Source organism: Somniosus microcephalus, chromosome 13 (genome assembly GCF_052327205.1).
Source record: "Somniosus microcephalus isolate GS21.2 chromosome 13, FLI_Smic_1.0, whole genome shotgun sequence".
In the NCBI taxonomy this organism is placed as follows: Eukaryota; Metazoa; Chordata; class Chondrichthyes; order Squaliformes; family Somniosidae; genus Somniosus; species Somniosus microcephalus.
In genome coordinates this window covers 94,557,648-94,629,736 of record NC_140999.1, presented here as the reverse complement: position 1 = coordinate 94,629,736, position 72,089 = coordinate 94,557,648, and positions in this window count along the sequence as shown.

Here is a 72,089-nt window from a genome sequence, read left to right as displayed (position 1 = left end):
GGGAAGTGATCTACGCCTGTACTCTTGGGAAGTGATCTTTGTCTGTAGACTCGGGGAGTGTTGTTTGTCTGTAGTCTCGGGGAGTGAGCTATGTCTGTACTCGGGGAGTGATCTATGTCTGTACTCGGGGAGTGACCTATGTCTGTAGTCTCGGGGAGTGATCTACATCTGTACACTTGGGGAGTGACTGATGTCTGTAGTCTCGGGAAGTGATCTACGTCTGTACTCTCGGGGAGTGACCTACATCTGTACTCTTGGGGAGTGACCGACGTCTGTAGTCTCGGGAAGTGATCTACGTCTGTACTCTTGTGGAGTGATCTATGTCTGTACTCTTGGGGAGTGATCTACATCTGTAGTCTCGGGGACTGCCCTATGTCTGTAGTCTTGGGGAAGGATCTACGTCTGCAGTGTCAGGGAGTGACCTATGTCTGTAGTCTTGGGGAGTGACCTACGTCTGTACTCTCGGGGAGTGACCTACATCTGTAGTCTCAGGAAGTGATCTACGCCTGTACTCTTGGGGAGTGATTTTTGTCTGTAGACTCGGGGAGTGTTCTTTGTCTGTAGTCTCGGGGAGTGATCTATGTCTGTAGTCTTGGGGAGTAGCCTATGTCTGTAATCTCAGGGAATAAGCAATGTCTGTAGTCTTGGCGAGTGACCTATGTCTGTAGTCTCGGGGAGTGACCTACGTCTGTACTCTTGGGGAGTGACCGACGTCTGTAGTCTCAGGAAGTGATCTACGTCTGTACTCTCAAGGAGTGACCTACATCTGTACTCTTGGGGAGTGACCGACGTCTGTCGTCTCGGGAAGTGATCTACATCTGTACTCTTGGGGAGCGATCTATGTCTGTACTCTTGGGGAGTGATCTACATCTGTAGTCTCGGGGACTGCCCTATGTCTGTAGTCTTGGGGAAGGATCTATGTCTGTAGTGTCAGGAAGTGACCTACGTCTGTAGTCTTGGGGAGTGACCTACGTCTGTACTCTCGGGCAGTGACCTACGTCTGTAGTCTCGGGAAGTGATCTACGCCTGTACTCTTGGGGAGTGATCTTTGTCTGTAGACTCGGGGAGTGTTGTTTGTCTGTAGTCTCGGGGAGTGAGCTATGTCTGTACTCGGGGAGTGATCTATGTCTGTACTCGGGGAGTGACCTATGTCTGTAGTCTCGGGGAGTGATCTACATCTGTACACTTGGGGAGTGACTGATGTCTGTAGTCTCGGGAAGTGATCTACGTCTGTACTCTCGGGGAGTGACCTACATCTGTACTCTTGGGGAGTGACCGACGTCTGTAGTCTCGGGAAGCGATCTACGTCTGTACTCTTGTGGAGTGATCTATGTCTGTACTCTTGGGGAGTGATCTACATCTGTAGTCTCGGGGACTGCCCTATGTCTGTAGTCTTGGGGAAGGATCTACGTCTGCAGTGTCAGGGAGTGACCTATGTCTGTAGTCTTGGGGAGTGACCTACGTCTGTACTCTCGGGGAGTGACCTACACCTGTAGTCTCAGGAAGTGATCTACGCCTGTACTCTTGGGGAGTGATTTTTGTCTGTAGACTCGGGGAGTGTTCTTTGTCTGTAGTCTCGGGGAGTGATCTATGTCTGTAGTCTTGGGGAGTAGCCTATGTCTGTAATCTCAGGGAATAAGCAATGTCTGTAGTCTTGGCGAGTGACCTATGTCTGTAGTCTCGGGGAGTGACCTACATCTGTACTCTTGGGGAGTGACCGACGTCTGTAGTCTCGGAAAGTGATCTACATCTGTACTCTTGGGGAGTGATCTATGCCTGTACTCTTGGGGAGTGATCTACATCTGTAGTCTCGGGGACTGCCCTATGTCTGTAGTCTTGGGGAAGGATCTATGTCTGTAGTGTCAGGGAGTGACCTACGTCTGTAGTCTTGGGGAGTGACCTACGTCTGTACTCTCGGGCAGTGACCTACGTCTGTAGTCTCGGGAAGTGATCTACGCCTGTACTCTTGGGGAGTGATCTTTGTCTGTAGACTCGGGGAGTGTTGTTTGTCTGTAGTCTCGGGGAGTGATCTATGTCTGTACTCGGGGAGTGATCTATGTCTGTACTCGGGGAGTGACCTATGTCTGTAGTCTCGGGGAGTGACCTATGTCTGTAGACTTGGGGAGTAGCCTATGTCTGTAATCTCAGGGAATAAGCAATGTCTGTAGTCTCGGGGAGTGCCCTATGTCTGTAGTCTTGGGGAGTGACCTACGTCTGGACTCTCGGGGAGAGACCTACGTCTGTAGTCTCAGGAAGAGATCTACGTCTGTACACTTGTGGAGTGATCTATGTCTGTAGTCTCGGGGAGTGACCTATGTCTCTACTCGGGGAGTGATCTATTTCTGTATTCTCGGGGAGTGATCTGCATCTGTAGTCTTGGGGAGTGACCTATGTCTGTAGTCTTGGGGTACGATCTACATCTGTAGTCTTGGAGAGTGACCTATCTCTGTAGTCTTGGGGAATGGTCTACGCCTGTAGTGTCGGGGAGTGATCTGTGTCTGTAGTTTTGGGGCGTGATCTATGTCTGTAGTTTTGGGGAGTGATCTATGTCTGTAGTTTCAGGGAGTGATCTATGTAGTCTCAGGGAGTGAGCTACTGAGATAATCTCGGGTAGTGACCTATGTTTGTACTCGGGGAGTGATCTACGTCTGTACTCTCAGGAGTGACCTACGTCTGTACTCTCGCGAGTGACCTATGTCTGTAGTCTCGGGGAGTGACCAATGTCTGTAGTCTCGGGGAGTGACCTATGTCTGTAGTCTAGGAGTGACCTATGTCTGATGTCTCGGGGAGTGACCTATGTCTATTTTTGGGGAGTGACCAATGTCTGTAGTCTCGGGTAGTGAACTATGTCTAGTTTCCGGGAGTGACCTATGTCTAGTCTCGGGGAGTGACCTACGTCTGTAGTCTCGGGGAGTGATCTACGTCTGAACTCTCAGGGAGTGACCTACATCTGTACTTGAGTGGTATTTGTCTGTATTCTTGGGGAGTGTTCTACGTCTGTTTCTCGGGGAGTGACCTATATCTTTACTCGGGGCGTGATCTATGTCTGTACTCTTGGGGCATGATCTACGTCTGTAGTCTCGGGGAGTGATCTATGTCTGTAGCCTCAGGGAGTGACCTGTGTCTGTAGTCTCGGGAAGTGATCTACGTCTGTACTCTTGCGGAGTGACCTGTGTCTGTACTCTTTGGGAGTGATCTATGCCTGTAGTTTCGGGGAGTGATCTATGTCTCTAGTCTCAGCGAGTGAGCTACTTAGATAATCTCGGGGAGTGACCTATGTTTGTACTCGGGGAGTGATCTACATCTGTACTCTCAGGAGTGACCAATGTCTGTAGTCTCGGGGAGTGACCTACATCTGTACTTGAGGAGTGATATTTGTCTGTATTCTTGGGGGCTGTTCTAAGTCTATCGTCTCGGGGAGTGACCTATGTCTGTACTCTCGGGGAGTGATCTGCATCTGTAGTCTCGGGCAGTGACCTATGAATTGGGGAATGATCTACGTCTGTAGCCTCGGAGAGTGACCTATGTCTATAGTCTCGGGGAGTGACCTACGACTGTACTCTTGGGGAGTGACTGACGTCTGTAGTCTCGGGAAGTGATCTATGTCTGCACTCTTGGGGAGTGATCTATGTCTGTACTCTTGGGGAGTGATCTACATCTGTAGTCTCGGGAACTGCCCTATGTCTGTTGTCTTGGGGAAGGATTTATGTCTGTAGTGTCAGGGAGTGACCTATGTCTGTTGTCTTGGGGAGTGACCTATGTCTGTACTCTCAGGAAGTGATCTATGCCTGTACTCTTGGGGAGTGATCTTTGTCTGTAGACTCGGGGAGTGTTCATTGTCTGTAGTCTCGGGGAGTGATCTATCTCTGTACTCGGGGAGTGATCTATGTCTGTACTCGGGGAGTGACCTATGTCTGTAGTCTCGGGGAGTGACCTATGTCTGTAGTCTTGGGGAGTAGCCTATGTCTGTAATCTCAGGGAATAAGCAATGTCTGTAGTCTCGGGGAGTGTCCTATATCTGTAGTCTTGGGGAGTGACCTACGTCTGGACTCTCAGGGAGCGACCTACGTCTGTAGTCTTGGGAAGAGATCTACGTCTGTACACTTGTGGAGTGATCTATGTCTGTAGTCTCGGGGAGTGACCTATGTCTCTACTCGGGGAGTGATCTATGTCTGTATTCTCGGGGAGTGATCTGCATCTGTAGTCTTGGGGAGTGACCTATGTCTGTAGTCTTGGGGTATGATCTACATCTGTAGTGTCGGAGAGTGACCTATCTCTGTAGTCTTGGGGAATGATCTATGCCTGTAGTGTCGGGGAGTGATCTATGTCTACTCTCGGGGAGTGAACTATTTATGTAATCTCGGGGAGCGACCTATGTTTGTACTCGGGGAGTGATCTACGTCTGTACTCTCGGGAGTGACCTATGTCTGTAGTCTCGGGGAATGATCTACGTCTGTAGTCTCGGGGAGTGACCTATGTCTGTAGTCTTGGGTAGTAACCTATGTCTGTAGTCTCGGGGAGTGATCTATGTCTGTACTCGGGGAGTGACCTATGTCTTTAGTCTCGGGGAGTGACCTACGTCTGTAGTCTTGGCGAATGACCTATGTCTGTAGTCTCGGGGTGAGGCCTATGTCTGTAGTCTTGGCGAGTGACCTATGTCTGTAGTCTCGGGGAGTGACCTTCATCTGTACTCTTGGGGACTGAGCTACGTCTGTAGCCTCAGGGAGTGACAGACGTCTCTAGTCTCGGGAAGTGATCTACGTCTGTACTCTTGGGGAGTGACCTATGTCTGTACTCTTGGGGAGTGATCTACGTCTGCAGTCTCGGGGAGTGATCTATCTCTGTAGTTTTGGGGAGTGATCTATGCCTGTAGTTTCGGGGAGTGATCTATGTCTCTAGTCTCAGGGAGTGAGCTACTTAGATAATCTCGGGTAGTGCCCTATGTTTGTACTCGGGGAGTGATCTACGTCTGTACTCTCAGGAGTGACCAATGTCTGTAGTCTCGGGGAGTGACCTATGTCTCTAGTTTCGGGGATTGACCAATGTCTGTAGTCTCGAGGAGTGACCTATGTCTGTTGTCTCGGGGAGTGACCTATGTCTGTAGTCTCGGGAAGTGACCTACGTCTGTAGTCTCGGGGAGTGACCTACATCTGTACTTGAGGAGTGATATTTGTCTGTAGTCTTGGGGGCTGTTCTATGCCTGTCGTCTCGGTGAGTGACCTATGTCTGTACTCTCGGGGAGTGATCTGCATCTGTAGTCTCGGGCAGTGACCTATGAATTGGGGAATGATCTACGTCTGTAGTCTCGGAGAGTGACCTATGTCTGTAGTCTTGGGGAGTAACCTATGTCTGTAGTCTCGGGGAGTGATCTATGTCTGTACTCGGGCAGTGACCTATGTCTGTCATCTCGGGGAGTGGCCTATGTCTGTAGTCTTGGCGAGTGACCTATGTCTGTAGTCTCGGGGAGTGACCTACATCTGTACTCTTGGGGACTGAGATACGTCTGTAGCCTCAGGGAGTGACCTATGTATTTAGTCTAGGGGAGTGATCTACGTCTGTACTCTTGGGGATGATCTGCATCTGTAGCCTCAGGCAGTGACCTATGTCTGTAGTCTTGGGGAGTGATCCATGTCTGTAATCTCGGGGAGTGATCTGTGCCTGTAGTCTTGGGGAGTGACCTATGTCTACTCTCGGGGAGTAATCTACGTCTGTATTCTCAGGGAGTGACCTATGACTGTACTCGAGGAGTGATCTATGTCTGTAGTCTCGGGGAGTGACCTACGTCTGTAGTCTTGGCGAATGACCTATGCCTGTAGTCTCGGGGAGTGGCACATGTCTGTAGTACTGGAGAGTGACCTATGTCTGTAGTCTCGGGGAGTGACCTACATCTGTACTCTTGGGGACTGAGCTACGTCTGTAGCCTCAGGGAGTGACCTATGTCTGCACTCTTGGGGAGTGATCTATGTCTGTAGTCTTGGGGAGTGATATACATCTGTAGTCTTGTGGACTACCCTATGTCTGTAGTCTTGGGGAATGATCTATGTCTGTAGTGTCGGGGAGTGATCTATGTCTGTAGTCTCGGGGAGTGATCTATGTCTCTAGTCTCAGGGAGTGAGCTACTTAGATAATCTCTGGTAGTGACCTATGTTAGTACTCGGGGAGTGATCTACGTCTGAACTCTCAGGAGTGAACAATGTCTGTTGTCTCGGGGAGTGACCTATGTCTGTAGTCTCGGGGAGTGATCTACGTCTGAACTCTCGGGGAGTGACCTACATCTGTACTTGAGGAGTGATATTTGTCTGTATTCTTGGGGGGTGTTCTACGTCTGTCGTCTCGGGGAGTGACCTATGTCTGTACTCTCGGGGAGTGATCTGCAGCTGTAGTCTCGGGCAGTGACCTATGTCTGTAGTCTTTGGGAATGATCTACGTCTGTAATCTCGGGGAGTGACCTATGTCTGTAGTCTTGGGGAGTAACCTATGTCTGTAATCTCGGGGAGTGATCTATGTCTGTACTCGGGGAGTGACCTATGTCTTTAGTCTCGGGGAGTGACCTACGTCTGTAGTCTTGGCGAATGACCTATGTCTGTAGTCTTGGGGTGTGGCCTATGTCTGTAGTCTTGGCGAGTGACCTATATCTGTAGTCTCGGGGAGTGACCTTCATCTGTACTCTTGGGGACTGAGCTACATCTGTAGCCTCAGGGAGTGACCTATGTCTGTAGTCTCGGGGAGTGACCTACGACTGTACTCTTGGGGAGTCACCGACGTCTGTAGTCTCGGGAAGTGATCTACGTCTGTACTCTTGGGGAGTGATCTATGTCTGTACTCTTGCGGAGTGATCTACATCTGTAATCTCGGGGACTGCCCTATGTCTGTAGTCTTGGGGAATGATCTATGTCTGTAGTGTCGGGGAGTGATCTATGTCTACTCTCGGGGAGTGAACTACTTATGTAATCTCGGGGAGTGACCTATGTTTGTACTCGGGGAGTGATCTACGTCTGTACTCTCGGGGAGTGATCTATGTCTGTAGTTTTGGGGAGTGATCTATGTCTGTAGTTTCGGGGAGTGATCTATGTCTCTAGTCTCAGGGAGTGAGCTACTTAGATAATCTCTGGTAGTGACCTATGTTTGTACTCGGGGAGTGATCTACGTCTGTACTCTCGGGAGTGATCAATGTCTGTAGTATCGGGGAGTGACCTATGTCTGTAGTTTTGGGGAGTGACCAATGGCTGTAGTCTCGGGGAGTGACCTATGTCTGTAGTCTCGGGGAGTGACCTATGTCTGTAGTTCGGGGAGTGACCTGCGACTGTACTCTTGGGGAGTGATGACGTCTGTAGTCTCGGGAAGTGATCTATGTCTGCACTCTTGGGGAGTGATCTATGTCTGTAGTCTTGGGGAGTGATATACATCTGTAGTCTTGTGGACTACCCTATGTCTGTAGTCTTGGGGAATGATCTATGTCTGTAGTGTCGGGGAGTGATCTATGTCTGTAGTCTCGGGGAGTGATCTATGTCTCTAGTCTCAGGGAGTGAGCTACTTAGATAATCTCTGGTAGTGACCTATGTTTGTACTCGGGGAGTGATCTACGTCTGTACTCTCGGGAGTGACCTATGTCTGTAGTTCTGGGGAGTGACCAATGGCTGTAGTCTCGGGGAGTGACCTATGTCTGTAGTCTCGGGGAGTGACCTATGTCTGTAGTTCGGGGAGTAAACTACGTCTGTAGTCTCGGGGAGTGATCTACGTCTGTAGTGTCGGGGAGTGATCCATGTCTGTAATCTCGGGGAGTGATCTATGTCTGTAGTCTCGGGGAGCGATATATCAATGTAGTTTTGTGGTGTAACCTATGTCTACTCTCGGGGAGTGATCTACGTCTGTAGTCTCAGGGAGTGAGCTACTTATATAATCTCGGGGAGTGAGCTATGTCTGTAGTCTCGGGGAGAGACCTACCTCTGTTTTCTCCGGGTGTGACCTATTTCTGTAGTCTCGGGGAGTGACCTATGTCTGTACTCGGGAGTGATCTACGTCTGTAACCTCGGGGAGTGATCTATGTCTTCAGACTCGGGGCGTGATCTACGTCTGTAGTCTCGGGGAGTGACCTATGTCTGTAGCCTCAAGGGAGTAACTTATGTCTGTAGTCTCGGAGAGTGATCTATGTTTGTACTCGGGGAGTGACCTATATCTGTAGTCTCGGGGAGTGACCTATTTCTGTAGTCTTGAGAAGTGATCTACGTCTGTACTCTTGTGTAGTGATCTACGTCTGTAGTCTCGAGGAGTGACCTGTATCTGTACTCGGGAGTGATCTGTGTCTGTATTCTTCGGTAGTGTTCTACGTCTGTAGTCTCGGGGAGTGACCTATGTCTGTAGTCTTGGGGAATGATCTACATCTGTAGTGTTGGGGAGTGATCTATGTCTACTCTCGGGGAGTGAACTACTTATGTAATCTCGGGGAGCGACCTATGTTTGTACTTGGGGAGTGATCTACGTCTGTAATCTCGGGGAGTGATCTATGTCTGTAGTTTTGGGAAGTGATCTATGTCTGTCGTTTCGGGGAGTGATCTATGTCTGTAGTCTCAGGAAGTGAGCTACTTATATAATCTCAGGTAGTGACCTATGTTTGTATTCGGGGAGTGATCTACGTCTGTACTCTCGGGAGTGACCTATGTCTGTAGTCTCGGGGAGTGACCTATGTCTGTAGTTTTGGGGAATGATCAATGTCTGTAGTCTCGGGGAGTGACCTATGTCTGTAGTCTCGGGGAGTGACCTGCATCTGTAATCTTGGGCACTGATCTATGTCTGCAGTCTTGGGGAATGATCTACGTCTGTAGTCTCGGGGAGTGATCTATGTCTGTAGTCTCGGGGAGTGACCTATGTCTGTAGTCTCGGGGAGTGACCTATGTCTGTAGCCTCGGGGAGTAACCTACGTCTGTAGTCTCGGGGAGTGATCTACGTCTGAACTCTCGGGGAGTGACCTACATCTGTACTTGAGGAGTGATATTTGTCTGTATTCTTGGGGGGTGTTCTACATCTGTCGTCTCGGGGAGCGACCTATTTCTGTACTCTCGGGGAGTGATCTACATCTGTAGTATCGGGCAGTGACCTATGTCTGTAGTCTTGGGGAATGATCTAAGTTTGTAGTGTCGGGGAGTGATCCATGTCTGTATTCTCGGGGAGTGATCTGTGCCTGTAGTCTTGGGGAGTGACCTATGTCTACTCCCGGGGAGTAAACTACGTCTGTATTCTCGGGGAGTGTCCTATGACTGTACTCGGGGAGTGATCTACATCTGTAGTCTCGGGGAGCGATATATGAATGTAGTTTTGTGGTGTAACCTATGTCTACTCTCGGGGAGTGATCTACGTCTGTAGTCTCAGGGAGTGAGCTACTTATATAATCTCAGGGAGTGAGCTATGTCGGTAGTCTTGGGGAGAGGCCTACCTCTGTTTTCTCCAGGTGTGACCTATTTCTGTAGTCTCGGGGAGTGACCTATGTCTGTACTCGGGAGTGATCTATGTATGTAACCTCGGGGGGTGATCTATGTCTGTAGTCTCGGGGAGTGATCTACGTCTGTAGTCTCGGGGAGTGACCTATGTCTGTAGTCTCGGGGAGTGACCTATCTCTGTAGCCTCAAGGGAGCAACTTATGTCTGTAGTCTCGGAGAGTGATCTATGTTTGTACTCGGGGAGTGACCTATATCTGTAGTCTAAGGGAGTGACCTATTTCTGTAGTCTTGAGAAGTGATCTACGTCTGTATTCTTGTGTAGTGATCTATGTCTGTAGTCTCGAGGAGTGACCTGCATCTGTACTCGGGGAGTGATCTGTGTCTGTATTCTTCGGTAGTGTTCTACGTCTGTAGTCTCGGGGAGTGACCTATGTCTGTAGTCTTTGGGAATGATCTACGTCTGTCGTGTTGGGGAGTGATCTATGTCTACTCTTGGGGAGTGAACTACTGATGTAATCTCGGGGAGCGACCTATGTTTGTACTTGGGGAGCGATCTACATCTGTATTCTCGGGGAGTGATCTATGTCTGTAGTTTTGGGAAGTGATCTATGTCTGTAGTTTCGGGGAGTGATCTATGTCTGTAGTCTCAGGGAGTGAGCTACTTATATAATCTCGGGTAGTGACCTATGTTTGTATTCGGGGAGTGATCTACGTCTGTACTCTCGGGAGTGACCTATGTCTGTAGTCTCGGGGAGTGACCTATGTCTGTAGTTTCGGGGAATGACCAATGTCTGTAGTCTCGGGGAGTGACCTGCATCTGTAATCTTGGGCACTGATCTGTCTGTAGTCTTGGGGAATGATCTACATCTGTAGTCTCGGGGAGTGATCTATGTCTGTAGTCTCGGGGAGTGACCTGTGCCTGTAGTCTCGGGGAGTGACCTACGTCTGTAGTCTCGGGAACTGATCTACGTCTAAACTCTCGGGGAGTGACCTACCTCTGAACTTGGAGTGATTTTTGTCTGTATTCTTGGGGGTTGTTCTACGGCTGTCGTCTCGGGGAGTGACCTATGTCTGTACTCTCGGGGAGTGATCTGCATCTGTAGTCTCGGGCAGTGACCTATGTCTGTAGTCTGGGGGAGTGACCTATGTCTGTAGTCTCGGGGAGTGATCTATATCTTTAGACTCGGGGAGTGATCTATGTCTGTAGTCTCGGGGAGTGACCTATGCCTGTAGTCTTGGGGACTGACCTATGTCTGTAGTCTCGGGGAGTGACCTATGTCTGTAGTCTCGGGGAGTGATCTATGTCTGTATTCTCGGGGAGTGATCTATGTCTGTAGTCTTGGGGAATGATCTACGTCTGTAGTGTCGGGGTGTGATCTATGTCTACTCTCAGGGAGTGAGCTACTTATGTAGTCTCGGGGAGTGACCTATGTCTACTCTCGGGGAGTGATCTACGTCTGTAGTCTCGGGCAGTGATCTATGTCTGTAGTCTTCGGGAATGATCTATGTCTGTAGTGTTGGGGAGTGATCTATGTCTGTATTCTCGGTGAGTGATCTATGCCTGTAGTCTTGAGGCGTGACCTATGTCTACTCTCGGGGCGTGATCTACGGCTGTAGTCTCGGAGAGTGACCTATGTCTGTAGTCTTGGGGAGTAACCTATGTCTGTAGTCTCGGGGAGTGATCTATGTCTGTACTCGGGCAGTGACCTATGTCTGTCATCTCGGGGAGTGGCCTATGTCTGTAGTCTTGGCGAGTGACCTATGTCTGTAGTCTCGGGGAGTGACCTACATCTGTACTCTTGGGGACTGAGATACGTCTGTAGCCTCAGGGAGTGACCTATGTATTTAGTCTAGGGGAGTGATCTACGTCTGTACTCTTGGGGATGATCTGCATCTGTAGCCTCAGGCAGTGACCTATGTCTGTAGTCTTGGGGAGTGATCCATGTCTGTAATCTCGGGGAGTGATCTGTGCCTGTAGTCTTGGGGAGTGACCTATGTCTACTCTCGGGGAGTAATCTACGTCTGTATTCTCAGGGAGTGACCTATGACTGTACTCGAGGAGTGATCTATGTCTGTAGTCTCGGGGAGTGACCTACGTCTGTAGTCTTGGCGAATGACCTATGCCTGTAGTCTCGGGGAGTGGCACATGTCTGTAGTACTGGAGAGTCACCTATGTCTGTAGTCTCGGGGAGTGACCTACATCTGTACTCTTGGGGACTGAGCTACGTCTGTAGCCTCAGGGAGTGACCTATGTCTGCACTCTTGGGGAGTGATCTATGTCTGTAGTCTTGGGGAGTGATATACATCTGTAGTCTTGTGGACTACCCTATGTCTGTAGTCTTGGGGAATGATCTATGTCTGTAGTGTCGGGGAGTGATCTATGTCTGTAGTCTCGGGGAGTGATCTATGTCTCTAGTCTCAGGGAGTGAGCTACTTAGATAATCTCTGGTAGTGACCTATGTTAGTACTCGGGGAGTGATCTACGTCTGAACTCTCAGGAGTGAACAATGTCTGTTGTCTCGGGGAGTGACCTATGTCTGTAGTCTCGGGGAGTGATCTACGTCTGAACTCTCGGGGAGTGACCTACATCTGTACTTGAGGAGTGATATTTGTCTGTATTCTTGGGGGGTGTTCTACGTCTGTCGTCTCGGGGAGTGACCTATGTCTGTACTCTCGGGGAGTGATCTGCAGCTGTAGTCTCGGGCAGTGACCTATGTCTGTAGTCTTGGGAATGATCTACGTCTGTAATCTCGGGGAGTGACCTATGTCTGTAGTCTTGGGGAGTAACCTATGTCTGTAATCTCGGGGAGTGATCTATGTCTGTACTCGGGGAGTGACCTATGTCTTTAGTCTCGGGGAGTGACCTACGTCTGTAGTCTTGGCGAATGACCTATGTCTGTAGTCTTGGGGTGTGGCCTATGTCTGTAGTCTTGGCGAGTGACCTATATCTGTAGTCTCGGGGAGTGACCTTCATCTGTACTCTTGGGGACTGAGCTACATCTGTAGCCTCAGGGAGTGACCTATGTCTGTAGTCTCGGGGAGTGACCTACGACTGTACTCTTGGGGAGTCACCGACGTCTGTAGTCTCGGGAAGTGATCTACGTCTGTACTCTTGGGGAGTGATCTATGTCTGTACTCTTGCGGAGTGATCTACATCTGTAATCTCGGGGACTGCCCTATGTCTGTAGTCTTGGGGAATGATCTATGTCTGTAGTGTCGGGGAGTGATCTATGTCTACTCTCGGGGAGTGAACTACTTATGTAATCTCGGGGAGTGACCTATGTTTGTACTCGGGGAGTGATCTACGTCTGTACTCTCGGGGAGTGATCTATGTCTGTAGTTTTGGGGAGTGATCTATGTCTGTAGTTTCGGGGAGTGATCTATGTCTCTAGTCTCAGGGAGTGAGCTACTTAGATAATCTCTGGTAGTGACCTATGTTTGTACTCGGGGAGTGATCTACGTCTGTACTCTCGGGAGTGATCAATGTCTGTAGTATCGGGGAGTGACCTATGTCTGTAGTTTTGGGGAGTGACCAATGGCTGTAGTCTCGGGGAGTGACCTATGTCTGTAGTCTCGGGGAGTGACCTATGTCTGTAGTTCGGGGAGTGACCTGCGACTGTACTCTTGGGGAGTGATGACGTCTGTAGTCTCGGGAAGTGATCTATGTCTGCACTCTTGGGGAGTGATCTATGTCTGTAGTCTTGGGGAGTGATATACATCTGTAGTCTTGTGGACTACCCTATGTCTGTAGTCTTGGGGAATGATCTATGTCTGTAGTGTCGGGGAGTGATCTATGTCTGTAGTCTCGGGGAGTGATCTATGTCTCTAGTCTCAGGGAGTGAGCTACTTAGATAATCTCTGGTAGTGACCTATGTTTGTACTCGGGGAGTGATCTACGTCTGTACTCTCGGGAGTGACCTATGTCTGTAGTTCTGGGGAGTGACCAATGGCTGTAGTCTCGGGGAGTGACCTATGTCTGTAGTCTCGGGGAGTGACCTATGTCTGTAGTTCGGGGAGTAAACTACGTCTGTAGTCTCGGGGAGTGATCTACGTCTGTAGTGTCGGGGAGTGATCCATGTCTGTAATCTCGGGGAGTGATCTATGTCTGTAGTCTCGGGGAGCGATATATCAATGTAGTTTTGTGGTGTAACCTATGTCTACTCTCGGGGAGTGATCTACGTCTGTAGTCTCAGGGAGTGAGCTACTTATATAATCTCGGGGAGTGAGCTATGTCTGTAGTCTCGGGGAGAGACCTACCTCTGTTTTCTCCGGGTGTGACCTATTTCTGTAGTCTCGGGGAGTGACCTATGTCTGTACTCGGGAGTGATCTACGTCTGTAACCTCGGGGAGTGATCTATGTCTTCAGACTCGGGGCGTGATCTACGTCTGTAGTCTCGGGGAGTGACCTATGTCTGTAGCCTCAAGGGAGTAACTTATGTCTGTAGTCTCGGAGAGTGATCTATGTTTGTACTCGGGGAGTGACCTATATCTGTAGTCTCGGGGAGTGACCTATTTCTGTAGTCTTGAGAAGTGATCTACGTCTGTACTCTTGTGTAGTGATCTACGTCTGTAGTCTCGAGGAGTGACCTGTATCTGTACTCGGGAGTGATCTGTGTCTGTATTCTTCGGTAGTGTTCTACGTCTGTAGTCTCGGGGAGTGACCTATGTCTGTAGTCTTGGGGAATGATCTACATCTGTAGTGTTGGGGAGTGATCTATGTCTACTCTCGGGGAGTGAACTACTTATGTAATCTCGGGGAGCGACCTATGTTTGTACTTGGGGAGTGATCTACGTCTGTAATCTCGGGGAGTGATCTATGTCTGTAGTTTTGGGAAGTGATCTATGTCTGTCGTTTCGGGGAGTGATCTATGTCTGTAGTCTCAGGAAGTGAGCTACTTATATAATCTCAGGTAGTGACCTATGTTTGTATTCGGGGAGTGATCTACGTCTGTACTCTCGGGAGTGACCTATGTCTGTAGTCTCGGGGAGTGACCTATGTCTGTAGTTTTGGGGAATGATCAATGTCTGTAGTCTCGGGGAGTGACCTATGTCTGTAGTCTCGGGGAGTGACCTGCATCTGTAATCTTGGGCACTGATCTATGTCTGCAGTCTTGGGGAATGATCTACGTCTGTAGTCTCGGGGAGTGATCTATGTCTGTAGTCTCGGGGAGTGACCTATGTCTGTAGTCTCGGGGAGTGACCTATGTCTGTAGCCTCGGGGAGTAACCTACGTCTGTAGTCTCGGGGAGTGATCTACGTCTGAACTCTCGGGGAGTGACCTACATCTGTACTTGAGGAGTGATATTTGTCTGTATTCTTGGGGGGTGTTCTACATCTGTCGTCTCGGGGAGCGACCTATTTCTGTACTCTCGGGGAGTGATCTACATCTGTAGTATCGGGCAGTGACCTATGTCTGTAGTCTTGGGGAATGATCTAAGTTTGTAGTGTCGGGGAGTGATCCATGTCTGTATTCTCGGGGAGTGATCTGTGCCTGTAGTCTTGGGGAGTGACCTATGTCTACTCCCGGGGAGTAAACTACGTCTGTATTCTCGGGGAGTGTCCTATGACTGTACTCGGGGAGTGATCTACATCTGTAGTCTCGGGGAGCGATATATGAATGTAGTTTTGTGGTGTAACCTATGTCTACTCTCGGGGAGTGATCTACGTCTGTAGTCTCAGGGAGTGAGCTACTTATATAATCTCAGGGAGTGAGCTATGTCGGTAGTCTTGGGGAGAGGCCTACCTCTGTTTTCTCCAGGTGTGACCTATTTCTGTAGTCTCGGGGAGTGACCTATGTCTGTACTCGGGAGTGATCTATGTATGTAACCTCGGGGGGTGATCTATGTCTGTAGTCTCGGGGAGTGATCTACGTCTGTAGTCTCGGGGAGTGACCTATGTCTGTAGTCTCGGGGAGTGACCTATCTCTGTAGCCTCAAGGGAGCAACTTATGTCTGTAGTCTCGGAGAGTGATCTATGTTTGTACTCGGGGAGTGACCTATATCTGTAGTCTAAGGGAGTGACCTATTTCTGTAGTCTTGAGAAGTGATCTACGTCTGTATTCTTGTGTAGTGATCTATGTCTGTAGTCTCGAGGAGTGACCTGCATCTGTACTCGGGGAGTGATCTGTGTCTGTATTCTTCGGTAGTGTTCTACGTCTGTAGTCTCGGGGAGTGACCTATGTCTGTAGTCTTTGGGAATGATCTACGTCTGTCGTGTTGGGGAGTGATCTATGTCTACTCTTGGGGAGTGAACTACTGATGTAATCTCGGGGAGCGACCTATGTTTGTACTTGGGGAGCGATCTACATCTGTATTCTCGGGGAGTGATCTATGTCTGTAGTTTTGGGAAGTGATCTATGTCTGTAGTTTCGGGGAGTGATCTATGTCTGTAGTCTCAGGGAGTGAGCTACTTATATAATCTCGGGTAGTGACCTATGTTTGTATTCGGGGAGTGATCTACGTCTGTACTCTCGGGAGTGACCTATGTCTGTAGTCTCGGGGAGTGACCTATGTCTGTAGTTTCGGGGAATGACCAATGTCTGTAGTCTCGGGGAGTGACCTGCATCTGTAATCTTGGGCACTGATCTGTCTGTAGTCTTGGGGAATGATCTACATCTGTAGTCTCGGGGAGTGATCTATGTCTGTAGTCTCGGGGAGTGACCTGTGCCTGTAGTCTCGGGGAGTGACCTACGTCTGTAGTCTCGGGAACTGATCTACGTCTAAACTCTCGGGGAGTGACCTACCTCTGAACTTGGAGTGATTTTTGTCTGTATTCTTGGGGGTTGTTCTACGGCTGTCGTCTCGGGGAGTGACCTATGTCTGTACTCTCGGGGAGTGATCTGCATCTGTAGTCTCGGGCAGTGACCTATGTCTGTAGTCTGGGGGAGTGACCTATGTCTGTAGTCTCGGGGAGTGATCTATATCTTTAGACTCGGGGAGTGATCTATGTCTGTAGTCTCGGGGAGTGACCTATGCCTGTAGTCTTGGGGACTGACCTATGTCTGTAGTCTCGGGGAGTGACCTATGTCTGTAGTCTCGGGGAGTGATCTATGTCTGTATTCTCGGGGAGTGATCTATGTCTGTAGTCTTGGGGAATGATCTACGTCTGTAGTGTCGGGGTGTGATCTATGTCTACTCTCAGGGAGTGAGCTACTTATGTAGTCTCGGGGAGTGACCTATGTCTACTCTCGGGGAGTGATCTACGTCTGTAGTCTCGGGCAGTGATCTATGTCTGTAGTCTTCGGGAATGATCTATGTCTGTAGTGTTGGGGAGTGATCTATGTCTGTATTCTCGGTGAGTGATCTATGCCTGTAGTCTTGAGGCGTGACCTATGTCTACTCTCGGGGCGTGATCTACGGCTGTAGTCTCGGGGAGCGATATATGTCTGTAGTCTCGAGGAGTGACCTATGTCTACTCTTGGGAAGTGATCTACGTCTATAGCCTCCGGGAGTGAGCTACTTAGGTAATCTCGGGGAGTGACCTATGTTTGTACTCGGGAGTGATCTACATCTGTAGTTTTGGGGTGTGATCTACATCTGTAGTCTCAGGGAGTGAGCTACTTATATAATCTCGGGGAGTTTCCTATGTCTGTAGTCTCGAGGAGTGGCCTATGTCTGTAGTCTCGGGGAGTGATCTACATCTGTAGTCTCGGGGAGTGACCTATTTCTGTAGTCTCGGGGAGTGATCTACGTCTGTAACCTCAGGGAGTGATCTACATCTGTAGTCTTGGGGAGTGATCTACGTCTGTATTCTCGAGGAGTGACCTATTTCTGTAGTCTCCGGGAGTGATCTACGTCTGTATTCTCGGGAAGTGACCTACGTCAGTATTCTCGGAGTGATCTACGTCTGTAGTCTCGAGAATTGATCTACGCCTGTACTCTTGGGTAGTGATCTATGTCTGTAGTCTCGAGGAGTGACCTATGTCTGTACTCGGGGAGTGATCTGTGTCTGTATTCTTGGAGCGTGACCCATGTCTGTATTCTTGGGGAGCGACCTATGTCTGTAGTCCTGGGTAGTGACCTATGACTGTACACTTGGAGAGTGACCGGCGTCTGTAGTCTCGAGAAGTGATCTATGTCTGTACTCTTGGGGAGTGATCGATATCTGTAGTCTCGGGGAGTGACCTATGTCTCTACTCGGGGAGTGAGCTACATCTGTATTCTCGGGGAGTGATCTACGTCTCTAGTCTCGAGAAGTGATCTACGTCTGTACTCTTGGGTAGTGCTCTATGTTTGTAGTCTCGAGGAGTGACCTATGTCTGTACTCGGGGAGTGATCTGTGTCTGTATTCTCGGGAAGTGACCTATGCCTGTAGTCTCGGGTAGTGACCTATATCTGTAATCTCGGGGAGTGATCTACGTCTGTAGTCTTGGGGAGTGAACTATGTCTGTACTCTTGGAGAGTGATCTACGTCTGTAGTCTCGGGGAGTGACCTATGTCTGTAGTCTTGGGGAATGATCTACATCTGTAGTGTCGGGGAGTGATCTATGTCTACTCTCGGGGAGTGAACTACTTTTGTAATCTCGGGGAGTGACCTATGTTTGTACTCGGGGAGTGATCTATGTCTGTAGTCTCGGGGAGTGACTTATGTCTGTAGTCTTGGGGAATGATCTGTGTCTGTAGTTTCAGGGATTGATCTATGTCTGTAGTCTTGGGGAATGATCTACATCTGTAGTGTCGGGAATGATCCATGTCTGTAATCTCAGGAAGTGATCTGTGCCTGCAGTCTTGGGGAGTGATCTACGTCTGTAGTCTTGGGGAGTGAACTATGTCTGTACTCTTGGGGAGTGATCTACGTCTGTAGTCTCGGGGAGTGACCTATGTCTGTACTCGGGGAGTGATCTACGTCTGTAGTCTCGGGGAGCAATATATGTATGTAGTTTTGTGGTGTAACCTATGTCTACTCTCGGGGAGTGATCTACGTCTGTAGCCTCAGGGAGTGAGCTACTTATGTAATCTTGGGGAGTGACCTATGTTTGTACTCGGGGAGTGATCTACGTCTGTAATCTCGTGGAGTGATCTACGTCTATACTCTCGGGCAGTAACCTACGTTTGCACTCGGGTGTTTTGGGGAGTGATCTATGTCTGTAGTTTCGGGGAGTGATCTATGTCTGTAGTCTCAGGGAGTGAGCTACTTATATAATCTCGGGGAGTGACCTACGTCTGTAGTCTCGGGGAGTGACCTATGTCTGTAGCCTCGGGGAGTAACTTATGTCTGTAGTCTCGGGGAGTGATCTATGTTTGTACTCGGGGAGTGACCTATATCTGTTGTCTCGGGCAGTGACCTATCTCTGTAGCCTTGGTGAGTGGCCTATGTCTGTATTCTCGGGGAGTGACCTATGTCTGTAGTCTCGGGGACTGATCTACGTCTGTAGTCTTGAGAAGTGATCTACGTCTGTACTCTTGGGTAGTGATCTTTGTCTGTAGTCTCGAGGAGTGACCTATGTCTGTACTCGGGGAGTGAACTATGTCTGTATTCTTGGGGAGTGATCTATGTCTGTAGTCTCGGGTAGTGACCTATGTCTGTAGTCTTGGGGAATGATCTACGTCTGTAGTGTCGGGGAGTGATCTATGTCTACTCTCAGGGAGTGAGCTACTTATGTAGTCTCGGGGAGTGACCTATGTCTTTACTCTCGGGGAGTGATCTACGTCTGTGGTCTCGGGCAGTGATCTATGTCTGTAGTCTTGGGGAATGATCTACGTCTGTAGTGTCGGGGAGTGATCTGTGTCTGTATTTTCGGTGAGTTGATCTATGTCTGTTGTCTTGAGGCGTGACCTATGTCTACTCTCGGGGAGTGATCTACGTCTGTAGTTTCGGGGAGCAATATATGTCTGTACTCTCGAGGGGTGACCTATTTCTACTCTCGGGGAGTGATCTAAGTCTATAGCCTCGGGGAGTGAGCTAACTATGTAATCTCGGGGAGTGACCTATGTTTGTACTCGGGAGTGATCTACGTCTGTAGTTTTGGGGAGTGATCTACATCTGTAGTCTCAGGGAGTGAGCTACATCTGTAGTCTCAGGGAGTGAGCTACTTATATAATCTCGGAGAGTGACCTATGTTTGTACTCGGGGAGTGATCTACGTCTGTAAACTCGGGGAGTGATCTACGTCTGTTAACTCGGGGAGTGATCTATGTTTGTAGTCTTGGGGAGTGAGCTATGTCTGTAGTCTCGGGGAGTGACCTATGTCTGTAGTCTCGGGGAGTGATCTACGTCTGTATTCTCGGGGAGTGACCTACATCTGTAGTCTCGGGAAGTGATCTACGTCTGTAGTCTCGAGAAGTGATCTATGTCTGTACTCTTGGGTAGTGATCTATGTCTGTAGTCTCGGGGAGTGACCTATGTCTGTACTCGGGGAGTGATCTGTGTCTGTATTCTTGGAGTGTGATCTACGTCTGTAGTCTCGGGGAGTGACCTATGTCTGTAGGCTTGAGGAATGATCTATGTCTGTAGTGTCGTGGAGTGATGTATGTCTGTAGTCTCGGGGAGTGACCTAACAAACAGACCCCAGTCTGTCAAATTAGGTAACCACACCTCCCCCCCCGACCCTGAACATGGGGGCCCCACAAGGATGTGTGCTGAGCCCCCTCCTCTACTCCCTCTTCACCCACGACTGTGTCGCTGTTCATGGTTCCAACACCATCATCAAGTTTGCGGATGATACCACGGTAGTAGGCCAAATCACCAACAACGATGAGTCAGCCTACAAGGAGGAGGTCCAGCATCTCGTGAAGAGGTGCGCCGATAACAACCTGTCCCTTTACATCAAGAAAACCAATGAAATCATCGTGGACTTCAGGAAGTCTAAAGGCGGAAGTCACACCCCCATCCACATCCATGGGGCTGTGGTGGAAAGGTAGGACAGCTTTAAGTTCCTCGGAGTCCACATCACGGAAGACCTCTCCTGGTCCCTCAATACCTCCTCTCTGGTGAAGAAGGCCTAGCAGCGCCTATATTTCCTAAGGAGGCTGAAGGGATGTAACCTGTCACCCCTGATCCTCTCTAACTTTTACCGCTGCACAATAGAGAGCATCCTGACGAACTGTATCACAGTATGGTATGGCAGCTGCAGCTACTATGACTGGAAAGCCCTGCAGCGGGTTGTCAAAACTGCCCAATGCATTACCGGCACCCGGCTACCGACCATAGAGCACATATACCAGAAACGCTGTTTACAGAGGTCACGAACCATCATCAAAGACCCTACCCACCCCAGCCACAGTCTGTTCGCCCTCCTGCCATCTGGGAGACGCTACAGATGCATTCGCACCCGAACGACCAGATTTAGGAACAGCTTCTTTCCCAGGGCTGTCATCCTACTGAACTCCACAAATAAACTCTAAAGCCTGCACATCTGCCAATGCACTTTATTATGGTTATGTTTATGTTAATGTATTACAAGCCAAATGAATGTTGAATGTTTAAATGTCTTAATCTAAATGTACACTCTCGGGAGCCGTAAGCCTACATTTCGTTGTACTGCACTTGTGCACTAACAATGACAATAAATTTCATTATGATTATGATTATGATGTCTGTAGTCTCGGGGAGTGACCTACATCTGTACTTGAGGAGTGATATTTGTCTGTATTCTTGGGGGTGTTCTACATCTGTCGTCTCGGGGAGTGACCTATGTCTGTAGTCTTGAGGAATGATCTACGTCTGTAGTGTCGGGGAGTGATCTGTGTCTGTATTCTCGGTGAGTGATCTATGTCGGTAGTCTTGAGGCGTGACCTATGTCTACTCTCGGGGAGTGATCTACGTCTGTAGTCTCGGGGAGTGAGCTAACTATGTAATCTCAGGGAGTGACCTATGTTTGTACTCGGGAGTGATCTATGTCTGTAGTTTTGGGGAGTGATCTACATCTGTAGTCTCAGGGAGTGAGCTAGTTATATAATCTCGGGGAGTGACCTATGTTTGTACTCGGGGAGTGATCTACGTCTGTAATCTCGGGGAGTGATCTGCATCTGTAGTCTCAGGGAGTGACCTACGTCTGTATTCTTGGGGAGTGACCTATTTCTGTAGTCTCGGGAAGTGACCTATGTTTGTAGTCTTGGGGAGTGACCTATGTCTGTAGTCTCGGGGAGTGATCTACATCTGTATTCTCGGGGAGTGACCTGCATCTCTAGTCTCGGGAAGTGATCTACGACTGTAGTCTCGAGAAGTGATCTACGTCTGTACTCGGGGAGTGATCTGTCAATGTATTCTTGGAGAGTGATCTACGTCTGTAGTCTCGGGGAGTGACCTATGTCTGTAGGCTTTAGGAATGATCTACGTCTGTAGTGTCGGGGAGTGATCTACGTCTGTAGTCTCGGGGAGTGACCTATGTCTGTAGTCTCAGGGAGTGACCTATGTCTGTATTCTCGGGGAGTGACCTATGACTGTAGTCTTGGGGAGTGACCTACGACTGTACTCTTGGGGAGTGACCGACGTCTGTAGTCTCGGGAAGTGATCTACGTCTGTACTCTTGGGGAGTGATCCATATCTGTAATCTCGGGGAGTGACCTATGTCTCTACTCGGGGAGTGAGCTATGTCTGTATTCTCGGGGAGTGATCTACGTCTGTAGTCTTGGGGAGTGAACTATGTCTGTACTCTTGGGGAGTGATCTACGTCTGTAGTCTCGGGGACTGACCTATGTCTGTAGTCTTGGGGAATGATCTATGTCTGTGGTGTCGGGGAGTTTTTTTAATTTATTTTTTATTCATTGATGGAATGTGGGCGTCGCTGGCTAGGCCTGCATTTAGTGCCCATCCCTAATTGCCCTTGAGAAGATGGTGGTGAGCCGCCTTCTTGAACCGCTGCAGTCCATATGGTGTAGGTACTCCCACAATGCTGTTAGGAAGGGAGTTCCAGGATTTTGGCCCAGTGACAGTGAAGGAACGGCGATACAGGTCCAAGTCAGGATGGTGTGTGGCTTGGAGGGGAACTTGTAGGTGGTGATGTTCCCATGCATCTGCTGCCCTTGTCCTTCTAAGTGGTAGAGGTCGTAGGTTTGGAAGGTGCTGTTGAAGGAGATTTGGCAAGTTGCTACAGTGCATCTTGTAGATGTTACACACTGCAGCCACAGTGCGCCGGTGGTGGAGGGAGTGAATGTTGAAGTGATCTATATCTACTCTGTTGGAGTGAACTACTTATGTAATCTTGGGGAGTGACCTATGTTTGTACTTGGGGAGTGATCTATGTCTGTAGTCTCGGGGAGTGAACTATGTCTGTGGTTTTGGGGAGAGATCTATGTCTGTAGTTTCGGGGACTGACCTATGTCTCTAGTCTCAGGGAGTGAGCTACTTAGATAATCTCGGGTAGTGATCTATGTTTGTACTCGGGGAGTGATCTACGTCTGTACTCTCGGGAGTCACCTATGTCTGTAGTCTCGGGGAGTGACCTATGTCTGTAGTTTCGGGGAGTGACCAATGTCTGTAGTCTCGGGGAGTGACCTATGGCTGTAGTCTTCGGGAATGATCTATGTCTGTAGTGTCGGGGAGTGATCTATATCTACTCTCGGGGAGTGAACGAGTTATGTAATCTCGAGGAGTGACCTATGTTTTACTCGGGGAGTGAACTACGTCTGTAGTCTCGGGGAGTGATCTATGTCATTAGTTTTGGGGAGTGATCTACGTCTGTAGTTTCGGGGAGTGATCTATGTCTGTAGTTTCGGGGAGTGATCTATGTCTCTAGTCTCAGGGAGTGAGCTACTTAGATAATCTCGGGTATTGATCTATGTTTGTACTCGGGGAGTGATCTACGTCTGTACTCTCAGGAGTGACCTATGTCTGTAGTCTCGGGGAGTGACCTATGTCTGTAGTTTCTGGGTTTGACCAATGTCTGTAGTCTTGGGGAGTGACCTATATCTGTAGTCTCGGGGAGTGACCTATGTCTGTAGTCTCGGGGAGTGACCTACGTCTGTAGTCTCGGGGAGTGATCTACGTCTCAACTCTCGGGGAGTGACCTACATCTGTATTTGAGGAGTGATATTTGTCTGTATTCTTGAGGGGTGTTCTACGTCTGTCGTCTCGGGGAGTGACCTATGTCTGTACTCTCGGGGAGTGATCTGCATCTGTAGTCTCGGGCAGTGATCTATGTCTGTAGTCTTGGGGAATGATCTATGTCTGTAGTGTCGGGGATTGATCTATGTCTGTATTCTCAGTGAGTGATCTATGTCTGTAGTCTCGGGGAGTGACCTATGTCTACTGTCGGGGAGTGATCTACGTCTATAGCCTCGGGGAGTGAGCTAATTATGTAATCTCGGGGAGTGACCTATGTTTGTACTCGGGAGTGATCTACGTCTGTAGATCTGGGGAGTGATCTACATCTGTAGTCTCAGGGAGTGACCTATGTCTGTAATCTCGGGGAGTGACCTATGTCTGTACTCGGGGAGTGATCTACGTCTGTAATCTCGAGGAGTGATCTACATCTGTAGTCTCGGGGAGTGACCTATGTTTGTATTCTCAGGGAGTGAGCAATGTCTGTAGTCTCAGGGAGTGACCTATGTCTGTAGTCTCGGGGCGTGACCTACGTCTTTAGTCTTGGGCAGTGATCTATGTCTATACTCTTGGGTAGTGATCTATGTCTGTTGTATCGGGGAGTGACCTATGTCTGTACTCGGGGAGTGATCTACGTCTGTAATCTCGGGGAGTGATCCATGTCTGTCGTCTCGGAGAGTGATCTATGCCTGTAGCCTTGGGGAGTGACCTATGTCTACTCTCGGGGAGTAATCTACATCTGTGGTCTCGGGGAGTGACCTATGACTGTACTCGGGGAGTTATCTGCGTCTGTAGTCTCGGGGAGCGATATATATATGTAGTTTTGTGGTGTAACCTATGTCTACTCTCGGGGAGTGATCTACGTCTGTAGCCTCGGGGAGTGACCTACGTTTGCACTCGGGAGTGATCTACGTCTGTAGTTTTGGGGAGTGATCTATGTCTGTAGTCTCGGGGAGTGACCTATGTCTGTAGTCTTGGCGAATGATCTACGTCTGTAGTGTCGGGGAGTGATCTATGTCTACTCTCAGGGAGTGAGCTACTTATGTAGTCTCGGGGAGTGAGCTATGTCTGTACTCTCGGGGAGTGATCTACGTCTGTAGTCTCGGGCAGTGATCTATGTCTGTAGTCTTGGGGAATGATCTACGTCTGTAGTGTCGGGGAGTGATCCATGTCTGTAGTCTCGGAGAGTGATCAATGCCTGTAGTCTTGGGGAGTGACCTATGTCTACTCTCGGGGAGTAATCTACGTCTGTAGTCTCGGGGAGTGACCTATGACTGTACTAGGGGAGTTATCTGCGTCTGTAGTCTCGGGTGCAATATATGTATGTAGTTTTGTGGTGTAACCTATGTCTACTCTCGGGGAGTGATCAACGTCTGTAGCCTCAGGGAGTGAGCTACTTTTGTAATGTTAGGGAGTGACCTATGTTTGTACTCGGGGAGTGATCTACGTCTGTAGTCTTGGGGAATGATCTACATCTGTAGTCTCAGGGAGTGACCTATGTCTGTAATCTCGGGGAGTGACCTATGTCTGTAATCTCGGGGAGTGACCTATGTTTGTACTCGGGGAGTGATCTACGTCTGTAATCTCAGGGAGTGATCTACATCTGTAGTCTCGGGGAGTGACCTATGTCTGTATTCTCAGGGAGTGAGCAATGTCTGTAGTCTCGTGGAGTGACCTATGTCTGTAGTCTCGGGGAGTGACCTATGTCTGTAGTCTCGCGGAGTGACCAATGTCTGTAGTCTCGGGGAGTGATCTACGTCTGTACTCTCGGGGAGTGACCTACGTCTGTAGTCTCGGGGAGTGACCTACATCTGTACTCGAGGAGTGATATTTGTCTGTATTCTTGAGAAGTGATCTAAGTCTGTAGTCTTGCGGAGTGACCTATGTCTGTAATCTTGGGGAGTGATCTATGTCTGTAGTTTCGGGGAGTGACCTATGTTTGTAGTCTCATGGAGTGACCTACATCTGTACTCTTGGGGACTGAGCTACGTCTGTAGCCTCAGGGAGTGATCTACGTCTGTACTCTTGGGTAGTGACCTATTTCTGTGAACGGGAGTGATCTATGTCTGTAGTCTCGGGGAGTGACCTATGTCTGTAGTCTCGGGTAGTGATCTACGTCTGTAGTCTCAGGGAGTGACCTATGTTTGCACTCGGGGAGTAATATGCGTCTGTAGTCTCGGGGAGTGGTCTATGTCTGTAGCCTCGGGGAGTGACCTATGGCTGTAGTCTCGGGGAGTGGCCTACATCTGTACTCAAGGAGTGGCCTATGGCTGTAGTCTCGGGGAGTGACCTATGTCTGTAGTCTCGGGGAGTGACCTATGTCTGTAGTCTCGGGGAGTGACCTATGTTTGTAGTCTCGGGGAGTGGCCTACGTCTGTAGTCTCGGGGAGTGATCTACGTCTGAACTCTCGGAGAGTGACCTACATCTGTACTCGGGGAGTGATATTTGTCTGTACACTTGGGGAGTGATCTATGTCTGTAGTATCGGAGAGTGACCTATGTCTGTACTCTCGGGGAGTGATCTACGTCTGTAGTCTCAGGGAGTGACCTATGTCTGTAGTCTTGGGGAATGATCTACATCTGTAGTGTCGGGGAGTGACAAATGTCTGTAGTCTCGGGGAGTGATCTATGTAGTCTCGGGGAATGACCTACGTCTGTACTCTCGGGGAGTGACCTACCTCTGTAGTCTCGGGAAGTGATCTACGTCTGTACTCTTGGGGGGTGATCTATGTCTGTAGTCTTGGGGAGTGACCTATGTCTGTACTCGGGGAGTGACATATGTCTGTACTCGGAGAGTGATATTTGTCTGTATTCTTGAGGAGTGATCTACATCTGTAACGGGGAGTGATCTATGTCTGTAGTCTCGGGGAGTGACCTATGTCTATAGTCTTCGGGAATGATCTACGTCTGTAGTGTCGGGGAGTAATCTATGTCTGTAGTCTCGGGGAGTGATCTATGTCTGTAGTCATTGGGAGTGACCTATGTCTACTCTCGCGGAGTGATCTACGTCTGTAGTCTCGGGGAGTGACCTTTGTCTGTAGTCTCGGGGAGTGATTTACGTCTGTATTCTCCGGGAGTGACCTATGTCTGTAGTCTTGGCGAATGATCTACGTCTGTAGTGTCGGGGAGTCATCTATGTCTACTCTCAGGGAGTGAGCTACATAAGTAGTCTCGGGGAGTGACCTATGTCTGTACTCTCGGGGAGTGATCTATGTCTGTAGTCTCGGGGAGCAATATATGTATGTAGTTTTGTGGTGTAACCTATGTCTACTCTCGGTGAGTGATCTATGTCTGTCGCCTCGGGGAGTGAGCTACTTATGTAATCTCGGGGAGTGACCTATGTTTGTACGCGGGGAGTGATCTACGTCTGTAATATCGTGGAGTGATCTACGTCTGTACTCTCCGGGAGTGACCTACGTTTGCATTCGGGAGTGATCTACGTCTGTAGTTTTGGGGAGTGATCTATGTCTATAATCTCGGGGCGTGATCTATGCCTGTAGTCTCGGGGAGTGACCTATGTCTGTACTCGGGGAGTGACCTATGTCTGTACTCTTGGGGACTGAGCTACGTCTGTAGCCTCAGGGAGTGATCCACGTCAGTACTCTCGGGGAGTGACTACGTCTGTACTCGGGAGTGATCTACGTCTGTAGTCTCGGGGAGTGATCTATGTCTTTAGACTCGGGGAGTGATCTATGTCTATAGTATCGGGGAGTGACCTATGTCTGTAGTCTCGGGGAGTGATCTACGTCTGTATTCTCGGGGAGTGACTATGTCTGTAGTCTTGGGGAATGATCTACGTCTGTAGTGTCGGGGAGTGATCTATGTCTACTCTCAGGGAGTGAGCTACTTATATAGCCTCGGGGAGTGACCTATGTCTGTACTCTTGGGGAGTGATCTACGTCTGTAGTCTCGGGCAGTGATCTATGTCTGTAGTCTTGGGGAATGATCTACATCTGTAGTGTCGGGGAGTGATCTATGTCTGTATTCTCAATGAGTGATCTATGTCTGTAGTCTCGGGGAGTGACCTATGTCTACTGTCGGGGAGTGATCTACGTCTATAGCTTCGGGGAGTGAGCTAATTATGTAATCTCAGGGAGTGACCTATGTTTGTACTCGGGAGTTATCTACGTCTGTGGTTTTGGAGAGTGATCTACATCTGTAGTCTCAGGGAGTGACCTATGTCTGTAATCTCGGGGAGAGACCTATGTTTGTACTCGGGGAGTGATCTACGTCTGTAATCTCAGGGAATGATGTACATCTGTAGTCTCGGGGAGTGACCTATGTCTGTATTCTTGGGGAGTGAGCAATGTCTGTAGTCTCGGGGAGTGACTGATGTCTGTAGTCTCGGGGAGTGACCTATGTCTGTAGTCTCGCGGAGTGACCAATGTCTGTGGTCTCGGGGAGTGATCTACGTCTGTACTCTCAGGGAGTGACCTACGTCTGTAGTCTCGGGCAGTGATCTACGTCTATACTCTTGGGTAGTGATCTATGTCTGTCATCTCGGGGAGTGACCTATGTCTGTACTTGGGGAGTGATCTACGTCTGTAGTTTCGGGGAGTGACCTATGTCTGTAGTCTTGGGGAATGATCTACGCCTGTAGTGTCGGGGAGTGATCTATCTCGACTCTCAGGGAGTGAGCTACTTATGTAGTCTCGTGGAGTGACCTAATGTCTGCAGTCTTGTGGAATGATCTACACCTGTAGTGTCGGGGAGTGACCTATATCTGTATTCTCGGTGAGTGATCTATGTCTGTAGTCTAGGGGAGCGATATATATCTGTAGTCTCGGGGAGTGACCTATATCTGTAGTCTCGGGGAGTGACCTATGTCTGTAGTCTCGGTGAGTGAGCTATTTATGTAATCTCGGGGAGTGACCTACGTTTGTATTCGGGAGTGATCTACGTCTGTAGTCTCGGGGAGTGATCTATGTCTGTAGACTCAGGGAGTGAGCTATGTCTGTAGTCTTGGGGAATGACCTATGTCTGTAGTCTTGGGGAGTGGCCTTTGTAGTCTTGCGGAGTGACCAATGTCTGTAGTCTCGGGGAGTGATCTAGGTCTGCAGTCTCGTGCAGTGATCTATGTCTGTACTCTTGGATTGTGATCTATGTCTGTAGTCTCAGGGAGTGACCTATGTCTGTACTCGGGGAGTGATCTATGTCTGTATTCTCGGGGAGTGACCTATGTCTGTCGTCTTGGGGAATGATCTACGTCTGTAGTGTTGGGGAGTGACCTATGTCGACTCTCGGAGTGACCTACATATGTAGTCTCGGGGAATGACCTACGTCTGTACACGGGGCGTGACCTACGTCTGTAGTCTAGGGGAGCAATATATATCTATAGTCTTGGGGAGTAATCTACATCTCTAGCCTCGGGGAGTGAACTACTTATGTAATCTCGGGGAGTGACCTATGTTTGTACTCGGGGAGTGATGTACGTCTGTAATCTCGGGGAGTTATCTATGTCTGTACTCTCGGGGAGTGACCTACATTTGTACTTGGGAGTGATCTACGTCTGCAGTCTCGGGGAGTGATCTATGTCTGTAGTCTCGGGGAGTGACCTATGGCTGTAGTCTCGGGGAGTGACCTATGTCTATAGTCTCGGGGAGTGACCTATGTCTGTAGTCTCGGGGAGTGACCTATGTCTGTACTATCGGGGAGTGACCTACATCTGTAGTCTCGGGAACTGACCTATGTCTGTACTCTTGGGTAGTGATCTATGTCTGTAGTCTCGGGGAGTGAGCTATGTCTGTATTCTCGGGGAGTGAGCCATGTCTGTAGTCTCGGGGAGTGACCTATGTCTGTAGTCTCGGGGAGTGAACTATATCTGTAGTCTCGGGGAGTGACCTATATCTGTAGTCTCGGGGAGTGACCTACGTCTGTGCTCGGGGAGTGATTTACGTCTGTAGTCTAGGGGAGCGATATATGTCTGTAGTCTCGGGGAGTGACCTATGCCTGTACTCGGGGAGTGATCTACGTCTGTAGTCTAGGGGAGCGATATATGTCTGTAGTCTCGAGGAGTGACCTATATCTACTCTCGGGGAGTGATCTACATCTGTAGCCTCGGGGACTGAGCTACTTATGTAATCTCGGGGAGTGACCTACGTTTGTACTCGGGAGTGATCTACGTCTGTAGTCTCGGGGAGTGATCTATGTCTGTAGACTCAGGGGGTGATCTATGTCTGTAGCCTTGGGGAGTGACCTATGTCTGTAGTCTTGGGGAGTGACCTATGTCTGTAGTCTCGGGGCGTGATCTACGTCTGTGCTCTTGGGTAGTGACCTACGTCTGTACTCGGGAGTGATCTACGTCTGTAGTCTCGGGGAGTGACCTATTTCTGTAGTCTCGGGGAGTGACCTACGTCTGTACTCGGGAGTGATCTACGTCTGTAGTATCGGGGAGTGACCTATTTCTGTAGTCTCGTGGAGTGACCTATGTCTGTACTCGGGACTGATCTACGTCTGTAGTATCGGGGAGTGACCTATGTCTGCAGTCTCGGGGAGTGACCAATGTTTGTAGTCTTGGGGAGTGACCTATGTCTGCAGTCTCGGGGAGAGATCTATGTCTGTAGTCTCGGGGAGTGACCTATGTCTGTAGTCTTGTGGAATGGTCTACGTCTGTAGTGTCTGGGAGTGATCTATATCTATTCTCGGGGAGTGAGCTACTTATGTAATCTCGGGGAGTGGCCTATGTTTGTACTCGGGGAGTGATCTACGTCTGTACTCTCGGGGAGTGACCAATGTCTGTAGTCTCGGAGAGTGACCTATATCTGTAGTCTCAGGGATAGACCAATGTCTGTAGTCTCGGGGAGTGACCTATGTGTGTAGTATCGGGGAGTGACCTACATCTGTACTCGAGGAGTGATATTTGTCTGTATTCTTGGGGAGTGATCTACGTCTGTAGTCTTGGGGAGTGACCTATGTCTGTAGTCTTGGGGACTGATCTATGTCTGTAGTCTCGGGGAGTGACCTTTGTCTGTAGTCTCGGGGAGTAACCTACGTCTGTACTCTTGGGTAGTGACCTATTTCTGTGAACGGGAGTGATCTACGTCTGTAGTCTCGGGGAGTGACCTATGTCTGTAGTCTCGGGGAGTGACCAATGTCTGTAGTCTCGGGGAGCGACCTATGTCTGTAGTCTCGGGTAGTGATCTACGTCTGTAGTCTCGGGGAGTGACCTTTGTTTGCACTCGGGGAGTAATCTACGTCTGTAGTCTCGGGGAGTGGTCTATGTCTGTAGCCTCGGGGAGTGACCAATGTCTGTAGTCTCGGGGAGTGACCTATGGCTGTACTCTCGGGGAGTGGCCTACATCTGTACTCAAGGAGTGGCCTATGGCTGTAGTCTCGGGGAGTGACCTATGTCTGTTGTCTCGTGGAGTGACCTATGTTTGTAGTCTCGGGGAGTGGCCTACGTCTGTAGTCTCGGGGAGTGATCTACGTCTGAACTCTCCGAGAGTGACCTATGTCTGTAGTCTTGGGGAATGATCTACGTCTGTAGTGTCGGGGAGTGACCAATGTCTGTTGTCTCGGGGAGTGAACCATGTAGTCTCGGGAAGTGATCTACGTTTGTACTCTCGGGGAGTGATCTATGTCTGTAGTCTTGGGGAGTGACCTATGTCTGTACTCGGGGAGTGACCTATGTCTGTACTCGGGGAGTGATCTATGTCTGTACTCTCAGAGATTGACCTACATCTGTACTCGGGGAGTGATATTTGTCTGTATTCTTGAGGAGTGATCTACGTCTGTACTCTCGGGGAGTGATCTACGTCTGTACTCTCGGGGAGTGACCTATGTCTATAGTCTTGGGGAATGATCTACGTCTGTAGTGTCGGGGAGTGATCTATGTCTGTAGACTCGGGGAGTGATCTATGTCTGTAGTCTTTGGGAGTGACCTATGTCTACTCTCGCGGAGCGATCTACGTCTGTATTCTCGGGGAGTGACCTATGTCTGTACTCGGGGAATGATCTACATCTGTCGTCTCGGGAAGTGATCTATGTGTGTAGTCTCAGGGAGTGACCTATGTCTACACTCGGGATGTGATCTACGTCTGTAGTCTCAGGGAGTGAGCTGCTTATGTAATCTCGGGGAGTGTCCTATGTTTGTATTCGGGGAGTGATCTACGTCTGTAATCTCGGGGAGTGATTTACGTCTGTAGTCTCGGGGAATGAGCTATGTCTGTAGTCTCGGGGAGTGATCTATGTCTGTAGTTTTGGGGAGTGACCAATGTCTGTAGTCTCGGGCAGTGATCTATGTCTGTAGTCTCGGGGAGTGATCTACTTCTGTAGTCTCGGGGGCTGATCTACGTCTGTAGTCTCGGGGAGCGACCTATGTCTATACTCGGGGAGTGATTTATGTATGTAGTCTCGGGGAGTGATCTATGTATGTGGTCTCGGGGAGTGATCTAATCTGTAGTCTCGGGGAGTGATCTACGTCTGCAGTCGCCTGCAGTGTGAGATCTGGGAGATTATGACGCTACTACAACAATCATTGCAGAGTCCGCGCTTTCTCCACACTTAGTCGAGGATGACCAGCAAGAGTCAGCAATATCCATTACAAAACTGACCCTGCCTAATCTCTGGTCTCTTTTTTAATTTGGGCATCGCTGGCAAGGCCGGCATGTATTGCTACCTGACCATCCTAAAGTTTAGCTTGTGGTTTTCACCAGCTGTGTTAGATCCAGAGGCAGAAGAACAACACAAAAGCGCCTTAATATCATCACATGTACCGTTTACAGGAGCTCCAGCAGGTGTCGCCCCCACCTTCCTTACCCGGGACCTGGTCCCAGGTTAATCCTTGGCCTGTGCCGGTTAGCGGATCTCAGCTAAGGCAGCTATAGAGGTGCTAGAAATGTTCCTGGGAGAGGAAAGATCAACCGGGTTTGCCAAGGTAAATGTTGTTGCCTATGCCGTCCTCTACCAGGTTGTAGAGGTTGCACAGCAACCCTGATCCCGAGAAAGAAAGAAAAGAACTTGGATTTTAATAGCACCTTTCACGACCTCAGAACGTCCCAAAGCACTTTACAGCCAATGAAGTACTCTTTGAAGCGCAGTCACTGTTGAAATGTAGAAACCGCGGCAGCCAATTTATGCACAGCAAGATCTAGGCCTAGAAATTCGGTGGGCTGCGCCACCAGTTAGCGCCTAAAATGGGCACTCAGTGGCTTTAGCGCCACTGGCCACGCCTCCCGCGATATTTAGCTGGGGCGCTAATGGCGGCATTAGCCTGTTGCGCTGCGCCACCACCGATGACGTCATCGGTGTGCGCAGTGCCCCGATCTCGATATTTGGTAGCGCCCGCCTCTGTAGCGCCGCTCGCTAATCGCGCCCGGTTCACGGGGCCTTCCTGTGGCGGCAGTGGCGCAAATTAAGGTGGAGGTGCGGGGCGGCCGTTTTTTTCGGCGGCCGCCTGCCAGCACCTCCGTCCCCGGCCTCCTGATTCTTCCTACCAGTCTCTCCTCATTCTTCCTACCAAAATGTATCACCTCACACTTCCCTGTGTTGAATTTCATCTGCCAGGTGTCCGTCCATTTCACCGGCCTGTCTATATCCTCTTGAAGTCTATTACGATCTTACATAGAAGAAACATAGAAAATAGGAGCAGGAGTAGGCCATTCGGCCCCTCGAGCCTGCTCCGCCATTCAATGAGATCATGGCTGATCATCCAAATTCAGTACCCTGTCCCTGCCTTCTCCCCATATCCCTTGATCCCTTTAGCCTTAAGAAATATATCTAACTCCTTCTTGAATATATTTAATGAATTGGCCTCCACTGCCTTCTGTGGTAGAGAATTCCACAGGTTCACCACTCTCTGGGTGAAGAAATTCCTCCTCATCTCTGTCCTAAATGGCTTTCCCCTTATCCTTAGACTGACCCCTGGTTCTGGACTCCTCCGCCATCGGGAACATCCTTCCTGCATCTAGTCTGTCTAGTCCTGTTAGAATTTTATGTTTCAATGAGATCCCCTCTCATTCTTCTAAACTCCAACGAGTATAAGCCCAATCGACCCAATCGCTCCTCATACATCATTCCTGCCATCCCAGGTATCAGTCTGGTGAATCTTCGCTGCACTCCCTCCATGGCAGGAACATCCTTCCTCAGATAAGGCAACCAAAACTGCACACATTACTCAAGATGTGGTCTCACCAAGGCGCTGTACAACTGCAGCAAGCCATCCTTGTTCCTATACTTGAACCCTCTCGCTACAAAGGCCAACATACCAGTTGCCTTCTTAACCGCCTGCTGCACCTGCATGCTTACCTTCAGTGACTGGTGCACAAGGACACCCAGGTCTCGTTGCACTTCGCCTTCTCCCAATCTATTGCCGTTAAGATAATAATGTTTTTGCCACCAAAGTAGATAACCTCGCATTTATCCACATTATACTGCATCTGCCATGCTTCTGCCCAATCACCCAACCTGTCCAAATCATACTGGAGTTTCTCGGCATCCTCCTCACAGCACACATGCCCACCCAGCTTTGTGTCATCTGCAAACTTGGAGATATTACATTTAGTTCCCTCGTCTAGATCATTAATATATATTGTGAATAGCTGGGGTCCTAGGACCAATCCTTGCAGTACCCCACTAGTCACTGCCTGCCATTCGGACAAAGACCCGTTTATTCCAACTCTTTGCTTCCTGTCTGCCAACCAGTTCTCTATCCAAGTCAGTACCTTGCCCCCAATCCCATGTGCCTTATCTTTACACGCTAATCTCTTCTGCGGGACCTTATCACTGTTTACTACACTTCAAGTTTTGTGTCATCTCCAAATTTCGAAATTGTGCTCTGTACCCACAAGTCCAAGTCATTAATGTATGTCGAAAACAGCAGTGGTTCGATTATTGAACCTCCCTCCAGTCTGAAGAACAGATATTCATCACAACTCTCTGTTTTCTATCCCTTTGCCAATTTTGTATCGATACTGCTACTGCCCCTTTTATCCCATAGGGTCAATTCAATTTAATTGATATAACCAAATATACCGTCTGACCGAGCCAGCCTGTCCCACTGTGATATAACCAAACATACCGCCTCACCGAGCCAGCCTGTCCCACTGTTAAGTAACCAAATATACCGCCTGACCGAGCCAGCCTTTCCCACTGTGATATAACCAAATATACTACCTCACCGAGCCAGACTGTCCCACTGTGATATAACCAAATATACCACCTCACCGAGCCAGCCTGTCCCACTGTGATATAACCAAATATATCGCCTCACCGAGCCAGACTGTCCCACTGTGATATAACCAAATATACCACCTCACCGAGCCAGACTGTCCCACTGTGATATAACCAAATATACCACCTGACCAAGCCAGACTGTCCCACTGTGAGAAAACCAAATATACCGCCTCACCGAGCCAGCCTGTCCTACTGTGATATAACCAAATATACCGCCTCACCGAGGCTGCCTGTCCCACTGTGATATAACCAAATATACTGTCTCACCGAGCCAGCCTGTCCCACTGTGATATAACCAAATATATCGCCTCACCGAGCCAGACTCTCCCAGTGAGGTATAACCAAATATATCGCCTCACCGAGCCAGCCTGTTCCACTGTGATATGTTAAGTCTGTGTGTTCCAGTTGTATTAAGATTAGTTACTGACACAGACTACAAGAATAAAGTTCAACAGGTCTTTACTAGTTGGAGGTCAGGACTATACTAAATACAATATCACTACACAGTACTTATATACCGGTGGTCACCACCGGTATTACGCATACAGCAGCCAGAGAAAGTAGTACATCTCTTAAGGTGGAACAGGCTTAAGTTCTCTTAAGGTGGAACAGGTTACATACACCACAATCCTCCCTTTTTAGCTTAACAGTCATATCCCCATTTAACATAACATAATAACATATATACATATATAACTTCAGGTATAAACAGTTCAAAGGTTCAGTCTCTCAGGAGGCCTTCTGATTCGGTTTGGAAAACGCCTTTCAGTGGTCTCTGATTCTTGTTGCTGAGGTGACTCTTCTTGTTGGTTTCCTATGTATTGGACGTCATCATCAGGTACAGTCCCTGCCGAGGTAGATGCTTCAGGTTCATTAACGTCTTCCACAGTTGTCTCTGTCGCAACCATGGGTTCGACCCTTGCTCTTGATTCTACCAGTTGATCCGCATGACGCCTTATCACATTGTTACCAATATCTACTGTGTACATCAGAGGTCCTTGTCTGGCCCGAATTGTTCCGGACTGCCATTTTTCGTTTCCATAGCCCCTTGCCAACACTAGTTGTCCTACGTCGAAACTTCGAGTGGACTTGTTATTAATATGCCGGAACTGTTTGTTTTCCACTTCCCTCCGCACATTTGGTTTTAACAAGTCCAACCTGGACCACAACCTCCTGTTATAAAACATCATGGCAGGACTTCAGTTAGTCACTGCATGAGCGGCGTTTCGATATGCCATTAGGAAATTGTCCACCTTGTGTTGTAACGGAATCTGATCATCGTTCATGGCCTTTATTGCCTTTTTGAATGTTTGGACAAATCTCTCGGCCAACCCGTTTGTCGCCGGATGATATGGGGCAGAGATATAATGTTTCACCCCATTCTTCTTTAAGAATTTTTGGAATTCTTCCGACACGAACTGTGGTCCGTTGTCCGAACATCTCTGTTCTGGCAATCCGTTCCTTGCGAATATTGTTCTTAACACCGCAATTGTCTTTTCTGAAGTAGTGGTATTCATCTTGATCACTTCTGGCCATTTGGAATGTGCGTCCACCGCAATTAGGAACATGGAGTCCATGAATGGACCAGCAAAGTCAATATGTACGCGTTGCCATGGGGCTGAAGGCCATTCCCATGGGTGTAGCGGTGCGATCGGAGGTGCATTTTGCACTTTTTGGCACCCAGCGCAGCTTTTTGTCAACTCCTCTATCTGTTGATCAATGCCCGGCCACCATACATAAGCCCTAGCAAGACTTTTCATCTTAACTCCCCCCAGATGACCTTCATGCAGTTCCTTTAGAACTCTTTCCCGTAACTTGGGAGGAATAATCACTCTTGTCCCGTACATCAAAGTACCATGGCAGACGGACAGCTGGTCTCGCCTTGCCGAGAATGCCGGTAACAGAGGATCACCATGTGTTGGCCATCCCTTCACTGTCACCTCGTAAACTCGGGACAGTGTCGGGTCGTTCCTGGTTTCTCTTTCAATACTTGCATTGGTGACTGATAAACACTCGATGATGGTCGAATGAAATAACTCAACAGGGTCAACTTTCGTCGTCTCTTCTGCTTCAGGTAGTGGCAGGCGCGACAGCCCATCAGCATTGCCATGCTGCTTTGTGCCTTTGAATTCTATTTGATATTGATGTGCCCCTAGGAAAAGGGACCATCTCTGGAGTCGCTGTGCTGTCATCACCGAAACACCCTTCTTAGGGTTAAAAATGGATACCAACGGCTGATGGTCTGTCAGAAGTGTGAATTTTTGGCCCTGCAGGTAATGATTAAACTTCTTCACTCCCCATACAAGGCTGAGAGCCTCCCTATCGATCTGCGCATAGTTGCGCTCAGCGGAGGTCAATGATCTGGATGCAAACGCGACTGGCCTTTCCGTGCCATTTGGCAACTTGCGTGAGAGTACTGCCCCAATACCATATGGAGAAGCATCACAAGCCAACCGAATAGGCAGTGTCGGGTTGAAGTGAGCCAACACTTCCTCTGAGGTGATCAATTCTTTGCTTTTGTGAAATGCCTTCTTACAGTTTTCGCTCCATTCCCATGGTACCCCCTTCTGTAAAAGAGCGTTCAGCGGGTGCAGTACCGTGGATAGATTCAGTAGAAACTTATGGTAATAGTTAATCAATCCCAGAAACGACCGCAACTGAGAGACATTATCCGGAGCGGGAGCCTTTACAACTGCCTCTATCTTGTCAGGAGACTTATGAAGCCCCTCCCGGTCAATGACATGACCACGGTACGAGATCCGCTTCTGAAAGAACTCACATTTCTGCCGATTAACTCTAAGTCCATACTCTTTCAGTCTGTTGAGCACCAGTTCCAAGTTTGCGAGGTGTTCTTCATCACCATCACCTGTAATCAGAATATCGTCCAGGTAACATTGTGTGCCTGGAATTCCCTGTAATACCTGCTACATGGCCCTCTGCCAAATTGCCGGAGCCGATGCCACTCCAAAAACCAGCCTATTATACCGGTACAAACCCCTATGCGTGTTGATCGTGAGGTACTGGCGTGACTCTTCATCAACCTCCATCTGCAAGTACGCCTGCGCCAGGTCTATCTTGGTGAAGTGTTTCCCGCCAGACAACGAAGCAAAATATCCTCAATCCGCGGAAGCGGATACTGCACCGTGTGAAGCACCGGATTAACGGTGATCTTGAAATCTCCACAGATGCGAACCTTCCCTGGTTCTCCTGGCTTGTTGCTCGAAGGACGTTTCATAATGGGAACAATGGGCGTAGCCCACTCACTCCAATCTACCTTAGACAGTACACCTGAACGTTCTAGCGCTTCCAGTTCCACTTCTACAGTAGGTCGTATTGCATAGGGTACCGGTCTGGCTTTGAAAAATTTTGGTTGTGCATGTTCATCAATCTTGATGTTTGCCGTAATTCCTTTCAGTGTTCCCAGTCCTTGCTGGAACACCTCTTTAGCATCATCCAATATTTTGGACAATCGTTTAGGTTTGACATCTGTTTCCCCAGAATCTACCGTTAGTGCTTTTAAGGAGTGCCAGTCCATATTCATTTTCCTAATCCACTCCCATCCCAGTAGTGGTGGACCTCCTTCAGGTAGCACATATAAGTCCATTACTTGGCTTTCTTCGCCCTTGTGGACCACTTTTACCTCTATCTTTCCGATGGGTTACACTCTTTGCCCCGTGTATGTTTTCAATATAATCTCCGTATCCCGTAGGGAAATATGTTGGAATAACCTTTTGTAATCTTTCTTATTCATGACCGTCAATGCCGATCCAGTGTCCAATTCCATCTTTACTTGGACTCCTGCTATCTGAAGAGTGACCCAAATTGTCTGGAGATCTGCATCCTTACCAACGTTGTGTACTCTTAAGCTACCCAGTTCATTACTGCTAGCGTCTGAATCTGACTTCTGTTCGTTCGAACTGGTCTTTGTCACCTTGTGTACCTTTATGTATTTTCCTTGCGGTGACTTTTTGTTGCTGGTCTTCTTTCCTGACCGGCATACTTTAGCTATGTGGCCAAGCCTGCCACACGTTCTGCATTCTTGGTTTTTAAACCAACACTGGTTCTGATCGTGTGTTGTCTTTCCACAACGATAACATTTTACAGTACTCAAACCCAATTTATTTGTACTGAGTTCCGGTGACCATAGCTGCATTACTGCCATGCCTCTCGCTGCGGCTTCGTGTGCTGCTGCCATAGTGACCGCTTTCTCAAGCGTCAGCTCATTCTCCTCGAGCAGTCGCTTTTGTGTATCTTCTTTTAATAATCCACACACAAACTTATCTCTTAGCGCGTCTGTTAGTCCCGTTCCAAACTGACAGTACTTTGCTAGCTTACGCAATTCCTTTAAATATTCAGCATTGCTTTCATCCTTCAGCAGCCTTCTGCTGTAAAATTTAAATCGTTCCGCTAGCATCAGCGGCGTGGGGTTTAGATGATTTTTCAGGACAGTAACAATCTCCTCAAACGTTTAATCCGCCGGTTCATCTGGTGATAAAAGGTGTTTCAATTGCCCGTATGTCTTCGCACCCATTAAGTTTAATAAAGTTAGTGCTTTCTCTGCATCTGGAATTTTATTTGCTTTACAATAATTTTGTATGCGTTCTACATACATGGCCCAATCTTCGATGTCGCTATCAAAGGTATTAATGTTCCCATGTTTAGGCATCGTTGCAATTAATTTTATCCCAAGATGGCAGCTTCCCACTCTTGTCTTCGTCCTCCGCCTACAAAATGGTGGTTTTCCCGCGCTTGGCGGTCTTCACCCACTGGCTGCAATGGCGTTTGGCGTGCCGCTGCTGCTCCCCTTTCCCAGCGGTTAGTAACTCCCCCGACGCTGTCTCCGCTTCACCGCGGCTCCCGCGGGCATTCGCGCTTCCCCGATGTCGCGCCTCGCAGCCCTTCTTGCAGCCCGGCTATTAGCACCGGCTGCGTTCGCCTTCACCGCGGCTCTCGCGCCTTCAGTCGCCCCAGACGCTGCGCCTTTTTGGCCCGAAAGCGGCCCGGCCCTTATCACCAGCCGCAATCGATGTCCCCGCGCTGCGCCTTTCGGCCCGAATGCGGCCCGGCCCTTATCTCCGGTCGCGATCGATCTCACCGCCCTTATTCCTCCGTCTTCCTCCCCCCGTCTGTACAGCCAACGCGGTCGACTATCTGCTTGCGTCACTGACCGGCTTACCCACCACCGAGGTAGAAAGAAGATAGCTGACTGCCGCTGATGGAGGCTTCGAGTTCAGGATGTCTTCTGCACTCCGGGTTCTCGATGCCTGCCGCGCGACGTGTCTTCCAGCAGGGTGATGAGGGTGGATGCCTCTCTTCGACGCCCGTTCTGTGGACGAAGCCGCCGTGGATATAAACTGCCGCAGGGTAAGAATCGGACTCGTCGCCACTGTTAAGTATGTGTGTTCCAGTTGTATTAAGATTAATTACTGACACAGACTACAAGAATAAAGTTCAACAGGTCTTTACTAGTTGGAGGTCAGGACTATACTAAATACAATATCACTACACAGTACTTATATACCGGTGGTCACCACCGGTATTACGTATACAGCAGCCAGAGAAAGTAGTACACCTCTTAAGGTGGAACAGGCTTAAGTTCTCTTAAGGTGGAACAGGTTACATACACCACATGATATAACCACATATACCACCTCACCGAGCCAGCCTGTCCCACTGTGATATAACCAAATATACCGCCTGACCGAGCCAGCCTGTCCCACTGTGATATAACCAAATATACTGTCTCACCGAGCCAGCCTGTCCCACTGTGATATAACCAAATATATCGCCTCACCGAGGCAGCCTGTCCCACTTTGATATAACCAAATATACCGCCTCACCAAGCCAGCTGTCCCACTGTGATATAACCAAATATACCGCCTCACCGAGCCAGCCTGTCCCACTGTGATATAACCAAATATATCGTCTCACCGAGCCAGACTGTCCCACTGTGATATAACCAAATATACCGCCTCACCGAGGCAGCCTGTCCCACTTTGATATAACCAAATATACGGCCTCACCAAGCCTGCCTGTCCCACTGTGATATAGCCAAATATACCGCCTCACCGAGCCAGCCTGTCCCACTGTGATATAACCAAAGATACCACCTCACCGAGCCAGCCTGTCACACTGTGATATAACCAAATATACTGCCTCACCAAGCCAGCCTGTCCCAGTGTAATATAACCAAATATACCACCTCACCGAGCCAGCCTGTCCCACTGTGATATAACCAAATATACCGCCTCACCGAGGAAGCCTGTCCCACTGTGATTTAACCAAGTATACCGTCTCACCGAGCCAGCCTGTCCCACTGTGATATAACCAAATATACCGCCTCACCGAGGCAGCCTGTCCCACTTTGATATAACCAAATATACCGCCTCACCAAGCCTGCCTGTCCCGCTGTGATATAGCCAAATATACCGCCTCACCGAGCCAGCCTGTCCCACTGTGATATAACCAAATATATCGCCTCACCGAGCCAGCCTGTCCCACTGTGATATTACCAAATATACCGCCTCACTGAGCCAGACTGTCCCAGTGTGATTTAACCAAATATACCACCTCACCGAGCCAGCCTGTCCCACTGTGATATAATCAAATATACCGCCTCACCAAGCCAGCCTGTCCCAGTGTAATATAACCAAATATACCACCTCACCGAGCCAGCCTGTCCCACTGTGATATAACCAAATATACCGCCTCACCGAGCCAGCCTGTCCCACTGTGATATAACCAAATATACCGCCTCACCGAGCCAGCCTGTCCCACTGTGATATAACCTAATATACCGTCTCACCGAGCCAGCCTGTCCCACTGTGATATAACCAAATATACCACCTCACCGGGCCAGCCTGTCCGACTGTGATATAACCAAATATACCGTCTGACCGAGCCCGCCTGTCCCACAGTGATATAACCAAATATACCACCTGACCGAGCCAACCTGTCCCACTGTAATATAACGAAATATATCGCCTCACCGAGCCAGCCTGTCCCACTGTGATATAACCAAATATACCGACTCACCGAGCCAGCCTGTCCCACGGTGATATAACCAAATATACCGCGTCACCGAGCCTGCCTGTCCCACTGTGATATAACCAAATATACCGCCTGACAAAGCCAGACTGTCCCACTGTGATATAACCAAATATACCACCTCACCGAGCCAGACTGTCCCACTGTGATATAACCAAATATACCACCTCACCGAGCCAGCCTGTCGCACTGTGATATAACCAAATATACCGCCTCACCGAGCCAGCCTGTTCCATTGTGTTATAACCAAATATACCGTCTCACCGATCCAGCCTGTGCCATTGTGTTATAAACAAATATATCGTCTCACAGAGCCAGCCTGTTCCATTGTGTTATAACCAAATATATCGCCTCACCGAGCCAGCCTGTTCCATTGTGTTATAACCAAATATACCACCTCACCGAGCCAGCCTGTCCCACTGTGATATAACCAAATATACCGCCACACCGAGCCAGCCTGTCCCACTGTGATATAACCAAATATACCGCCTGACCGAGCCAGACTGTCCCACTGTGATATAACCAAATATATCACCTCACCGAGCCAGCCTGTCCCACTGTGATATAACCAAATATACCACCTCACCGAGCCAGCCTGTCCCACTGTGATATAACCAAATATAGCGCCTCAACGAGACAGCCTGTCCCACTGTGATATAACCAAATATACCGCCTCACCGAGGCAGCCTGTCCCACTGTGATTTAACCAAGTATACCGTCTCACCGAGCCAGTCTATCCCACTGTGATATAACCAAATATACCGCCTGACCGAGCCATCTGTCCCACTGTGATATAACCAAATATACCACCTCACCGAGCCAGCCTATCCCACTGTGATATAACCAAATATACCGTCTCACCGAGCCAGCCTGTCCCACTGTGATATAACCAAATGTACCGCCTCACCGAGCCAGCCTGTCCCACTGTGATATAACCAAATATACCGCCTCACCGAGGCAGCCTGTCCCACTGTGATTTAACCAAGTATACCGTCTCACCGAGCCAGTCTGTCCCACTGTGATATAACCAAATATATTGCCTCACCCAGCCAGCCTGTCGCACTGTGATATAACCAAATATACCGCCTCAACGAGCCAGCCTGTCCCACTGTGATATAACCAAATATACCGCCTGACCGAGCCAGCCTGTCCCACTGTGATATAACCAAATATACCACCTGACCGAGCCAGCCTGTCCCACTGTGATATAACCAAATATACCGCCTCACCGAGCCAGCCTGTCCCACGATGATATAACTAAATATATCGCCTGACCGAGCCAGCCTGTCCCACTGTGATATAACCAAATATCCCGCCTCACCGAGCCAGCCTGTCCCACTGTGATATAACCAAATATACCGCCTCACCGAGCCAGCCTGTCCCACTGTGATATAACCAAATATACCACCTGACCAAGCCAGCCTGTCCCTCTGTGATATAACCAAATATACCACCTCAACGAGCCAGCCTGTCCCACTGCGATATAACCAAATATACCGCCTCATCGGGCCAGCCTGTCCCACTGTGATATAACCAATGATACGGCCTCACCGAGCCAGCCTGTCCCACTGCGATATAACCAAATATACCACCTCACCGAGCCAGCCTGTCCCACTGTGATATAACCAAATACACCGCCTGACCGAGCCAGCCTGTCCCACTGTGATATAACGCAATATACCGCCTCACCGAGCCAGCCTGTCCCACTGTGATATAACCAAATATACCACCTCACCGAACCAGCCTGTCCCACTGTGATATAACCAAATATATCGCCTGACCGAGACAGCCTGTCCCACTGTGATATAACGCAATATACCGCCTCACCGAGCCAGCCTGTCCCACTGTGATATAACCAAATATACCACCTCACAGAGCCAGCATGTCCCACTGTCATATAACCAAATATACCGCCTCACCGACCAGCCTGTCCCACTGCGATATAACCAAATATACCGCCTCACCGAGCCAGCCTGCCCCAATGTGATATTACCAAATGTACCGCCTCACCGAGCCAGCCTGTCCCACTGCGATATAACCAAATATACCGCCTCACCGAGCCAGCTTGTCCCACTGTGATATAACCAAATATACCACCTCACCGAGCCAGCCTGTCCCACTGTGATATAAACAACTATATCGCCTGACCGAGCCAGCCTGTCCCACTGTGATATAACCAAACATACCGCCTCACCGAGCCAGACTGTCCCACTGTGATATAACCAAATATACCGCCTCACTGAGCCTGCCTGTCCCACTATGATATAACTAAATATATCGCCTGACCGAGCCAGCCTGTCCCACTGTGATATAACCAAATATCCCGCCTCACCGAGCCAGCCTGTCCCACTGTGATATAACCAAATATACCGCCTCACCGAGCCAGCCTGTCCCACTGTGATATAACCAAATATACCACCTGACCAAGCCAGCCTGTCCCTCTGTGATATAACCAAATATACCACCTCAACGAGCCAGCCTGTCCCACTGCGATATAACCAAATATACCGCCTCATCGGGCCAGCCTGTCCCACTGTGATATAACCAATGATACGGCCTCACCGAGCCAGCCTGTCCCACTGCGATATAACCAAATATACCACCTCACCGAGCCAGCCTGTCCCACTGTGATATAACCAAATACACCGCCTGACCGAGCCAGCCTGTCCCACTGTGATATAACCAAATATACCACCTCACCGAACCAGCCTGTCCCACTGTGATATAACCAAATATATCGCCTGACCGAGACAGCCTGTCCCACTGTGATATAACGCAATATACCGCCTCACCGAGCCAGCCTGTCCCACTGTGATATAACCAAATATACCACCTCACAGAGCCAGCATGTCCCACTGTCATATAACCAAATATACCGCCTCACCGACCAGCCTGTCCCACTGCGATATAACCAAATATACCGCCTCACCGAGCCAGCCTGCCCCAATGTGATATTACCAAATGTACCGCCTCACCGAGCCAGCCTGTCCCACTGCGATATAACCAAATATACCGCCTCACCGAGCCAGCTTGTCCCACTGTGATATAACCAAATATACCACCTCACCGAGCCAGCCTGTCCCACTGTGATATAAACAACTATATCGCCTGACCGAGCCAGCCTGTCCCACTGTGATATAACCAAACATACCGCCTCACCGAGCCAGACTGTCCCACTGTGATATAACCAAATATACCGCCTCACTGAGCCTGCCTGTCCCACTATGATATAACCAAATATACCGCCTCACCGAGCCAGCTTGACCCACTGTGATATATCCAAACATACCACCTCACCGACCAGCCTGTCCCACTGTGATATAACCAAATATATCGCCTCACCGAGCCAGCCTGTCCCACTGTGATATAACCAAATATACCACCTCACCGAGCCAGCCTGTCCCACTGTGATATAACCAAATATACCGCCTCACCGACCAGCCTGTCCCACTGCGATATAACCAAATATACCGCCTCACCGAGCCAGCCTGTCCCACTGTGATATAACCAAATATACCACCTGACCAAGCCAGCCTGTCCCTCTGTGATATAACCAAATATATCGCCTCAACGAGACAGCCTGTCCCACTGCGATATAACCAAATATACCGCCTCACCGAGCCAGCCTGTCCCACTGTGATATAACCAATTATATCACCTCACCGAGCCAGCCTGTCCCACTGTGATATAACCAAATACACCGCCTGACCGAGCCAGCCTGTCCCACTGTGATATAACCAAATATACCACCTCACCGAGCCAGCCTGTCCCACTGCGATATAACCAAATATACCGCCTCACCGAGCCAGCTTGTCCCACTGTGATATAAACAACTATATCGCCTGACCGAGCCAGCCTGTCCCACTGTGATATAACCAAACATACCGCCTCACCGAGCCAGACTGTCCCACTGTGATATAACCAAATATACCACCTCATCGAGCCAGCCTGTCCCACTGTGATATAACCAAAAATACCACCTCACCGAGCCAGCCTGTCCCACTGTGATATAAACAACTATATCGCCTGACCGAGCCAGCCTGTCCCACTGTGATATAACCAAACATACCGCCTCACCGAGCCAGACTGTCCCACTGTGATATAACCAAATATACCACCTCACCGAGCCAGCCTGTCCCACTGTAATATAACCAAAGATACCACCTCACCGAGCCAGCCTGTCACACTGTGATATAACCAAATATACTGCCTCACCAAGCCAGCCTGTCCCAGTGTAATATAACCAAGTATACCACCTCACCGAGCCAGCCTGTCCCACTGTGATATAACCAAATATACCGCCTCACCGAGGCAGCCTGTCCCACTGTGATTTAACCAAGTATACCGTCTCACCGAGCCAGCCTGTCCCACTGTGATATAACCAAATATACCGCCTCACCGAGGCAGCCTGTCCCACTTTGATATAACCAAATATACCGCCTCACCAAGCCTGCCTGTCCCGCTGTGATATAGCCAAATATACCGCCTCACCGAGCCAGCCTGTCCCACTGTGATATAACCAAATATATCGCCTCACCGAGCCAGCCTGTCCCACTGTGATATTACCAAATATACCGCCTCACTGAGCCAGACTGTCCCAGTGTGATTTAACCAAATATACCACCTCACCGAGCCAGCCTGTCCCACTGTGATATAATCAAATATACCGCCTCACCGAGCCAGCCTGTCCCACTGTAATATAACCAAAGATACCACCTCACCGAGCCAGCCTGTCACACTGTGATATAACCAAATATACTGCCTCACCAAGCCAGCCTGTCCCAGTGTAATATAACCAAATATACCACCTCACCGAGCCAGCCTGTCCCACTGTGATATAACCAAATATACCACCTCACCGAGGCAGCCTGTCCCACTGTGATTTAACCAAGTATACCGTCTCACCGAGCCAGCCTGTCCCACTGTGATATAACCAAATATACCGCCTCACCGAGGCAGCCTGTCCCACTTTGATATAACCAAATATACCGCCTCACCAAGCCTGCCTGTCCCGCTGTGATATAGCCAAATATACCGCCTCACCGAGCCAGCCTGTCCCACTGTGATATAACCAAATATATCGCCTCACCGAGCCAGCCTGTCCCACTGTGATATTACCAAATATACCGCCTCACTGAGCCAGACTGTCCCAGTGTGATTTAACCAAATATACCACCTCACCGAGCCAGCCTGTCCCACTGTGATATAATCAAATATACCGCCTCACCAAGCCAGCCTGTCCCAGTGTAATATAACCAAATATACCACCTCACCGAGCCAGCCTGTCCCACTGTGATATAACCAAATATACCGCCTCACCGAGCCAGCCTGTCCCACTGTGATATAACCAAATATACCGCCTCACCGAGCCAGCCTGTCCCACTGTGATATAACCTAATATACCGTCTCACCGAGCCAGCCTGTCCCACTGTGATATAACCAAATATACCACCTCACCGGGCCAGCCTGTCCGACTGTGATATAACCAAATATACCGCCTGACCGAGCCCGCCTGTCCCACAGTGATATAACCAAATATACCACCTGACCGAGCCAACCTGTCCCACTGTAATATAACGAAATATATCGCCTCACCGAGCCAGCCTGTCCCACTGTGATATAACCAAATATACCGACTCACCGAGCCAGCCTGTCCCACGGTGATATAACCAAATATACCGCGTCACCGAGCCTGCCTGTCCCACTGTGATATAACCAAATATATCGCCTGACAAAGCCAGACTGTCCCACTGTGATATAACCAAATATACCACCTCACCGAGCCAGACTGTCCCACTGTGATATAACCAAATATACCACCTCACCGAGCCAGCCTGTCGCACTGTGATATAACCAAATATACCGCCTCACCGAGCCAGCCTGTTCCATTGTGTTATAACCAAATATACCGTCTCACCGATCCAGCCTGTGCCATTGTGTTATAAACAAATATATCGTCTCACAGAGCCAGCCTGTTCCATTGTGTTATAACCAAATATATCGCCTCACCGAGCCAGCCTGTTCCATTGTGTTATAACCAAATATACCACCTCACCGAGCCAGCCTGTCCCACTGTGATATAACCAAATATACCGCCACACCGAGCCAGCCTGTCCCACTGTGATATAACCAAATATACCGCCTGACCGAGCCAGACTGTCCCACTGTGATATAACCAAACATATCACCTCACCGAGCCAGCCTGTCCCACTGTGATATAACCAAATATAACACCTCACCGAGCCAGCCTGTCCCACTGTGATATAACCAAATATAGCGCCTCAACGAGCCAGCCTGTCCCACTGTGATATAACCAAATATACCGCCTCACCGAGGCAGCCTGTCCCACTGTGATTTAACCAAGTATACCGTCTCACCGAGCCAGTCTATCCCACTGTGATATAACCAAATATACCGCCTGACCGAGCCATCTGTCCCACTGTGATATAACCAAATATACCGCCTCACCGAGCCAGCCTATCCCACTGTGATATAACCAAATATACCGTCTCACCGAGCCAGCCTGTCCCACTGTGATATAACCAAATATACCACCTGACCAAGCCAGCCTGTCCCTCTGTGATATAACCAAATATATCGCCTCAACGAGACAGCCTGTCCCACTGCGTTATAACCAAATATACCGCCTCACCGAGCCAGCCTGTCCCACTGTGATATAACCAATTATATCACCTCACCGAGCCAGCCTGTCCCACTGTGATATAACCAAATACACCGCCTGACCGAGCCAGCCTGTCCCACTGTGATAAAACCAAATATACCACCTCACCGAGCCAGCCTGTCCCACTGCGATATAACCAAATATACCGCCTCACCGAGCCAGCTTGTCCCACTGTGATATAACCAAATATACCGCCTCACCGAGCCAGCCTGTCCCACTGTGATATAAACAACGATATCGCCTGACCGAGCCAGCCTGTCCCACTGTGATATAACCAAACATACCGCCTCACCGAGCCAGACTGTCCCACTGTGATATAACCAAATATACCACCTCATCGAGCCAGCCTGTCCCACTGTGATATAACCAAAAATACCACCTCACCGAGCCAGCCTGTCCCACTGTGATATAAACAACTATATCGCCTGACCGAGCCAGCCTGTCCCACTGTGATATAACCAAACATACCGCCTCACCGAGCCTGCCTGTCCCACTATGATATAACCAAATATACCACCTCACCGACCAGCATGTCCCACTGTGATATAACCAAATATATCGCCTCACCGAGCCAGCCTGTCCCACTGTGATATAACCAAATATACCACCTCACCGAGCCAGCCAGTCCCACTGTGATATAACCAAATATACCGCCTCACCGACCAGCCTGTCCCACTGCGATATAACCAAATATACCGCCTCACCGAGCCAGCCTGTCCCACTGTGATATAACCAAATATACCACCTGACCAAGCCAGCCTGTCCCTCTGTGATATAACCAAATATATCGCCTCAACGAGACAGCCTGTCCCACTGCGATATAACCAAATATACCGCCTCACCGAGCCAGCCTGTCCCACTGTGATATAACCAATTATATCACCTCACCGAGCCAGCCTGTCCCACTGTGATATAACCAAATACACCGCCTGACCGAGCCAGCCTGTCCCACTGTGATAAAACCAAATATACCACCTCACCGAGCCAGCCTGTCCCACTGCGATATAACCAAATATACCGCCTCACCGAGCCAGCTTGTCCCACTGTGATATAACCAAATATACCGCCTCACCGAGCCAGCCTGTCCCACTGTGATATAAACAACGATATCGCCTGACCGAGCCAGCCTGTCCCACTGTGATATAACCAAACATACCGCCTCACCGAGCCAGACTGTCCCACTGTGATATAACCAAATATACCACCTCATCGAGCCAGCCTGTCCCACTGTGATATAACCAAAAATACCACCTCACCGAGCCAGCCTGTCCCACTGTGATATAAACAACTATATCGCCTGACCGAGCCAGCCTGTCCCACTGTGATATAACCAAACATACCGCCTCACCGAGCCAGACTGTCCCACTGTGATATAACCAAATATACCACCTCACCGAGCAAGCCTGTCCCACTGTGATATAACCAAAAATACCGCCTCACTGAGCCTGCCTGTCCTACTATGATATAACCAAATATACCGCCTCACCGAGCCAGCCTATCCCACTGTGATATAACCAAATATATCACCTCACCGAGCCAGCCTGTCCCACTGTGATATAACCAAATATACCGCCTCACCGACCAGCCTGTCCCACTGCGATATCACCAAATATACCGCCTCACCGAGCCAGCCTATCCCACTGTGATATAACCAAATATACCACCTCACCGAGCCAGCCTGTCCCACTGCTTTATAAACAAATATACCGCCTCACTGAGCCAGCCTGTCCCACTGCGATATAACCAAATATACCGCCTGACCGAGCCAGCCTGTCCCACTGTGATATAACCAAATATACCACCTCACCGAGCCAGCCTGTCCCACTGTGATATAACCAAATATATCCCCTGACCGAGCCAGCCTGTCCCACTGTGATATAACCAAATATACCGCCTCACCGAGCCAGCCTGTCCCACTGCGATATAACCAAATATACCACCTCACAGAGCCAGCATGTCCCACTGCTTTATAACCAAATATACCGCCTCACCGAGCCAGCCTGTCCCACTGTGATATAACCAAATGTACCGCCTCGCCCAGCCAGCCTGTCCCACTGCGACATAACCAAATATACCGCCTCACCGAGCCAGCCTGTCCCACTGTGATATAACCAAATATACCGCCTCACCGAGCCAGCCTGTCCCACTATGATATAATCAAATATACCGCCTCACTGAGCCAGACTGTCCCACTGCGATACAACCAAATATACCACCTCACCGAGCCAGCCTGTCCCACTGTGATATAACCAAATATACCGCCTCACCGAGCCAACCTGTCCCACTGTGATACAACCAAATATACCGCCTGACCGAGCCAGCCTGTCCCACTGTGATACAACCAAATATACCGCCTCACCGAGCCAGCCTGTCCCACTGTGATACAACCAAATATACCACCTCACAGAGCCAGCATGTCCCAATGCTTTATAACCAAATATAACGCCTCACCGAGCCAGCCTGTCCCACTGTGATATAACCAAATGTACCGCCTCACCGAGCCAGCCTGTCCCACTGCGATATAACCAAATATACCGCCTCACCGAACCAGCCTGTCCCACTGTGATATAACCAAAGATACCGCCTCACCGAGCCAGCCTGTCCCACTGTGATATAACCAAATATACCACCTCACACAGCCAGCATGACCCACTGCGATATAACCAAATATACCGCCTCACCGAGCCAGCCTGTCCCACTGTGATATAACCAAATATACCGCCTCACCGAGCCTACCTGTCGCACTGTGATATAACAAAATATATCGCCTGACCGAGCCAGCCTGTCCCACTGTGATATAACCAAATATACCGCCTCGCCGAGCCAGCCTTTCCCACTATGATATAATCAAATATACCGCCTCACTGAGCCAGCCTATCCCACTGTGATATAACCAAATATACCGCCTCACCGAGCCAGACTGTCCCACTGTGATATAACCAAACATACCACCTCACTGACCAGCCTGTCCCACTGTGATATAACCAAATATACCGCCTCACCGAGCCAGCCTGTCCCACTGTGATATAACCAAATGTACCGCCTCACCGAGCCAGCCTGTCCCACTGCGATATAACCAAATATACCGCCTCACCGAACCAACCTGTCCCACTGTGATATAACCAAATATATCGCCTCACCGACCAGCCTGTCCCACTGCGACATAACCAAATATACCGCCTCACCGAGCCAGCCTATCCCACTGTGATATAACCAAATATACCACCTCACCGAGCCAGCCTGTCCCACTGCTTTATAACCAAATATACCGCCTCACTGAGCCAGCCTGTCCCACTGCGATATAACCAAATATACCGCCTCACCGAGCCAGCCTGTCCCACTGTGAAATAACCAAATATACCGCCTCACCGAGCCAGCCTGGCCCACTGTGATATAACCAAATATACCGCCTGACCGAGCCAGCCTGTCCCACTGTGATAGAACCAAATATACCACCTCACCGAGCCAGCCTGTCCCACTGTGATATAACCAAATGTATCGCCTGACCGAGCCAGCCTGTCCCACTCTGATATAACCAAATATATCGCCTCACCGAGCCAGCATGTCCCACTGTGATATAACCAAATATACCACCTCACAGAGCCAGCATGTCCCACTGCTTTATAACCAAATATACCGCCTCACCGAGCCAGCCTGTCCCACTGTGATATAACCAAATATACCGCCTCACCGAGCCAGCCTATCCCACTGTGATATAACCAAATATACCGCCTCACCGAGCCAGCTTGACCCACTGTGATATAACCAAATATATCGCCTCACAGAGCCAGCCTGTCCCACTGCGTTATAACCAAATATACCGCCTCACTGAGCCAGCCTGTCCCACTGCGATATAACCAAATATACCGCCTCACCGAGCCAGCCTGTCCCACTGTGATATAACCAAATATACCGCCTCACCGAGCCAGCCTGTCCCACTGCGATATAACCAAATATACCACCTCACAGAGCCTGCATGTCCCACTGTGATATAACCAAATGTACCGCCTCGCCCAGCCAGCCTGTCCCACTGCGACATAACCAAATATACCGCCTCACCGAGCCAGCCTGTCCCACTGTGATATAACCAAATATACCGCCTCACCGAGCCAGCCTGTCCCACTATGATATAATCAAATATACCGCCTCACTGAGCCAGCCTATCCCACTGTGATAAAACCAAATATACCGCCTCACTGAGCCAGACTGTCCCACTGCGATACAACCAAATATACCGCCTCACCGAGCCAGCCTGTCCCACTGTGATACAACCAAATATACCGCCTCACCGAGCCAACCTGTCGCACTGTGATATAACAAAATATACCGCCTCACCGAGCCAGCCTGTCCCACTGCGATACAACCAAATATACCGCCTCACCGAGCCAGCCTGTCCCACTGTGATACAACCAAATATACCGCCTCACCGAGCCAACCTGTCGCACTGTGATATAACAAAATATACCGCCTCACCGAGCCAGCCTGTCCCACTGTGATATAACCAAATGTACCGCCTCACCGAGCCAGCCTGTCCCACTGCGATATAACCAAATATACCGCCTCACCAAACCAGCCTGTCCCACTGCGATATAACCAAAGATACCGCCTCACCGAGCCAACCTGTCCCACTGTGATATAAACAAATATATCGCTTGACCTAGCCAGGCTGTCCCACTGTGATATAACCAAACATACCTTCTCACCGAGCCAGCCTGTACCACTGTGATATAACCAAACATACCGCCTGACCGAGCCCGCCTGTCCCACTGTGATATAACCAAATATACCGCCTGACCGAGCCAGCCTTTCCCACTGTGATATAACCAAATATACCGCCTGACCAAGCCAGCCTGTCCCTCTGTGATATAACCAAATATACCGTCTCACCGAGCCAGCCTGTCCCACTGTGATATAAACAAATATACCGCCTGACCGAGCCAGCCTGTCCCTCTGTGATATAACCAAATATACCGTCTCACCGAGCCAGCCTGTCCCACTGTGATATAACCAAATATACCGCCTCACCGAGCCAGCCTGTCCCACTGCGATATAACCAAATATACCGCCTCACCGAGCCAGCTTGTCCCACTGTGATATAACCAAATATACCACCTCACCGAGCCAGCCTGTCCCACTGTGATATAAACAACTATATCGCCTGACCGAGCCACCTGTCCCACTGTGATATAACCAAACATACCTCCTCACCGAGCCAGACTGTCCCACTGTGCTATAACCAAATATACCACCTCACCGAGCCAGCCTGTCCCACTGTGATATAACCAAATATACCGCCTCACTGAGCCTGCCTGTCCCACTATGATATAACCAAATATACCGCCTCACCGAGCCAGCCTATCCCACTGTGATATAACCAAATATACCGCCTCACCGAGCCAGCTTGACCCACTGTGATATAACCAAACATACCACCTCACCGACCAGCCTTTCCCACTGTGATTTAACCAAATATATCGCCTCACCGAGCCAGCCTGTCCCACTGTGATATAACCAAATATATCACCTCACCGAGCCAGCCTGTCCCACTGTGATATAACCAAATATACCGCCTCACCGACCAGCCTGTCCCACTGCGATATAACCAAATATACCGCCTCACCGAGCCAGCCTGTCCCACTGTGATATAACCAAATATACCACCTCACCGAGCCAGCCTGTCCCACTGCTTTATAACGAAATATACCGCCTCACTGAGCCAGCCTGTCCCACTGTGAAATAACCAAATATACCGCCTCACCGAGCCAGCCTGTCCCACTGTGATATAACCAAATATACCACCTCACCGAGCCAGCCTGTCCCACTGTGATATAACCAAATATACCGCCTGACCGAGCCAGCCTGTCCCACTGTGATATAACCAAATATACCACCTCACCGAGCCAGCCTGTCCCACTGTGATACAACCAAATATATCGCCTGACCGAGCCAGCCTGTCCCACTGTGATATAACCAAATATACCGCCTCACCGAGCCAGCCTGTCCCACTGTGATATAACCAAATATACCACCTCACAGAGCCAGCATGACCCACTGCTTTATAACCAAAGATACCGCCTCACCGAGCCAGCCTGTCCCACTGTGATATAACCAAATATACCGCCTCGCCGAGCCAGCCTGTCCCACTGCGATATAACCAAATATACCGCCTCACCGAGCCAGCCTGTCCCACTGTGATATAACCAAATATACCGCCTCACCGAGCCTACCTGTCGCACTGTGATATAACAAAATATATCGCCTGACCGAGCCAGCCTGTCCCACTGTGATATAACCAAATATACCGCCTCACCGAGCCAGCCTTTCCCACTATGATATAATCAAATATACCGCCTCACTGAGCCAGCCTATCCCACTGTGATATAACCAAATATACCGCCTCACCGAGCCAGACTGTCCCACTGTGATATAACCAAACATACCACCTCACTGACCAGCCTGTCCCACTGTGATATAACCAAATATACCGCCTCACCGAGCCAGCCTGTCCCACTGTGATATAACCAAATGTACCGCCTCACCGAGCCAGCCTGTCCCACTGCGATATAACCAAATATACCGCCTCACCGAACCAACCTGTCCCACTGTGATATAACCAAATATACCGCCTCACCGACCAGCCTGTCCTACTGCGACATAACCAAATATACCGCCTCACCGAGCCAGCCTATCCCACTGTGATATAACCAAATATACCACCTCACTGAGCCAGCCTGTCCCACTGCTTTATAACCAAATATACCGCCTCACTGAGCCAGCCTGTCCCACTGCGATATAACCAAATATACGGCCTCACCGAGCCAGCCTGTCCCACTGTGAAATAACCAAATATACCGCCTCACCGAGCCAGCCTGGCCCACTGTGATATAACCAAATATACCGCCTGACCGAGCCAGCCTGTCCCACTGTGATAGAACCAAATATACCACCTCACCGAGCCAGCCTGTCCCACTGTGATATAACCAAATACATCGCCTGACCGAGCCAGCCTGTCCCACTCCGATATAACCAAATATACTGCCTCACCGAGCCAGCATGTCCCACTGTGATATAACCAAATATACCACCTCACAGAGCCAGCATGTCCCACTGCTTTATAACCAAATATACCGCCTCACCGAGCCAGCCTATCCCACTGTGATATAACCAAATATACCGCCTCACCGAGCCAGCTTGACCCACTGTGATATAACCAAACATACCATCTCACCGACCAGCCTGTCCCACTGTGATATAACCAAATATACCGCCTCACCGACCAGCCTGTCCCACTGCGATATAACCAAATATACCGCCTCACCAAGCCAGCCTGTCCCACTGTGATATAACCAAATATACCGCCTCACCGAGCCAGCCTGTCCCTCTGTAATATAACCAAATATACCGCCTCACCGAGCCAGCCTGTCCCACTGTGAGATAACCAAATATATCGCCTGACCGAGCCAGCATGTCCCACTGTGATATAACCAAATATACCGCCTCACCGAGCCAGCCTGTCCCACTGTGATATAACCAAATATACCGCCTCACCGAGCCAGCCTGTGCCACTCTGATATAACCAAATATATCGCCTGACCGAGCCAGCCTGTCCCACTGTGATATAAACAAATATATCGCCTCACAGAGCCAGCCTGTCCCACTGCGTTATAACCAAATATACCGCCTCACTGAGCCAGCCTGTCCCACTGCGATATAACCAATTATACCGCCTGACCGAGCTAGACTGTCCCACTGTGATATAACCAAATATACCGCCTCACCGAGCCAACCTGTCGCACTGTGATATAACAAAATATACCGCCTCACCGAGCCAGCCTGTCCCACTGTGATACAACCAAATATACCGCCTGACCGAGCCAGCCTGTCCCACTGTGATACAACCAAATATACCGCCTCACCGAGCCAGCCTGTCCCACTGTGATACAACCAAATATACCACCTCACAGAGCCAGCATGTCCCAATGCTTTATAACCAAATATAACGCCTCACCGAGCCAGCCTGTCCCACTGTGATATAACCAAATGTACCGCCTCACCGAGCCAGCCTGTCCCACTGCGATATAACCAAATATACCGCCTCACCGAACCAGCCTGTCCCACTGTGATATAACCAAAGATACCGCCTCACCGAGCCAGCCTGTCCCACTGTGATATAACCAAATATACCACCTCACAGAGCCAGCATGACCCACTGCGATATAACCAAATATACCGCCTCACCGAGCCAGCCTGTCCCACTGTGATATAACCAAATATACCGCCTCACCGAGCCTACCTGTCGCACTGTGATATAACAAAATATATCGCCTGACCGAGCCAGCCTGTCCCACTGTGATATAACCAAATATACCGCCTCACCGAGCCAGCCTTTCCCACTATGATATAATCAAATATACCGCCTCACTGAGCCAGCCTATCCCACTGTGATATAACCAAATATACCGCCTCACCGAGCCAGACTGTCCCACTGTGATATAACCAAACATACCACCTCACTGACCAGCCTGTCCCACTGTGATATAACCAAATATACCGCCTCACCGAGCCAGCCTGTCCCACTGTGATATAACCAAATGTACCGCCTCACCGAGCCAGCCTGTCCCACTGCGATATAACCAAATATACCGCCTCACCGAACCAACCTGTCCCACTGTGATATAACCAAATATGTCGCCTCACCGACCAGCCTGTCCCACTGCGACATAACCAAATATACCGCCTCACCGAGCCAGCCTATCCCACTGTGATATAACCAAATATACCACCTCACCGAGCCAGCCTGTCCCACTGCTTTATAACCAAATATACCGCCTCACTGAGCCAGCCTGTCCCACTGCGATATAACCAAATATACCGCCTCACCGAGCCAGCCTGTCCCACTGTGAAATAACCAAATATACCGCCTCACCGAGCCAGCCTGGCCCACTGTGATATAACCAAATATACCGCCTGACCGAGCCAGCCTGTCCCACTGTGATAGAACCAAATATACCACCTCACCGAGCCAGCCTGTCCCACTGTGATATAACCAAATGTATCGCCTGACCGAGCCAGCCTGTCCCACTCTGATATAACCAAATATATCGCCTCACCGAGCCAGCATGTCCCACTGTGATATAACCAAATATACCACCTCACAGAGCCAGCATGTCCCACTACTGTATAACCAAATATACCGCCTCACCGAGCCAGCCTGTCCCACTGCGACATAACCAAATATACCGCCTCACCGAGCCAGCCTATCCCACTGTGATATAACCAAATATACCACCTCACCGAGCCAGCCTGTCCCACTGCTTTATAACCAAATATACCGCCTCACTGAGCCAGCCTGTCCCACTGCGATATAACCAAATATACCGCCTCACCGAGCCAGCCTGTCCCACTGTGAAATAACCAAATATACCGCCTCACTGAGCCAGCCTGGCCCACTGTGATATAACCAAATATACCGCCTGACCGAGCCAGCCTGTCCCACTGTGATAGAACCAAATATACCACCTCACCGAGCCAGCCTGTCCCACTGTGATATAACCAAATGTATCGCCTGACCGAGCCAGCCTGTCCCACTCTGATATAACCAAATATATCGCCTCACCGAGCCAGCATGTCCCACTGTGATATAACCAAATATACCACCTCACAGAGCCAGCATGTCCCACTGCTGTATAACCAAATATACCGCCTCACCGAGCCAGCCTGTCCCACTGTGATATAACCAAATATACCGCCTCACCGAGCCAGCTTGACCCACTGTGATATAACCAAATATATCGCCTCACAGAGCCAGCCTGTCCCACTGCGTTATAACCAAATATACCGCCTCACTGAGCCAGCCTGTCCCACTGCGATATAACCAAATATACCGCCTGACCGAGCTAGACTGTCCCACTGTGATATAACCAAATATACCGCCTCACCGAGCCAGCATGTCCCACTGTGATTTAACCAAATATACCACCTCACCGAGCCAGCCTGTCCCACTGCGTTATAACCAAATATACCGCCTCACTGAGCCAGCCTGTCCCAATGCGATATAACCAAATATACCGCCTCACCGAGCCAGCCTGCCCCGTGAAATAACCAAACATACCGCCTCACCGAGCCAGCCTGTCCCACTGTGATATAACCAAATATACCGCCTGACCGAGCCAGCCTGTCCCACTGTGATATAACCAAATATATCGCCTGACCGAGCCAGCCTGTCCCACTGTGATATACCCAAATATACCGCCTCACCGAGCCAGCCTGTCCCACTGTGATATAACCAAATATACCGCCTCACCGAGCCAGCCTATCCCACTGTGATATAACCAAATATATCACCTCACCGAGCCAGCCTGTCCCACTGTGATATAACCAAATATACCGCCTCACCGACCAGCCTGTCCCACTGCGATATCACCAAATATACCGCCTCACCGAGCCAGCCTATCCCACTGTGATATAACCAAATATACCACCTCACCGAGCCAGCCTGTCCCACTGCTTTATAAACAAATATACCGCCTCACTGAGCCAGCCTGTCCCACTGCGATATAACCAAATATACCGCCTTACCGAGCCAGCCTGTCCCACTGTGAAATAACCAAATATACCGCCTCACCGAGCCAGCCTGTCCCACTGTGATATAACCAAATATACCACCTCCCCGAGCCAGCCTGTCCCACTGTGATATAACCAAATATACCGCCTGACCGAGCCAGCCTGTCCCACTGTGATATAACCAAATATATCGCCTGACCGAGCCAGCCTGTCCCACTGTGATATAACCAAATATACCGCCTCACCGAGCCAGCCTGTCCCACTGCGATATAACCAAATATACCACCTCACAGAGCCTGCATGTCCCACTGTGATATAACCAAATGTACCGCCTCGCCCAGCCAGCCTGTCCCACTGCGACATAACCAAATATACCGCCTCACCGAGCCAGCCTGTCCCACTGTGATATAACCAAATATACCGCCTCACCGAGCCAGCCTGTCCCACTATGATATAATCAAATATACCGCTTCACTGAGCCAGCCTATCCCACTGTGATAAAACCAAATATACCGCCTCACTGAGCCAGACTGTCCCACTGCGATACAACCAAATATACCGCCTCACCGAGCCAGCCTGTCCCACTGTGATACAACCAAATATACCGCCTCACCGAGCCAACCTGTCGCACTGTGATATAACAAAATATACCGCCTCACCGAGCCAGCCTGTCCCACTGTGATATAACCAAATGTACCGCCTCACCGAGCCAGCCTGTCCCACTGCGATATAACCAAATATACCGCCTCACCAAACCAGCCTGTCCCACTGCGATATAACCAAAGATACCGCCTCACCGAGCCAACCTGTCCCACTGTGATATAAACAAATATATCGCTTTACCTAGCCAGGCTGTCTCACTGTGATATAACCAAACATACCTTCTCACCGAGCCAGCCTGTACCACTGTGATATAACCAAACATACCGCCTGACCGAGCCCGCCTGTCCCACTGTGATATAACCAAATATACCGCCTGACCGAGCCAGCCTTTCCCACTGTGATATAACCAAATATACCGCCTGACCAAGCCAGCCTGTCCCTCTGTGATATAACCAAATATACCGTCTCACCGAGCCAGCCTGTCCCACTGTGATATAAACAAATATACCGCCTGACCGAGCCAGCCTGTCCCTCTGTGATATAACCAAATATACCGTCTCACCGAGCCAGCCTGTCCCACTGTGATATAACCAAATATACCGCCTCACCGAGCCAGCCTGTCCCACTGCGATATAACCAAATATACCGCCTCACCGAGCCAGCTTGTCCCACTGTGATATAACCAAATATACCACCTCACCGAGCCAGCATGTCCCACTGTGATATAACCAAATATACCACCTCACAGAGCCAGCATGTCCCACTGCTTTATAACCAAATATACCGCCTCACTGAGCCAGCCTATCCCACTGTGATATAACCAAATATACCGCCTCACCGAGCCAGCTTGACCCGTGATATAACCAAACATACCATCTCACCGACCAGCCTGTCCCACTGTGATATAACCAAATATACCGCCTCACCGACCAGCCTGTCCCACTGCGATATAACCAAATATACCGCCTCACCAAGCCAGCCTGTCCCACTGTGATATAACCAAATATACCGCCTCACCGAGCCAGCCTGTCCCTCTGTAATATAACCAAATATACCGCCTCACCGAGCCAGCCTGTCCCACTGTGAGATAACCAAATATATCGCCTGACCGAGCCAGCCTGTCCCACTGTGATATAACCAAATATACCGCCTCACCGAGCCAGCCTGTCCCACTGTGATATAACCAAATATACCGCCTCACCGAGCCAGCCTGTGCCACTCTGATATAACCAAATATATCGCCTGACCGAGCCAGCCTGTCCCACTGTGATATAAACAGATATATCGCCTCACAGAGCCAGCCTGTCCCACTGCGTTATAACCAAATATACCGCCTCACTGAGCCAGCCTGTCCCACTGCGATATAACCAAATATACCGCCTGACCGAGCTAGACTGTCCCACTGTGATATAACCAAATATACCGCCTCACCGAGCCAGCCTGTCCCACTGCGATATAACCAAATATACCACCTCACAGAGCCTGCATGTCCCACTGTGATATAACCAAATGTACCGCCTCGCCCAGCCAGCCTGTCCCACTGCGACATAACCAAATATACCGCCTCACCGAGCCAGCCTGTCCCACTGTGATATAACCAAATATACCGCCTCACCGAGCCAGCCTGTCCCACTATGATATAATCAAATATACCGCCTCACTGAGCCAGCCTATCCCACTGTGATAAAACCAAATATACCGCCTCACTGAGCCAGACTGTCCCACTGCGATACAACCAAATATACCGCCTCACCGAGCCAGCCTGTCCCACTGTGATACAACCAAATATACCGCCTCACCGAGCCAACCTGTCGCACTGTGATATAACAAAATATACCGCCTCACCGAGCCAGCCTGTCCCACTGTGATATAACCAAATGTACCGCCTCACCGAGCCAGCCTGTCCCACTGCGATATAACCAAATATACCGCCTCACCGAGCCAACCTGTCCCACTGTGATATAAACAAATATATCGCTTGACCTAGCCAGGCTGTCCCACTGTGATATAACCAAACATACCTTCTCACCGAGCCAGCCTGTACCACTGTGATATAACCAAACATACCGCCTGACCGAGCCCGCCTGTCCCACTGTGATATAACCAAATATACCGCCTGACCGAGCCAGCCTTTCCCACTGTGATATAACCAAATATACCGCCTGACCAAGCCAGCCTGTCCCTCTGTGATATAACCAAATATACCGTCTCACCGAGCCAGCCTGTCCCACTGTGATATAAACAAATATACCGCCTGACCGAGCCAGCCTGTCCCTCTGTGATATAACCAAATATACCGTCTCACCGAGCCAGCCTGTCCCACTGTGATATAACCAAATATACCGCCTCACCGAGCCAGCCTGTCCCACTGCGATATAACCAAATATACCGCCTCACCGAGCCAGCTTGTCCCACTGTGATATAACCAAATATACCACCTCACCGAGCCAGCCTGTCCCACTGTGATATAAACAACTATATCGCCTGACCGAGCCACCTGTCCCACTGTGATATAACCAAACATACCTCCTCACCGAGCCAGACTGTCCCACTGTGCTATAACCAAATATACCACCTCACCGAGCCAGCCTGTCCCACTGTGATATAACCAAATATACCGCCTCACTGAGCCTGCCTGTCCCACTATGATATAACCAAATATACCGCCTCACCGAGCCAGCCTATCCCACTGTGATATAACCAAATATACCGCCTCACCGAGCCAGCTTGACCCACTGTGATATAACCAAACATACCACCTCACCGACCAGCCTTTCCCACTGTGATTTAACCAAATATATCGCCTCACCGAGCCAGCCTGTCCCACTGTGATATAACCAAATATATCACCTCACCGAGCCAGCCTGTCCCACTGTGATATAACCAAATATACCGCCTCACCGACCAGCCTGTCCCACTGCGATATAACCAAATATACCGCCTCACCGAGCCAGCCTGTCCCACTGTGATATAACCAAATATACCACCTCACCGAGCCAGCCTGTCCCACTGCTTTATAACCAAATATACCGCCTCACTGAGCCAGCCTGTCCCACTGTGAAATAACCAAATATACCGCCTCACCGAGCCAGCCTGTCCCACTGTGATATAACCAAATATACCACCTCACCGAGCCAGCCTGTCCCACTGTGATATAACCAAATATACCGCCTGACCGAGCCAGCCTGTCCCACTGTGATATAACCAAATATACCACCTCACCGAGCCAGCCTGTCCCACTGTGATACAACCAAATATATCGCCTGACCGAGCCAGCCTGTCCCACTGTGATATAACCAAATATACCGCCTCACCGAGCCAGCCTGTCCCACTGTGATATAACCAAATATACCACCTCACAGAGCCAGCATGACCCACTGCTTTATAACCAAAGATACCGCCTCACCGAGCCAGCCTGTCCCACTGTGATATAACCAAATATACCGCCTCGCCGAGCCAGCCTGTCCCACTGCGATATAACCAAATATACCGCCTCACCGAGCCAGCCTGTCCCACTGTGATATAACCAAATATACCGCCTCACCGAGCCTACCTGTCGCACTGTGATATAACAAAATATATCGCGTGACCGAGCCAGCCTGTCCCACTGTGATATAACCAAATATACCGCCTCACCGAGCCAGCCTTTCCCACTATGATATAATCAAATATACCGCCTCACTGAGCCAGCCTATCCCACTGTGATATAACCAAATATACCGCCTCACCGAGCCAGACTGTCCCACTGTGATATAACCAAACATACCACCTCACTGACCAGCCTGTCCCACTGTGACATAACCAAATATACCGCCTCACCGAGCCAGCCTGTCCCACTGTGATATAACCAAATGTACCGCCTCACCGAGCCAGCCTGTCCCACTGCGATATAACCAAATATACCGCCTCACCGAACCAACCTGTCCCACTGTGATATAACCAAATATACCGCCTCACCGACCAGCCTGTCCTACTGCGACATAACCAAATATACCGCCTCACCGAGCCAGCCTATCCCACTGTGATATAACCAAATATACCACCTCACCGAGCCAGCCTGTCCCACTGCTTTATAACCAAATATACCGCCTCACTGAGCCAGCCTGTCCCACTGCGATATAACCAAATATACGGCCTCACCGAGCCAGCCTGTCCCACTGTGAAATAACCAAATATACCGCCTCACCGAGCCAGCCTGGCCCACTGTGATATAACCAAATATACCGCCTGACCGAGCCAGCCTGTCCCACTGTGATAGAACCAAATATACCACCTCACCGAGCCAGCCTGTCCCACTGTGATATAACCAAATATATCGCCTGACCGAGCCAGCCTGTCCCACTCCGATATAACCAAATATACTGCCTCACCGAGCCAGCATGTCCCACTGTGATATAACCAAATATACCACCTCACAGAGCCAGCATGTCCCACTGCTTTATAACCAAATATACCGCCTCACCGAGCCAGCCTATCCCACTGTGATATAACCAAATATACCGCCTCACCGAGCCAGCTTGACCCACTGTGATATAACCAAACATACCATCTCACCGACCAGCCTGTCCCACTGTGATATAACCAAATATACCGCCTCACCGACCAGCCTGTCCCACTGCGATATAACCAAATATACCGCCTCACCAAGCCAGCCTGTCCCACTGTGATATAACCAAATATACCGCCTCACCGAGCCAGCCTGTCCCTCTGTAATATAACCAAATATACCGCCTCACCGAGCCAGCCTGTCCCACTGTGAGATAACCAAATATATCGCCTGACCGAGCCAGCCTGTCTCACTGTGATATAACCAAATATACCGCCTCACCGAGCCAGCCTGTCCCACTGTGATATAACCAAATATACCGCCTCACCGAGCCAGCCTGTGCCACTCTGATATAACCAAATATATCGCCTGACCGAGCCAGCCTGTCCCACTGTGATATAAACAAATATATCGCCTCACAGAGCCAGCCTGTCCCACTGCGTTATAACCAAATATACCGCCTCACTGAGCCAGCCTGTCCCACTGCGATATAACCAAATATACCGCCTGACCGAGCTAGACTGTCCCACTGTGATATAACCAAATATACCGCCTCACCGAGCCAGCATGTCCCACTGTGATTTAACCAAATATACCACCTCACCGAGCCAGCCTGTCCCACAGCGTTATAACCAAATATACCGCCTCACTGAGCCAGCCTGTCCCAATGCGATATAACCAAATATACCGCCTCACCGAGCCAGCCAGCCCCCTGTGAAATAACCAAACATACCGCCTCACCGAGCCAGCCTGTCCCACTGTGATATAACCAAATATACCACCTGACCGAGCCAGCCTGTCCCACTGTGATATAACCAAATATACCACCTCACCGAGCCAGCCTGTCCCACTGTGATATAACCAAATATACCACCTCACAGAGCCAGCATGTCCCACTGCTTTATAACCAAATATACCGCCTCACCCAGCCAGCCTGTCCCACTGTGTTATAACCAAATATACCGCCTCGCCGAGCCAGCCTGTCCCACTGCGATATAACCAAATATAGCGCCTCACTGAGCCAGCCTGTCCCACTGTGATATAACCAAATATACCGCCTCACCGAGCCAACCTGTCGCACTGTGATATAACCAAATATACCACCTCACTGAGCCAGGCTGTCCCACTGTGATATAAACAAATATATCGCCTGACCGAGCCAGCCTGTCCCACTGTGATATAACCAAATATACCGCCTCAACGAGCCAGACTGCCCCACTGTGATATAACCAAATATACCACCTCACAGAGCCAGCCTGTCCCACTGTGATATAACCAAATATACCGCCTCACCGAGACAGCCTGTCCAACTGTGATATAACCAAATATAGCGCCTCACCGAAACAGCCTGTCCCACTGTGATATAGCCAAATAAACCGCCTCACCGAGCCAGAATGTCCCACTGTGATATAACCAAATATACCGCCTCACCGAGCCAGCCTGTCCCACTGTGATATAACCAAATATACCGCCTCACCAAGCCAGCCTTTCCCACTGTGATATAACCAAATATACCACCTGACCGAGCCAGCCTGTCCCTCTGTAATATAACCAAATATACCGCCTCACCGAGCCAGCCTGTCCCACTGTGATATAACCAAATATATCGCCTGTCCGAGCCAGCCTGTCCCACTGTGATATAACCAAATATATCGCCTGACCAAGCCAGCCTGTCCCACTGTGATACAACCAAATATACCACCTCACCGAGCCAGCCTGTCCCACTGTGATATAACCAAATATACCATCTCACCGAGCCAGCATGTCCCACTGCTTTATAACCAAATATACCGCCTCACTGAGCCAGCCTGTCCCACTGTGAAATAACCAAATATACCGCCTCACCGAGCCAGCCTGTCCCACTGTGATATAACCAAATATACCACCTCACCGAGCCAGCCTGTCCCACTGTGATATAACCAAATATACCGCCTGACGGAGCCAGCCTGTCCCACTGTGATATAACCAAATATACCACCTCACCGAGCCAGCCTGTCCCACTGTGATACAACCAAATATATCGCCTGACCGAGCCAGCCTGTCCCACTGTGATATAACCAAATATACCGCCTCACCGAGCCAGCCTGTCCCACTGTGATATAACCAAATATACCACCTCACAGAGCCAGCATGACCCACTGCTTTATAACCAAAGATACCGCCTCACCGAGCCAGCCTGTCCCACTGTGATATAACCAAATATACCGCCTCGCCGAGCCAGCCTGTCCCACTGCGATATAACCAAATATACCGCCTCACCGAGCCTACCTGTCGCACTGTGATATAACAAAATATATCGCCTGACCGAGCCAGCCTGTCCCACTGTGATATCATCAAATATACCGCCTCACTGAGCCAGCCTATCCCACTGTGATATAACCAAATATACCGCCTCACCGAGCCAGCCTGTCCCACTGTGAAATAACCAAATATACCGCCTCACCGAGCCAGCCTGGCCCACTGTGATATAACCAAATATACCGCCTGACCGAGCCAGCCTGTCCCACTGTGATAGAACCAAATATACCACCTCACCGAGCCAGCCTGTCCCACTGTGATATAACCAAATATATCGCCTGACCGAGCCAGCCTGTCCCACTCCGATATAACCAAATATACTGCCTCACCGAGCCAGCATGTCCCACTGTGATATAACCAAATATACCACCTCACAGAGCCAGCATGTCCCACTGCTTTATAACCAAATATACCGCCTCACCGAGCCAGCCTATCCCACTGTGATATAACCAAATATACCGCCTCACTGAGCCAGCCTGTCCCAATGCGATATAACCAAATATACCGCCTCACCGAGCCAGCCAGCCCCCTGTGAAATAACCAAACATACCGCCTCACCGAGCCAGCCTGTCCCACTGTGATATAACCAAATATACCACCTGACCGAGCCAGCCTGTCCCACTGTGATATAACCAAATATACCACCTCACCGAGCCAGCCTGTCCCACTGTGATATAACCAAATATACCACCTCACAGAGCCAGCATGTCCCACTGCTTTATAACCAAATATACCGCCTCACCCAGCCAGCCTGTCCCACTGTGTTATAACCAAATATACCGCCTCGCCGAGCCAGCCTGTCCCACTGCGATATAACCAAATATAGCGCCTCACTGAGCCAGCCTGTCCCACTGTGATATAACCAAATATACCGCCTCACCGAGCCAACCTGTCGCACTGTGATATAACCAAATATACCACCTCACTGAGCCAGGCTGTCCCACTGTGATATAAACAAATATATCGCCTGACCGAGCCAGCCTGTCCCACTGTGATATAACCAAATATACCGCCTCAACGAGCCAGACTGCCCCACTGTGATATAACCAAATATACCACCTCACAGAGCCAGCCTGTCCCACTGTGATATAACCAAATATACCGCCTCACCGAGACAGCCTGTCCAACTGTGATATAACCAAATATAGCGCCTCACCGAAACAGCCTGTCCCACTGTGATATAGCCAAATAAACCGCCTCACCGAGCCAAAATGTCCCACTGTGATATAACCAAATATACCGCCTCACCGAGCCAGCCTGTCCCACTGTGATATAACCAAATATACCGCCTCACCGAGCCAGCCTTTCCCACTGTGATATAACCAAATATACCACCTGACCGAGCCAGCCTGTCCCTCTGTAATATAACCAAATATACCGCCTCACCGAGCCAGCCTGTCCCACTGTGATATAACCAAATATATCGCCTGTCCGAGCCAGCCTGTCCCACTGTGATATAACCAAATATATCGCCTGACCAAGCCAGCCTGTCCCACTGTGATACAACCAAATATACCACCTCACCGAGCCAGCCTGTCCCACTGTGATATAACCAAATATACCATCTCACCGAGCCAGCATGTCCCACTGCTTTATAACCAAATATACCGCCTCACTGAGCCAGCCTGTCCCACTGTGAAATAACCAAATATACCGCCTCACCGAGCCAGCCTGTCCCACTGTGATATAACCAAATATACCACCTCACCGAGCCAGCCTGTCCCACTGTGATATAACCAAATATACCGCCTGACGGAGCCAGCCTGTCCCACTGTGATATAACCAAATATACCACCTCACCGAGCCAGCCTGTCCCACTGTGATACAACCAAATATATCGCCTGACCGAGCCAGCCTGTCCCACTGTGATATAACCAAATATACCACCTCACAGAGCCAGCATGACCCACTGCTTTAGAACCAAAGATACCGCCTCACCGAGCCAGCCTGTCCCACTGTGATATAACCAAATATACCGCCTCGCCGAGCCAGCCTGTCCCACTGCGATATAACCAAATATACCGCCTCACCGAGCCTACCTGTCGCACTGTGATATAACAAAATATATCGCCTGACCGAGCCAGCATGTCCCACTGTGATATCATCAAATATACCGCCTCACTGAGCCAGCCTATCCCACTGTGATATAACCAAATATACCGCCTCACCGAGCCAGCCTGTCCCACTGTGAAATAACCAAATATACCGCCTCACCGAGCCAGCCTGGCCCACTGTGATATAACCAAATATACCGCCTGACCGAGCCAGCCTGTCCCACTGTGATAGAACCAAATATACCACCTCACCGAGCCAGCCTGTCCCACTGTGATATAACCAAATATATCGCCTGACCGAGCCAGCCTGTCCCACTCCGATATAACCAAATATACTGCCTCACCGAGCCAGCATGTCCCACTGTGATATAACCAAATATACCACCTCACAGAGCCAGCATGTCCCACTGCTTTATAACCAAATATACCGCCTCACCGAGCCAGCCTATCCCACTGTGATATAACCAAATATACCGCCTCACCGAGCCAGCTTGACCCACTGTGATATAACCAAACATACCATCTCACCGACCAGCCTGTCCCACTGTGATATAACCAAATATACCGCCTCACCGACCAGCCTGTCCCACTGCGATATAACCAAATATACCGCCTCACCAAGCCAGCCTGTCCCACTGTGATATAACCAAATATACCGCCTCACCGAGCCAGCCTGTCCCTCTGTAATATAACCAAATATACCGCCTCACCGAGCCAGCCTGTCCCACTGTGAGATAACCAAATATATCGCCTGACCGAGCCAGCCTGTCCCACTGTGATATAACCAAATATACCGCCTCACCGAGCCAGCCTGTCCCACTGTGATATAACCAAATATACCGCCTCACCGAGCCAGCCTGTGCCACTCTGATATAACCAAATATATCGCCTGACCGAGCCAGCCTGTCCCACTGTGATATAAACAAATATATCGCCTCACAGAGCCAGCGTGTCCCACTGCGTTATAACCAAATATACCGCCTCACTGAGCCAGCCTGTCCCACTGCGATATAACCAAATGTACCGCCTGACCGAGCTAGACTGTCCCACTGTGATATAACCAAATATACCGCCTCACCGAGCCAGCATGTCCCACTGTGATTTAACCAAATATACCACCTCACCGAGCCAGCCTGTCCCACTGCGTTATAACCAAATATACCGCCTCACCGAGCCAGCCAGCCCCCTGTGAAATAACCAAACATACCGCCTCACCGAGCCAGCCTGTCCCACTGTGATATAACCAAATATACCACCTGACCGAGCCAGCCTGTCCCACTGTGATATAACCAAATATACCACCTCACCGAGCCAGCCTGTCCCACTGTGATCTAACCAAATATACCACCTCACAGAGCCAGCATGTCCCACTGCTTTATAACCAAATATACCGCCTCACCCAGCCAGCCTGTCCCACTGTGTTATAACCAAATATACCGCCTCGCCGAGCCAGCCTGTCGCACTGCGATATAACCAAATATAGCGCCTCACTGAGCCAGCCTGTCCCACTGTGATATAACCAAATATACCGCCTCACCGAGCCAACCTGTCGCACTGTGATATAACCAAATATACCACCTCACTGAGCCAGGCTGTCCCACTGTGATATAAACAAATATATCGCCTGACCGAGCCAGCCTGTCCCACTGTGATATAACCAAATATACCGCCTCAACGAGCCAGACTGCCCCACTGTGATATAACCAAATATACCACCTCACAGAGCCAGCCTGTCCCACTGTGATATAACCAAATATACCGCCTCACCGAGACAGCCTGTCCAACTGTGATATAACCAAATATAGCGCCTCACCGAAACAGCCTGTCCCACTGTGATATAGCCAAATAAACCGCCTCACCGAGCCAGAATGTCCCACTGTGATATAACCAAATATACCGCCTCACCGAGCCAGCCTGTCCCACTGTGATATAACCAAATATACCGCCTCACCGAGCCAGCCTTTCCCACTGTGATATAACCAAATATACCGCCTCACTGAGCCAGCCTGTCCCAATGCGATATAACCAAATATACCGCCTCACCGAGCCAGCCAGCCCCCTGTGAAATAACCAAACATACCGCTTCACCGAGCCAGCCTGTCCCACTGTGATATAACCAAATATACCACCTGACCGAGCCAGCCTGTCCCACTGTGATATAACCAAATATACCACCTCACCGAGCCAGCCTGTCCCACTGTGATATAACCAAATATACCACCTCACAGAGCCAGCATGTCCCACTGCTTTATAACCAAATATACCGCCTCACCCAGCCAGCCTGTCCCACTGTGTTATAACCAAATATACCGCCTCGCCGAGCCAGCCTGTCCCACTGTGATATAACCAAATATACCACCTCACCGAGCCAACCTGTCGCACTGTGATATAACCAAATATACCACCTCACTGAGCCAGGCTGTCCCACTGTGATATAAACAAATATATCGCCTGACCGAGCCAGCCTGTCCCACTGTGATATAACCAAATATACCGCCTCAACGAGCCAGACTGCCCCACTGTGATATAACCAAATATACCACCTCACAGAGCCAGCCTGTCCCACTGTGATATAACCAAATATACCGCCTCACCGAGACAGCCTGTCCAACTGTGATATAACCAAATATAGCGCCTCACCGAAACAGCCTGTCCCACTGTGATATAGCCAAATAAACCGCCTCACCGAGCCAGAATGTCCCACTGTGATATAACCAAATATACCGCCTCACCGAGCCAGCCTGTCCCACTGTGATATAACCAAATATACCGCCTCACCGAGCCAGCCTTTCCCACTGTGATATAACCAAATATACCACCTGACCGAGCCAGCCTGTCCCTCTGTAATATAACCAAATATACCGCCTCACCGAGCCAGCCTGTCCCACTGTGATATAACCAAATATATCGCCTGTCCGAGCCAGCCTGTCCCACTGTGATATAACCAAATATATCGCCTGACCAAGCCAGCCTGTCCCACTGTGATACAACCAAATATACCACCTCACCGAGCCAGCCTGTCCCACTGTGATATAACCAAATATACCATCTCACCGAGCCAGCATGTCCCACTGCTTTATAACCAAATATACCGCCTCACTGAGCCAGCCTGTCCCACTGTGAAATAACCAAATATACCGCCTCACCGAGCCAGCCTGTCCCACTGTGATATAACCAAATATACCACCTCACCGAGCCAGCCTGTCCCACTGTGATATAACCAAATATACCGCCTGACGGAGCCAGCCTGTCCCACTGTGATATAACCAAATATACCACCTCACCGAGCCAGCCTGTCCCACTGTGATACAACCAAATATATCGCCTGACCGAGCCAGCCTGTCCCACTGTGATATAACCAAATATACCGCCTCACCGAGCCAGCCTGTCCCACTGTGATATAACCAAATATACCACCTCACAGAGCCAGCATGACCCACTGCTTTATAACCAAAGATACCGCCTCACCGAGCCAGCCTGTCCCACTGTGATATAACCAAATATACCGCCTCGCCGAGCCAGCCTGTCCCACTGCGATATAACCAATTATACCGCCTCACCGAGCCTACCTGTCGCACTGTGATATAACAAAATATATCGCCTGACCGAGCCAGCCTGTCCCACTGTGATATCATCAAATATACCGCCTCACTGAGCCAGCCTATCCCACTGTGATATAACCAAATATACCGCCTCACCGAGCCAGACTGT